This window comes from Malania oleifera, chromosome 3 (genome assembly GCF_029873635.1).
Source record: "Malania oleifera isolate guangnan ecotype guangnan chromosome 3, ASM2987363v1, whole genome shotgun sequence".
Classification (NCBI taxonomy): domain Eukaryota; kingdom Viridiplantae; phylum Streptophyta; class Magnoliopsida; order Santalales; family Ximeniaceae; genus Malania; species Malania oleifera.
In genome coordinates, this window is record NC_080419.1 from 95,649,018 (window position 1) to 95,721,106 (window position 72,089).

The 72,089-nt window shown below is 35.7% G+C and overlaps 2 protein-coding genes across 5 annotated transcripts; one reads left to right on the top strand and one right to left on the bottom strand.

Moving 5' to 3' along the window:
- Window positions 1-13,186: 13,186 nt before the first annotated feature.
- On the top strand, window positions 13,187-49,114 carry LOC131152296 (protein tesmin/TSO1-like CXC 2). Of its 3 annotated transcripts, XR_009135917.1 has the most exons (13): window positions 13,187-13,453; window positions 26,213-26,367; window positions 26,473-26,693; window positions 26,799-27,028; window positions 27,161-27,247; window positions 41,820-42,481; window positions 42,578-42,652; window positions 42,724-42,907; window positions 42,982-43,080; window positions 43,179-43,245; window positions 47,578-47,746; window positions 47,857-48,758; window positions 48,840-49,114. XR_009135917.1 is itself a non-coding variant. In XM_058104112.1 (12 exons), the coding sequence occupies exons 1-12, from the start codon at window positions 13,358-13,360 to the stop codon at window positions 48,578-48,580; spliced, it is 2,769 nt and encodes a 922-aa protein (XP_057960095.1). In that variant the 5' UTR covers window positions 13,212-13,357; the 3' UTR covers window positions 48,581-49,114. The 3 variants fall into 3 exon arrangements, 1 of the variants encoding a protein (XP_057960095.1); XM_058104112.1 differs by having other exon boundaries at window positions 13,212-13,453; window positions 47,857-49,114; XR_009135918.1 differs by lacking the exon at window positions 13,187-13,453 and having other exon boundaries at window positions 26,243-26,367; window positions 26,502-26,693.
- Window positions 49,115-49,890: 776 nt separating this feature from the next.
- On the bottom strand, window positions 49,891-56,883 carry LOC131150879 (uncharacterized). Of its 2 annotated transcripts, none has more exons than XM_058101928.1 (10): window positions 56,681-56,883; window positions 55,876-55,967; window positions 55,631-55,745; window positions 53,796-53,832; window positions 53,562-53,631; window positions 53,234-53,338; window positions 52,085-52,235; window positions 51,879-51,961; window positions 50,347-50,440; window positions 49,891-50,260 (listed from the first exon to the last, which is right to left on the bottom strand). In XM_058101928.1, exons 2-10 carry the CDS (start codon window positions 55,904-55,906, stop codon window positions 50,137-50,139), a joined length of 810 nt encoding a protein of 269 aa, XP_057957911.1. In that variant the 5' UTR covers window positions 55,907-55,967; window positions 56,681-56,883; the 3' UTR covers window positions 49,891-50,136. The 2 variants fall into 2 exon arrangements, with proteins under 2 accessions (XP_057957911.1, XP_057957910.1); XM_058101927.1 differs by having other exon boundaries at window positions 56,635-56,883.
- Window positions 56,884-72,089: the final 15,206 nt, after the last annotated feature.

The following is a 72,089-nucleotide window of genomic DNA, read 5'->3' on the forward strand; positions in this document are numbered from 1 at the left end:
GGAATAAGTCGACTCACCCTGAAACTCTCGGTGTCCTGTCATCTGCCTATAGCCTCCTCTGTACCGATCTCCTCTCCATGGGCTCTTCTTGAAACACACCTAAAAACTTGGAGGCGTGGGCCTCTTCCTCTGGCTCGGTACTCCCACATCTGTCTGTTCGCTTTCCTCTGCTACTATGGCTCTGTCAACTAATTTAGTGAAGTCATGTATCTTTAAAACGACCACCTGCTTATATATATATATATCTTACCTCAGACCTCTTTCAAACTTCTTGGCCTTTTTAGCTTCATCTGGCACTATGTATGGAGCAAATCATGACAACTCTATAATTTTTGCCGCATACTGCTAGATTGTCAACGGCCCCTAAGTCAAACCCAAAAACTCTTGCACTTTAACCTCTCTGATAGTGGAAAGGAAGTATCTATCAGAGAATATCTCTCTAAACCAGCTCCAGGTCATAGGCTCTCGTATGGGTCTCTGCTCCTCCAATAATTTCATGGTCGTCCACCATCTCTCGACCTCTCTTGTCAACATATAGAAATAGAAATCGATGATAGTTTACCGTGGTTTTCCTAAAATCGTCACCCTAGGAAAAACACAGAAACCACCCTAAAGTTCCTGCTTCTAGACTGCAGAACAGAACTCTAAATTATCATCCTAGTTTCCCCAACATTAACTCACTATATTCTATTCTATCCTTCTCAAAATTTCATTCCTATATTCTGGTATTGTTTTCTGCTATACTCTAGAGTCTATAGAACCTAGCAACCTAGGCTCTGATACCAAAATGTAATGACCTGAAATTTCATACCATTTTTTTTATATATATACTATAAATTACCTTACTCTGATACCCCTGTAATAACTACTAGAAAATACATATGCAATGGAAAACACAAAACTGTACAACCATATACACAATACCAAAATTCAATATCTCTCCAAAATGTACATACACAAAAACATAACTCTCTAGTATCATCTATCAAAACTTTTGAGATCTACCCAAAAATATTTTTCTCTTAGAAACACTTACCTTACAAATAGGGCAGCACAACCAACCACCCTATCTCCGAACCTGATATGCTTGTCTAGCTAAGTCACCTGAAAAATGTTAAATTACTAGGATGAGACAATGCTCAGTAAGATAAAATATGCTATTACCAGTGTGTGACAGGTGAGTTTACATAAATAATTCACTGATAAATAACTGAACTGAGGTATCATGTAAAATATAATATTGTGTAACTCACACCTATGTGGCTTAAAATACAACTGTATTATCTGAGTTTTCTATTTATTCATACTGTTAATATTATAATATATCTACTGTTATCCTGTAAATCTGTATATATATATATATATAAGTAACCATGAAAACTATCCTGGAAAACTGTATGTCATGATTTAACTCCTCATGACAAGGTTGTGCGGTCCATAAGTGGGACTTAACTCTGGTTGGCCCACTAGGATAAGTCAATTGATACTCTATCAATCCTCATACCAGCCTTACTGCAATCCCTCTAAAGGCTTGGTATTGGCCTCTCCCTCATCAAATCGGCCACCTCTACCCAGAATACTGGGGAGCCTGCAATCTCTCCAAGGTATAGTTGAAAGAAATCCACACACTATCAGAGATATGTGGTTGCACTCTAATATGAAATAGCTATGGTACCGTGATCTATTGACTGAATCTGACTGAAATAATTCATCAAGGTCTGATACTATATAATACTAATACCATAATTATTTTATTGTTTCATCATGATTCCAAAATAACCATAACACTGTAAATCTAATATGAATATACTGTAATATCTTACTGAAATAATTGTAATATTTGATCTATATTATATGACTTAATAAACTATAATATCTGAGTGTTACAGATTTGAAATTCTGGAAATCATGGTATTCTGTAAATACTGTAAAATATCTGTCTGTAAAATATCTTTTTGTATGTAATATGTGAAATATTTTTCTGAATATATATATATATATATATATGTATATATATATATACACACACACACTATAAATCATAATATTTTAAATAAAACTGTATAAATTCTGAAATGTTCTAATATTAACTCATGCCACACAACTAAAATAATTAACTATCCCATATCCTAAAATATGTATTTTCTAATAATAAAGGTAATTTGTGATCTGAATAATAACCCTGAAAATCATATAATGTAATACTTATAACCATTTGAATTTCATAACTAGAATACATATACTTTACAGATAAAAAAATTCCTAATTTTATTGGCATAGCATATTTCCCTTACCTAACTAATTGAACTCGTCTACTGATTCTAACTCACACCCACAGCGTCCATAATCCTGAAATTATACATATATATTTCCCTATCAATCAACTAAATTTCCCAAAATAGTTTCATACTCACATTTCCTAAACTATAAACTATTTATCATTAACCTAGGTCCCTAAAGAAATACGCCCACTGAAACCTAGCCTGTCTGCCGTGTATACACCAACCTTGAATCATACAAAATCTCAATTTCTCAATTTAACCTCAGAAATACATTCACATCTAAGGTTATACCTTAACTAATTAAATAATCAACCTAAAACACTCAAATAATACCCTTATCTCAATTTTGGGATGGTGCTCCAATACCCCAAATTGAAATTCTACTCCGCCTACATTGTAGAGAATCTTCTCAGGAACCTTGTGGTGGTTCCTGATCATTGAAATAAGGCTTAATGGAGCAGAATTTGTAAAGAGACAGAGAGGGGTTTCGTGGGTTTCCTTTAGAGAGAGAGTGTGATTTTATCTAATGAAAAATGAAACTCTCGGTATTTTATAACTTTCAACTCTAGCTAGAAAATCGTTGGCGATTTTCTATGCTTCTTAGAAAATCGTCGCCGATTTTCTATTAACCGGCTCCAAAATTACCGTTTTACCTTTACCCGACCGCGGTTAAAACCCAAAATCGTCGCCAGTTTTTTGGCTCCTTCAGAAAATCGTCGCCTGTTTCCTCCTGCCTTAGCCAAAAATCCACTTTTTCCATTTCCTCTTATTATTATAATTTTCAGGTCATTATAGATTGACTTTGGTTCTAATGTTCATGTTTCAAATTCAATACAGGGATACCTTACAATCTAGAGTGTAAAAGAAAATGAACATTTATAGTTTTGAGGAATGGAAATCAAGTGCCTGTTATGGGTGTTGGAACCTTTCGGTTGTATTTAGAATCGGGTCATTGTTTAGACTTGTTTGATACTTTTTATGTTCCAAATATTTTTAGGAACTTAATTTCCATGTCCAAACTAGATAATGATGGTTATGGTTTGTACTTTGAACATAAAAGTTTCTGTCTTATGAAAGGTGACTTATGTGTTGGTTTTGGTGTTTTGTGTGAGGGGCTGTATAAAGTTAATCTTAATGAAAAGTTTGTTGAAACACTCCTCACCCTGCATTGTAATGTTGGAACTAAATGTAGTAGAATCAATGAAAGTTCCTCCTTTTTGTGGCATAAAAGACTGGGTCATATATTCAGGGAGAGAATAGAGAGATTAGTAAAGGATGGGGTTCTTACAAACCTTGATTTTATTGATTTCAATGTATATGTTGATTGCATTAAAGGAAAGCAAACTAAACATACAAAGAAAGGAGCCACAAGAAGTGGAAATCTACTGGAAATTGTTCATACTAATATATATGGACCTTTTGACTCACCATCGTTAGGTGGACAAAAGTATTTTATCACCCTTATTGATGATTTTTCACTATATGGTTATATCTATTTGTTGCATGAAAAGTCTCAGGCAATAGATGCTTTAAAGGTATATGTTGTTGAAGTGGAGCGACAATTAGATAGAAAAGTGAAGATCATCAGATCTAACAAAGGTGGTGAGTATTATGGTAGGTATGATGGGAATAAACAATGTCCAGGGCCATTTGCTAAATTCCTAGAACAACATGATATTTGTGCTCAGTACACAATGCCAAGTATGCCTCAGCAGAATGGTATGGTTGAAAGGCGGAACCATACTCTTATGGAAATGGTTAGGAGTATGCTGAGTAATTCCTCAGTAACCATTTCATTATGGATGGAAGCCCTTAAAATAGCAGTGTATATGCTCAATTGGGTTTCTAGTAAGGCTATTCAGAAAACTCCTTTTTGAATTGTGGACGAGAAGGAAGCCGAGTTTAAGAAACTTTCATGTTTGGAGTTATCCAGTAGAGATTAGAGTCTATAATCCAAATGAAAAGAAATTGGATTCGAGGACTGTGAGTGGGTACTTTATTGGATACCCATAAAAGTTTAAAGGGTAATGCAAAGTTCCTTGAGAATGGTGAAATTAGTGGGAGTGATATATCGCGAAATGTGGTCATTAAAAAAATTCGGGTTCCTATCTCGATATCTACACCTTTAACAGATATTGTTGTTCCTTCAGTTAGTGAAAGGTATTATACCATTGAACAACAACCTAATGATGTATCACTTCGTAATGAAAATGTCACCACTGAGCTAATTGTAGAACAATCACAAGAAATAACATTAAGGAGATCTCAAAGAGTAAGGAAACCAGCTATTTATGATGATTATTTGGTATATCTGCAAGAGGTTGATTATAATTTAGGGACTAGTAAAGATTCGGTTACTTTTTCACAAGCAATTAAAAGTAATGATTCTAAAAAGTGGATCAATGCCATAAATGATGAGTTGAAATCTATAAAATAGAATAAAGTCTGGGACATCGTTGATTTTCTTGAAGGGTTTAAAATAGTTGGGCGTAAATGGGTCTTTAAGACCAAACACGAATGTAATGACAACATTGAACGATATAAAGTTAGACTAGTAGCAAAGGGTTTCACTCAAAGGGAATGTGTTGATTATAAAGAGACATTTTCTCTTGTGTCTAAAAAGGACTCTCTAAGAATCATAAAGGCTTTGGTGGCTCATTTTGATTTAGAGTTGCACCAAATGGATGTGAAAACTGCATTTTTAAATGGGAATTTAGATGAAGAGGTGTATATGGATCATCCTGAAGGTTTGATGGTTGAAGGAAAGGAGCATATGGTTTGCAAATTAAAGAAATCAATATATGGACTTAAACAAGCTTCCAGACAATGGTATTTTAAGTTCCATGATACCATCACGACCTTAAGATTTAAGGAAAATACCGTTGATCAGTGTATATATCTCAAGGTCAGTAGGAGCAAGTTTATCGTTCTGATTCTATATGTTGATGATATTTTACTTGCGAGTAGTGATCTTGGTTTATTAAATGATACCAAGAGATTTCTTTCTATGAACTTTGAAATGAAAGATATGGGTGAGGCAACTTATGTGATAGGAATTGAAATATTCCGGGATAGATCACGTGGACTATTAGGGTTGTCTCAGAAAGGATATATTAATAAAGTTCTAGAAAGATTTCATATGGCTGATTGTAAGCCAACTCCTGCTCTTATTTGTAAAGGGGACAAGTTCAGTGCAAATGATTATCCACCGAATGAATTAGAAAAGAAAAGTATGGAAAATATTCTTTTTGTATCTTTTATTGGAAGTTTGATGTATGTGCAGACTTGTACGAGACCAGATATTAGTTTCGCAGTTGGGATGCTCGAAAGATACCAAAGTAATCCTAGAATGGAGCATTGGAAAACTGCAAAGAAAGTCTTGAGGTACTTAAAAGGAACCAGACACTGTATGCTCATGTATAGAAGAACAGATCAATTGGAGGTGATTGGCTACTCCGACTCAAATTTTACTGGATGTGTTGATAGTCGAAAGTCAACGTATGGTTATTTATTCCTATTAGCTAGAGGAGCAATATCATGGAAGAGCACCAAATAGACTATCATAGCAACATCTACTATGGAAGCTGAATTTGTGGCGTGCTTGGAGGCCACAATTCATGCTTTGTGGTTGCACAACTTTATCTCGGGACTTGGGATTGTCGACAACATAGCCAAGCCACTGAGAATTTATTGTGAGAATTTCGCAGCAATCTTTTTCTCCAAAAATGACAAATATTCTAATGGCACTAAGCATATGGAACTCAAATATTTGGCCGTTAAGGAGGAAGTTCGGAAATAGATAATGCTTATAGAACATATAAGGACTGAACTCATGATAGTAGATCCTTTAACAAAGGGATTGATACCAAAGGCATTTAAGGAACATGCTAATCACAAGGATCTTTGTTGTAATCCCTAATGTATGATAGTGAATCTTTATGTTTTGTTCTATAAAATATATAATGATATCAATAAAAAATGTTTCTGAACATTATTTCTGTTTACCATCAATCATGTGATTGTAGAGATGGATTATTGTTAAACAGAAATGGTCTTTGACAAAGACATTACATTATGGTAACTTCCTATTATGAATCATAGTTAAGTGGTTTATTAGCAATTGTGGTACATGGAAGGGAAGATGTTGCTCTAATGATATTTACTGCCATGACTCGTGCTAATTGGTTACTTAATTATGATATTATGGTAATCTCATTAAAAATATAAATAAGCTAATATTTTATGCATATTATGGTTATTTGTTAACTCATATTAATATAATTCATATGGGCCAAGTGGAAGAATGTAGGATTTATATCCCAAAGGATATGTCCCACATGAATGATATGGGTCCCACATGAAGGGTACATGTCCCATATGATAAAGGATATTAAATGATTATTAATGGGTTAACTAAAAACTTAGCTTAGAATAAATGAGATATTTATGGTTGGAAGTTTGAAGGGTATTCATATATTATATTCATTAGCTACTATTATGAGGAGTAGGTATAAGGGCAAGCTAATGTCAAGCTAAGCTAAGAAAAAGAGAAAAAAAAGAAGAAAAAGTAAAAGCTAAGCTCATAAGTTCTAAAGGTTAGCTGAATAGTGATGTTAGTTGCAATGTAAAGGAAAGGAAAGAAGAAAGGCATATAGAAAATTGTCCTCTCTCTGATCATCAGGAAATTCCATAAATCTAGTGAAGGAAAGAAAGAGATCAAGGAAAAGTGGGAGAAACGATTTCTATAGCTTCTTCAGGTGTTCTTCTTGGTCAATTTGGCATGATTGACTCCGATATGTAAAGTTTATGTTATGATTTATTTATTTTCTGCATAAAGGTAAAACAAATGTGAAGTTCATGATAGTTGAAGATTCTGTTGGCTGCAGTATATTTATAAAAGTTTTCTTACATAGGATGCACAATTAGTTTCCAAAAACACAACAAAAGCATTTTTGGAATTTGGTGTATTTTGTATTTGGTATGATCTATTATTATCCTCTTTAATTTGTATGGTTGCATCAAATGAATGATTGGAAAACAAAGCTAAAATGTCAATAATCTTTACATATGTATCATCAGCAATCTATTCATGAATTTGTATTTTGGTTTCTCTGCAATCAAATCCTTAAAGGAGTAAAATTAAAGAAAACGAAGCGACTTGCGAAAAAAGTGTTGAAACAACCCTTTATCATTGAAATCAAACGTTCCAATTCAATCATCCTTGTAGAATCTTGAGCATTGGGTCGAGCAAGTGCAAAAAAAAGAGAGATCATAAATGTATGCGAGCAAGTGCAAAAAAGAGAGATAACAAATGATACACTGGAATTGTTTAGTATCCTTAGCACACATTGAGAATTGAACTTTATATGATTGTCTTTGTTGGGTCGTGGAGAGACTTTTTATTTTGAATAAATAAGTTATCAAAGGTGATTTTGGAATTTCAAATTTTGTACCTTGAGAAACTACTAGATTTTAGCCTTAATGCTTTAAGGAGTAGTTTAATATATATATATTATCCTCATTGAATCAAAGGCACCATCAAGTATCATTGATCAATATAAAATAGCATTCATCAAATATTAAACTTCATTAAACTTAAAAATGAAAGTAACATGCCAATACCCTACCAAGAATAATTACAAAAGAGAAGTATATGGCTATTGATTTGAAATCAACACCCTCTACACCACTCTTATCTGCCCAACCATAGGTCCCTTCAAAACCACCCTCAAAGTATGGGCTTTTAATTAGGACAAAAAAGAATCATAAATATTCTTAAGATTATCAATGATAGGAAATTTACATTTCTTTGGATGATAGTAATATGTTAGATTAGAGTTTAGGCATACCAAGGAAAGCAAGCATAAGAATGTTTTGTGTTAATCCCATAGCGAGAGCCAAAAATGCAGAACATGAACTGATATACCTCAAATATATCACATACCATAAATCCAAAAGAGACTATAGCCCAACATTGATGAAGGCAATTACCACCTAAGTCAACTGCTCAAGCAGAGCAATTGACGCCAGCTCCATGATGACTAGAGCAATCTACGCCAACGTTATAACAACTGGAGCGATTCACGTTTGCGCCATAATTCGCTAATAAATGGCACATCACCCTTGGGTCAAACTCCATCACTATAAATGGGGATTCAGAGAAGAGGCTAAGGTATCTCATTATAAACTCTACTTTACTGTTGCATAAAAAATCTCTCAAGTCAATCCTTGACTTAGGCATCGGAGCGATCCCCCGGAGTACACCCCGGGTCCTCCAAGCCTTGCTTATTTATCTCTTTTCAGGTGGTCGTGATCAGGCATCGTGAAGGTCGTTCAATTTTTGGCTGCAACAGTTGGCGCCGTCTGTGGGAACTTCTTGAGAGGTTTTCTCTTTCAATCCTTGATCATGACTACATCAGATAATTGAAGGTCGATGCATTGGCTCAATTAAGATCATCCGAAATACCACCGTCTGACACCTAGACGTACTCGATGCCGTCTGATCCATCGCCAATTGGGACCCTACCTAGTGCAAACTCTTCATTCACGGAATTGGATGGGACACTACCATCAAGAACCTCCACAATCTCTTCTCCACCTATGGTGACCTCGAAGAAGCCATCGCGATCCTTGGCAAGGTCACCAGGAAAAGTAAAGGGACCCAGCTTGCGATATTGGGAAATTCTGAATCTAATACGAATCCGACTACAATTGATGTTTCTATGCACAAGATTTATGTAGCCAACGTGTCTATTCTCAAGGTATGATTTTTTCTCCATCATACAATAATAATTCTTTAAAAAAAAAAAAAGCCAAATAGATGTCATAGTTTTAACCCTTGAAAAGCTCCATCTTAATGGCTAATAATAATTAATAGGATGTTCAAGTTATTTAATTATTTGAACAATGACCTATGCACCAAATGCATAGTGGGGTCATGATAGCTGCACTGCAAGTCAAATAAACAAAGTCAAACTTTGAAATTCCAATGGGTTGGCCGAATGCACCATGGGTTTGGCAATAATGACTTTTGCACATTCATGTGCATTGAACAGTGCTCTGAATAGTGAATTTGAAATTGCTATTGGGAATTTGAGTTGAAATTACAACGCACATTGAAATTGCACAATTGTAGCAACTACAATCGGCAAAACCTCAAACAGAAAAATCAAGCTCCTTAGTGACATTCTATCGAGCACCTAGAGCCCAATCAGCTAAACAATCCACACCATAATCAAAACAAACAGTAACAAAATCACTGTCGTCAATGGTAGACATCTTGTAGATCTCAATCTCAAACTTCAATCTACCATTGCACTCACAACCCCATCCAACATGGGACTCACGAACCAACTGGGATACAATTGAATAATCTGAGTTTATAGACCCCACATATGACACAGACAACACAAAAATAGTTTGCGAAATCTATAACATTGCATGCTTACTTGCAGTTCCCTTTGCCAAAATGATCGAACACTTGGTGCATACACATCCAAACCCTTTGAAACAAATCCATCTCGAACAGATTAAGAATCCTAACTGATATTGAAAATACCATAACTCACATCTTTAACCCCAATGAAATCAAAACTGCAAAAACCTGTCGAATTGAACAACCATCCCAACATCATAAATTATCAAAATGTTATTAAAGATATAACCCAAAAAATGAGCACAGCTCATTAGGTAAGGAAGAATCGGCCCAACTGATGAGCAACGCTCGTGAGGCTAGAAGACTGCCCAAAAAATGAGCACGACTCATTAGGCAAAGAAGAATCAGCCCAACTGACGAGCAACGCTCGTGAGGCTAGAAGACTGCCCAAAAACTGAGCACGACTCATTAGGCAAAGAAGAATCAGCCCAACTGACGAGCAACGCTCGTGAGGCTAGAAGACTGCCCAAAAAATGAGCACGACTCATTAGGCAAAGAAGAATCAGCCCAACTGACGAGCAACGCTCTTGAGGCTAGAAGACTGCCCAAAAAATGAGCACATCTCATTAGGCAAAGAAGAATCAGCCCAACTGACGAGCAACGCTCGTGAGGCTAGAAGACTGCCCAAAAAATGAGCACGACTCATTAGGCAAAGAAGAATCAGCCCAACTGACGAGCAACGCTCGTGAGGCTAGAAGACTGCCCAAAAAATGAGCACATCTCATTAGGCAAAGAAGAATCGGCCCAACTGATGAGCAATGCTCGTGAGGCTAGAAGACTGCCCAAAAAATGAGCACATCTCATTAGGCAAAGAAGAATCGGCCCAACTGACGAGCAATACTCGTGAGGCCAGAAGACTGCCCAAAAAATGAGCACGACTCATTAGGCAAAGAAGAATCAGTCCAACTGACGAGCAACGCTCGTGAGGCTAGAAGACTGCCCAAAAAATGAGCACGACTCATTAGGCAAAGAAGAATCAGCCCAACTGACGAGCAACGCTCGTGAGGCTAGAAGACTGCCCAAAAAATGAGCACGACTCATTAGGCAAAGAAGAATCAGCCCAACTGACGAGCAACGCTCGTGAGGCTAGAAGACTACCCAAAAAATGAGCACATCTCATTAGGCAAAGAAGAATCAGCCCAACTGACGAGCAACGCTCGTGAGGCTAGAAGACTGCCCAAAAAATGAGCACGACTCATTAGGCAAAGAAGAATCAGCCTAACTGACGAGCAACGCTCGTGAGGCTAGAAGACTGCCCAAAAAATGAGCACATCTCATTAGGCAAAGAAGAATTGGCCCAACTGACGAGAAATGCTCGTGAGGTTAGAAGACTGCCCAAAAAATGAGCACATCTCATTAGGCAAAGAAGAATCGGCCCAACTGACGAGCAATACTCGTGAGGCCAGAAGACTGCCCAAAAAATGAGCACAACTCATTAGGCAAAGAAGAATCGGCCCAACTGACGAACAACGCTCGTAAGGCCTAAAAACAGCCCAAAATATGAGCACAGCTCATTAGGCTAGAAATGACAAAAAAAAAGAGCGCAACTCATGAAACCACAAGCAGCCCAAAATGCCTCAAGAAGAGCTGCTCGACAAAAACAAAAAAAATACAACTTTCGAACTTTGGAAGCCAGCTTCAAAAATTCGAAACTGAAGGGGGAGACAACTGATATACCTCAAATATATCACATACCATAAATCCAAAAGAGACTATAGCCCAACATTGATGAGGGCAATTACCACCTAAGTCAACTGCTCAAGCAGAGCAATTGACGCCAGCTCCATGATGACTAGAGCAATTTACGCCAACGTTATAACAACTGGAGCGATGACTAGAGCAATCTACGCCATAATTCGCTAATAAATGGCACATCACCCTTGGGTCAAACTCCATCACTATAAATGGGGATTCAGAGAAGAGGCTAAGGTATCTCATTATAAACTCTACTTTACTGTTGCATAAAAAATCTCTCAAGTCAATCCTTGACTTAGGCATCGGAGCGATCCCCCGGAGTACACCCCGGGTCCTCCAAGCCTTACTTATTTATCTCTTTTCAGGTGGTCGTGATCAGGCATCGTGAAGGTCGTTCAATTTTTGGCTGCAACATGAACAATACTAACAAGTCTTAAGTTTCAAAGACCCGTGAGTTTGGTATCGCATCAGGGGGTTCGAAAAGTGGCTCATTTATGGTTGGAGTTCTCACGATAATCCAAAAAAAAAAGTCTTAAGTTTCAAAAAGTGGGGTTAGTCATATAAATTACTTTCTACCAATTCACTCAATCATTGGCAAAAGTGTAAAACATATGGATCCAAAAGTTAGGAACTCAATCTATTCATTAGGAACATATGAATCACTTTATAGATCGAGTTTTCTTGGGAACATCTTGGAAAGAATTCTTAAATATATAAAAATCTCATTTGAGGCATCACAACTTTGCTTTTCATGCCAATATTTGAGGACAAATTGCACCAAAAATTGAGTAGAGAGAAAGAGAGTAACCATGTTGGTGAGATATTGGGGAAGATGACCAATGTAAAGCTTGTGGGAAGTAGAGAAACTTTGTAATAAATGAGGAGCTTTGGGTATTGTGGATGGAGGGGAGCTTTATGTGCTAGGAAGAGAGAGAGAGAGAGAAGATAAATGATGTAACGCTAGTAGGAAGCAAAGAAACTTGACAACAAATGAGGAGCTCTAGGTGTCATGGATGGAGGGGAGCTCTGTGTTAGGATGTGCATAGGTGGGGAAGAGTTCATTTGCAAATATTTTTAGATCACCTATAGTCATCATTGGCTAGTGGAGGTGACTGGTTAGCCCTATCCTACATAAATGGGCCTGGCCCTTCTTCATTGTCTAGTCCTATTTTATTGTGTCTTGCATCAAACATGGACTAAGAATTTTAGATATCAATGACATATTTGGTTTGTGGAATATCTATCCCTAAGAATAGATTACTTTTAGTTAGTTACAATTAGCTATACAAAAAAATTTTGTTGAAAAAAATAATTATTCTCATATTTTATCACGTGAAAGTCTATTCCATTTATTTAATTACATGTTAAATAAAATAATAGTAAATATATAAGTAATAATTATTCTCCCTATATTTCTAAAATTTTTACTATATTTCATCTTATTTGATGGAATATCTATTCCCGAAACAAACACACCATTTGAATTTATATTTGTATGAACTGAAGAAGATACACTACAAAATCGTATTTAGTTTTATTTATAAAAGTTTAAATTTAAAATTCAAAATTCAAACTCCAGCATGGATTTAACTCTTGGATTTTAAATTATGTAAGATTTTAAGTTTGTTGAGTTTTTCAGTTTTAATGAGAAACTGCCTACCTTGAATTCCTATTTGCATTCCTTGGGCCCAACCCACATGCGACAAGTAAGCCCAGCGGGTTTTCCCGCCCAAAATTGTTAGATTCAAAAGAACACCATTCGCCTTTTGTTTTTCTTCCCGTCTGTATATTTTCTAATTTTCTAATGAAAATTTTCTGAGAAAAATAATTCACATTTCTTCTGATCATCATCATTCTCAGCCACCCATTGAGTCACTTCCAGGGGATCAATTCTCAAGAGAGAGAGGGATGCAGAGAGAGTGCTCTAGGGTTAGGGTTTCAAACCATGGAGCCTTTTGATTCCGAGAAGACCGCCACGAGAACCAGTGGTGCCACGGCCGCCGCCGCCACCATCTCTTCTTCAGAGTCTCCCGCAGTCCAAGTTAGTATATTGCTTCGTAATTGCTGCACTTCCGCTGTATGCTTTCTCTTTCCTTTTTCTTCGTTGGTTCCTTCTGTATCAATCCCATTTCGCGTGTCATAGACCTCGTTCTAGTGCTGTTTGTAATTTATTTATTTATTTTTTTTTGATTTTTTTTTTTAGGCTTAATGGGATTTGTTTGATTGAGATGGCTACTGGTTGTTTCTAGTTGTCGGAGTAGCTTTAGTGTAGGGTCTGGGTATGTTATTTTTGTTGGACTAGGTGGTTTGGGTTAACCGATTTGAGTGTTGAATTTTTAGAGATTTTTTTTTTCCCTATAATTTTTGGTGGATGTGAGTTGAAGTGGGGGATTGTCTTGCACTGATTTCATGGTAGCTTGAGGACATGTATTGGATTTCCCCCTCTTTTCTTTCTGAACCTTGAAGTGTATTAATTGCAGATTTGCAGTTCAGTATTTTGCATTATAAATTTTCTTCTATGAGGAATTTTTTGTTTCACTTTTTTCCATCAATTTGGCTATTAATTAAACGGTATCTTAGTTGTGATTGTGTTTATATTGTACTAAGTGATGACATAAGAATTTATGGGTTTATTAGATTTTACGTAATATGCTAAATTAGGAAAGGAATGACAGTTTGATAGGCAGGAACTCCAAATTCCCTCACTGCAGGTTAAGTCTGCTGCGCTAATTTGCACTCTCTTCACTGGTTTCACCCCAAAACTCGATCATATGCTATTGCTCATCAGTTCTGATTCTTCTAAATTTGACTTTAATTGTTTTTGTTGATTGCTTGTTATGGTTCTTTCAAATCTGAATTGAATTTTTGAGCTTGATTTCTGATTTCTATTGACATTTGAAATCTTAGAGTTTCGGGATTTTGATGCTTAATGGATTTGTTTGTTCATTCAACCGAGGTTATTGAGAAATTGGTTAGATGTAGGATGGATATGATTGTCTCAAATGCAGATAAGGAGATTAGTGATAATTTGAATTCCTAGGTTTTGAGAAAGATTGAGGGAAATTCACCTAAGAAGGTTAAGGATTTTTTTTTTATAAAAAAATTTAATAGTTTGGAGTGCGAAATGAAATATTCTGAATCTATTTGAATTGATGGATGGATTATGATTAATCCACATCTGAAGATATTTCAAATGGGAGCTGACATATGTAATCATAGGGAAGTTCCTTGGAAAACTGCCTCCATTCCCTTATGTCAAAAACATTGTGGATGAACTTGGGAAAATGGCTGGTACTATTGTGATTTTTTCTCTTGCTAATGGATATTTCATCTTTCAATTCTTGAAAAATGAAGATCTAGATTGGATTCTAGACAATGGACCGTGGTCCATAGGAAATATGCCCTTGGGCTTCTTCATTCGAGAAGTGAAAATTCCTTATGGGTCATGTTCCAATGTAGGTGAAATTTTATGGAATACCATTTGGAAAATGGAAGGGCTAAGCCATATAGGTAGCTTAGTAGGAAATCCACTCTATTGGGATTCTTATACCAAGGCAATGAGGAATATCTCATTGCCACAAGTTTTATGAAAGCAGACATGGAATTTGAATTATCAGATCAAATCGAAGTGATGACTCCAGAAGGGGAATATATAATTGTTGATTTGGATTATGCTCGGAGACTGGCTAGATTTAGTAAATGCTTATCTTTTGGTCATTTTCAGAAGCAATGTAAACCAAAGGAGTGGGTTGATGAAGAGATTAAAAAAATGACACAAACTATTTCAGGTTCAATTGCTATTCTGAGTAAAGATATATCGGAGAAATTTTTGAAGGAAAATTTTGAAGAAGAACTAAATACTTAATCTAAAGGAAAGAAGATTGTTGAGGAGAGTAAAGATTCAACTAATCTGGTTTTGAATAACAACAACAACAAAACCAAGCCTTAGTCCCACTAAGTGGGGTCGGCTATATGAATCATTTTCTGCCAATTTATGCGATCATGAACCATTTTTTTTGATAGATTCAAGGATATTAAATCCTTACTTACTATCTCCTCCCAAGTTATTTTAGGTCTACCCTTACCCTTGCTACTGCCCCCCCACAGTAACTAAGTCACTCTTCCTTATAGGTGCACTATAAGGCCTACGTTGCAAGTGTCCATACCATTTGAATCGCCCCTCCCTTATCTTATCTTCTATAGGAGCCACACCTAACTTACTTCGAATATGTTCATTCCTTAATTTATCTTTCAATGTTATATCACTCATCCATCTAAGCATCCTCATCTCGACAACTTTTACTTTTTGGATATTATGTTTCTTCGTCGCCCAACATTTCGATCCATATAACATAGCTGGTCTTATAGTAGTCCTATAAAACTTACCTTTCAATTTTAAGGGTATTCTACAATCATATAGCACACTTGAAGCACTTCTCCATTTTACCCAACTTGCTTTAACTCTATGCATTACATCATCTTCAATTTTTCCTTCAGCTTGCATAATAGATCCAAGGTATCGAAACCTACAAGTGCTATTTATTTCTTCATCATCAAGTTTAACTTTGTCTCCAATATTCCTCCTATCATTACTAAAATTATATTTCATATATTCTGTTTTATTTCTACTTATCCTAAAACCTCTAAATTCCAAAGCTTCTCTCCATAATTCTAACTTAGCCTCTACTCCATCCCTAGTTTTGTCAATTAATACAATATCATTTGCAAACAACATACACCATGGAACCTCCTTTTGAATACTCTTGGTCAATTGGTCCATCACGTAAGCAAAAAGATAAGGACTCAAAGTAGATCCTTGATGTACACCTATGGTAATTGGAAATTCTCTAGTTTCTCCATCTGTAGTCCTTACACTAGTCATTACTCCATCGTACATGTCCTTAATGACATCGGTATACCTACAACATATACCCTTTTTTTTTAAAACCCACCATAGAACTTCCCTAGGTATCCTATCATATGCTTTCTCAAGGTCAGTAAATATCATATGCAAGTCGCTCTTCTTTTCCCTAAACTTTTCCATTAATCTTCTTAAAAGATAAATAGCTTCTGTGGTAGATCTCTCAGGCATAAAACCAAATTGATTTTCTGAAATCTTCGTTTCTAACCTTAATCTTTGTTCAACTACTCTTTCCCATAGTTTCATCGTATGACTCATAAGTTTAATTCCACGATAGTTATTACAATTTTAAATAACAGGAATGAAGAAAATAAATTTGAAGATGAAAAACTGGTTTAATTAAGTGATATTTTTGGGTGGGGGGGTGAAGTTAACAATTGTTTTAAGTCAAATGAAAAAGGGTTAGCAAGTAATAGAAAGTTAGAGGATTTGGTTTTGATCTTGTAGAAGAACTGAGGATCTCAGTTCAGGGTTAAGGAGATTGTTTGGGGTGTTGGGGTTGAGAAATAAAGAAAGATGATAAAGAAGTTCAATCAATTGATAAAGAAGTAGGATCAGCAAGCAGAGTCAAGAATACTAAGATAGCCCAATCAACTGATGAAGTCGTTACTAGACTAAGTTCTATAAAAAAAAATGATGAAACTCAAAATGCTCAAGTAGTTGAAGGCAATTTAGTTGAGGGGACAAGTACATCACTTCAGGTTAGAAGGGAAGGAAAAAATGATGGCCTCCCAAAGTCCAAGAAAATCCTGGAGTTAATAACCCAAAAGCCCTTCAAAATGATGTTGTAATCAGTCACTAGAATATTAGGGGGCTCAATGAAGCTTCAAAGCAAAAAGAGGTCCGTGAGTTGATAAAATCTGTTGGTCTTAATATGATTGGAATCTATGAAACAAAAGTTAAAGAAAATTAATTATGCTAGAATTGCTTTAGCATTGAATAAGAACCAGATTTTTCTTCAAATCTATGGTTGTTACCAGTTCATTGGAAGAATATGGGTGGGGCTTGATCCTAATATCTTTTAACGTAATAGATGTGATTTGTAGTTGCTCCTATGCTTGAAACTTTGTGCTAGGGCTTGAAGTTCCATTTCTGTCCACACAATCACTCTTTCTGTGAAGTTTTAGAGAAAAATGATCAAGACAAGTGGTCACAGGCAAGCATAATGCCCCGAACAAGCTTGGCTCGAGACAGACACTAAACTAAGCATCATGATTTCATTGAAACAGTCAAAATGGCTTGGTATTCAGTTAATCCAATTGGGGTCCCAGTGTGTAAGCTTTGTCAGTAGCTGAAAGTCCTCAAGATGGCTCTTAAGGAGTTCCACAAGGAGAGTTTCTCAGATCTTGACTCTAGACTGAATAAAGCTAAAAAAAATTTTGAGCTTGCTCAAATTTCTCTGATGAATAGTTCTGGTCCTTTTGACCTTTTAAGGATTAAATTTTTTTGCAAGTGGAGTATTTCAATTTGCTAATGTGGAGATCATCCTAAAGCAGGGTGCAAAAATTTATTGGCTAAAGCTGGGGGATAGAAGCAAAACATTCTTTTCCTCAATGGGTAAAGCCAAGAGGATGACATCCCAGATTACTTTCCTAGTGAATGAGGATGGAAAGAGTTGATAATTTTGAGGAAATTAAAGAGGAAATGCTTGCTTTTTATACTAATCTCAGTGGTTCTAAGAATGAGGATTCAATTTCTTGTAATCCTGCATTTTGAAACATTTGCTGTACTTTTCTAGGAGCGAAGAGCAAAAAGCTTCCCCTGTAATTTCTTTTCACGATGAGAAGGCTCTTGGTTCAAATCAATTCAACACGAAGTTTTTCATAACTTTTTATAGTGCTGTTTGAGAGGACTTCAGTGAGGCTAAATCTTTTTTTTGTTTAATTTTAAAAAATATTTCTTAGGATGGCAAGCTTTTAAAGCAGGTGAAATTTACGTTGTTGATTTTAGTTCCTAAATCTGATAATCCTACTTGCACGCATAAGACTTGTGGCTTGTTGCAATATCATTATAAGACCATTAAAAAATCTCGCTCAAAGGCTGCCAGTCTGCCTGGGAGATTTTTTTAGCATAAATTAGACAGCTTTTGTGAAGGAAAGGTCAATTCATGATAATTTGTTTATGGTTCTGGAATTATTGCATTATTATCATATTAATATAAGGGTCCTTCAAGACCAGCTAGTAAAGTTGATTTGAAAAAAGGCCTTTGGTTCTTTGTTAATTGGGAGTTTTTGATGAAAATTCTAGATCCTGTTGACACTCCCTCTATTTTCTCTGCTATGATTACTACTCCTCTTTTCTTTTTTTCCCTTTAAATTCATGGTTATTTTGAGGGTTATTTTTAATGTTTTAAAAGGTGAAGGCATAAGGCAAAACATTTTAACCCTTAAGAGGCGAAGTGTAAGCCTTAAGGTATGGATGCTTAAGCCTTTTGAGAATTTTATATTAGATAAAAATTTTTAAATAAATTACATGTGCTTTTAAAGTAAAGAAAATTACAAATAAAAAGTTGGAAAAATCAATAAAATTTGTAAACTGCTTGTTAGCTGTTAAAAAAACTAATAACTTGAATTCATTAAGAAAATCATGCCAAGAGATAGCTATAACATCACAAAGTTCAAATTATTTTCAAGATTGTAGATGAAACTCTCAATTATTTTGGAAAGATTGAGGTTCAAGAGTTTTAGAAATCAACTCATTCTACAACATTCATTTCATATAAACATGCACTTAAAATTTTCTAGCAAAATTTAACTAGAGATTCACACGCCTGATGCCTAAAATGCACAAGTCTTAACTAAAAAGATGCAAAAGGCATGCCTTTTGTACAAATTTGTAAGCCTTAGTGTGTAATGTCTTGGCCTTTTTGGATTTGCTATTTTGGATTGAGCCTCAAGGTGTTTTAAACTTGCTTTGTGAGGGTTGGCTTGATTGAGCCCTCTAAACATTAATTATATCGGAGGTAGTAAGGGTATTAGACAAGGAGATCCTCTTTGTCCCTACTTAATTGTAAAGGTGATGGTAACCTTAACCAAAATTCTTGAAATTGCTGCTTTTACAGGAGAATTAGGTTTTCACAGTCAATGTAAAAAGCTGAAGATTACAAATGTTTGTTTTGCTGATTTGCAGTAGTGGGAATGTGAACTCTCTAAGGATATAAAACTGTTACTGGGGTTTTTTCTACTGGATCTCATGCCTTAAAGCCAACTCTCTAAAGTCTTCAATTTTTCCCGCTGGCGTCACAGATCCTATAAAGCAAGAAATTTTGAATATTTTGGGAATGAAGGGGGGCTGTTAAATACTTGAGGCTTCCTTTGTTTTTAAAGAGAATTAGTAAATCTTGAATGAAGCAAGATAGCCAAGCTCCAATAGTTTTAAATGCCCATCATTTCTTTCCTATGCTGGAAGGCTCCAATTGATAAAATCAGTGTTATTTAGCATTTAAAGCAATTATTGCTTGGCTATCTTACTTCCTGCATCTGTTCATTCTTGCTTAGAGAAAAAATTGAAGGCTTTTCTTTGGAAAGGGGATGATATTAACACCAGGGGGCGTAAAATCAAATGGGAGCTTTTTTCTAAGCATTGGCAGGAAAGTGGGCTAGTTTTGAAGAGTTTGGTTGATTTGAGCAAAATCTTTGTAGTTAAGTTGCTTTGGATGGTCTTGTTAGAAATACTGAACAAGTATTATTGTATTTCTTATCTATAAGAGTATACATGGGTGCCTATTTATATAGGAGGCCCGGAGTGCTGTACAAGTGCAGTACAAGTAAATAAGGAATACACGTTAACAACCCCCCTCAAACTCAAGGTGGGTGGGAGACTAGCTTGAGGTTGTCAACCAAAGCACGATGATGCCCCTTAGGATGTGACTTGGTGAAGATATCTACAAACTGATCTTTAGAAGAAACTGAGAAGAGCTTGAGAGCACCATGGACAAGATGATAACAAATAAAATGACAATCAATCTCGACGTGTACAGTCTATTCATGGAAGACATCATTGTGAGCAATGTGAATGGCACTTTGATTGTGCACAATATTCTGCTTCGGTGCTGGAGCGGGCCACAAGGGTTTGTTTCTTACTTCGCCAAGAAATCAGAGAAGTGCCAAGAAGAAAACAATAACCGGTGGTGGACCTGCGATTAGTGGGATCTCCAGCCCAATCAGCATAAGAGAATGCATGGAGAACAAGCGGAGACTAAGCAGAGTAGAAAAGGCCATGGAAGAGAGTGCTCTTCAGATATTGAAGAATGCACAGAACAACAGCATAGTGAGTCGATCGTGGAGCGGACAAATACTGGCTCACTTGGTGAACAACATAGGAGATGTCTGGATGAGTGACAGTGAGATAAACTAGATTGCCAACCAAGTGTTTGTAAAGAGAGGGATTGGACAATGGTTTCCCCCCCTGAGGGAGTCAAATGCACATTAAGTTCAACTAGAGTGTCAACAGTCTTGCTATCAGTGAGTCCAGTTTGAGACAAGAGTTCAGATGCATGCTTGGCCTGAGAAATGTAAAGATCATCTGTGGAATGAGTGATTTCAAGACCCAAGAAGTATTTGAGATGACCAAGATCTTTCATCTTAAACTGTTGACTGAGAAAATCATTGAGTTCTTGAATGCCACTAAGGTCATCACCAGTTATGATCATATCATCCACATATAGGAGAAGCAAAATGATGCCTTTGTCATTGCGACGAAGAAATAAGACAGAATCATAAGAACTGACAGTGTAACCCAAGCGAAAGATGGTGGAGCTGAACTTGGCAAACCAAGCTTGTGGAGCTTATTTAAGACCATAAAGTGCACGTCGAAGGTGACAAACCTTGTTTGGTTCAACAAAGAGACCAGGTGGAGGTTGCATATAAACTTCTTCACTTAACTCCCCATTAAGGAAGGTATTTTTGACATCCATTTGAAAAAGGTTCCACTTATTAGCAGTAGCAACAACTAAGAGGGCACGAGCAGATGAGATACGAGCAACTGGAGCAAAGGTCTCCTCATAATCAATCCCGTACTCATGTGTAAAACCTTTCGCAACAAGACGAGCCTTATAGCGCTCAATGGACCCATCAGAGCGAGTCTTGATCTTGTAGATCCACTTACAACCAACAACGGACTGTTCAGGAGGGAGAGTAACCAAGTCCCAAGTATGGTTTTTAGATAATGCATCAAGTTCCTCTTTCATTGCAACCTGCCATAAACGGTCAGTGGAAGCCTCACGATAGGTGTAAGGCTCGTGCAGTGTAGCAAGGGTAGTGTGACAATGATAGTCAAGTAAGTGAGCAGGAATGGATCTTACCCGAGTTGAGTGACGAGGTGGAATATCTTCTACAAGATCTTCAGGGGGAGCAGGAGTAAGGGACCCAAGCTCAAGGTTGGGTAGCCCGTCGTCGACCTGTTCATCTTCCCCCTGTTCATTAAAGGGTGAACTAGGAAAGGGATCAAAAGTATCTAGTGGTTAAACAGAGAAGTCTATAGGAGGATCATGATCATCTATAAAGGAAATTGGTGACTCATTTGGAAAGATTTCTGACATAGAGGAGGTAGACAAGGGAGAACAAAAGTGAGAGATCTTAACAAAGGATCGGTGTTCCCAAAAGACAACATTACGGGAGGCACGAAAATGATGAGAGACAGGATCATAACACCGATACCCTTTTTGAGTTTTGCCATAGCCAAGGAAACTACAAAGTCTGGATCGAGGCTCAAGTTTGTTGTGCTCATGTGGCTGAAGAAGAACAAAACAAGCAGAGCCAAAGGAGCAAAGGTGATGATAGTCTGGAGGTGACCCAAACAAAGGCTCATATGGAGTTTGATTTTGGATGACTGGATTGGGAATGCTTATGAACAGCATGAAGAGCAACTTCACCCCAAAAAGGAGCAGGAACTGTGGCAGAGAGAAGGAGAGCACGAACAGTGTCCAGAATATGATGAAGTTTTCGTTTGGCTCTACCATTTTGTTGAGAGGTACCTGAACAAGTTAGGTGATGTACAATGCCATAGGAATGCAAAATAGCTTGAAAAGCATATTGGAGTATATTCAAGAGCATTATTAGATCAAAAAATCTTGATACATTTGGAAAATTGTGTTTCAACCATTTTTGCAAAGTTATTATAGATTGGTAATAATTCAAAACAAGATTTCATGGGAAAAATCCAACTATAATGAGAATAATTATCAATAAAGATAACAAAATATCGAGATCCACCAATACTAGTAACAGGAGAAGGTTCCCAAACATTAGAATGAATTAGCTCAAAAATGTTATTAGTGACAGATTCACTATTATTGAAAGGTAAAACTGGTTGTTTTCCTAATTGGCATGAAGTATAATCAAAATTGTCTTTGGACACAGAACCTAACAAACCCCTAGAAGCTAATTGTTGTACCTGAGAAGAGGGTGCATAAGCAAGATGAGTATGCCAAAGTGCGAGAGAAGGTAAAGAAGAAACCGCAGCAGCTGCAGCTGCAACAGAAATAGGAGCAACAAGTGGAAGATGAAGGTTGTCCACAGCAAACATACGCCCAACTCTAGGACTAGTCCCAAGCTCCTGCCCCGTCCTTGGATCTTGCACAGTACATCCTGAATAGTCAAAGGTAAGGCGATAACCTAGTTCAGCTAATTGTCCCACAGAGAATAAATTATAGGATAGGTCAGGTACATGGAAGACCCCAAGAACTGAAAGGTTGGAGGTTGAAACAAACCCTAGACTATCGTCATGTAAAGTGGAACCATGAGCTATATGAATATTTAGAGGGTGTGGTGCAGGTTCAAGTTTAGAAAATAAGGATGAGTGAGGTGTCATGTGATTGCAACAGGCAGAATCAAAGATCCAAAATTGAGACTTACCAGGCGAGATTGAGAGCGTAGTGGAAAGAGATGCATTACCAGCCATATGAATAGTCTGAGCTATTATGTCCTGTAGTTTAGTTTAGGAGAGGTGGATAGTGGATCAAGAAGATTGAGACTTAGCTGCGACAGAAGGCATTGGCAGAGTAGGACTCATAATTGGCAACAACTGCAGTATATTTGTTGCGATGGTAACAAGTCTCAATAGTGTGGCCAGGACGCTTGCAATAGTTGTAGAACATTTTGTTGGATTGCTTGCGACGATTGCCAGTGCTAGAGTCATCAAAACCTGATTGCAAAGGTTGCTCTGTGGGAGTAGAAGGGAGCAATAGCCAGAGCATTCAGCCTATTCTGGGCTTGAAGGGTTGCAAGACGAGCTTCTTCTCCAACCAACTCATTTACAGCAGTATCAAGAGAGGGAGGAGGACTGCGATTAAGAAGCTGACCTCGAATGGGCTCATAGGCTTTGTCAAGTGACATAAAAAACTAATAGAGACGGAATTCATCTCGAATAGCAGCATATTGTTGAGCATCTTTTAAACATTCCCAAGTTGGATCAAAAAGGTTAATTTGGTCCCAAAGGAAGCAAAGTTGATCATAGTAGTCATTGATAGATTGTCCTGGTTCTTGCTAGAGTTGATGCAACTCAACCACTAATTGATATTTCATGGATCCGTGAGAAGTGGAATATTGTTTGGCCAACATATCCTATGCAGATTTTGCATCATCAAAGCTGCCCAATAGATTGGAGATGGAAGGAATGGAAGTGTTCCGGAGCCAAGTAAGGATCATATGGTTATGACTATCCCACTCAACTAGGCGAGCAGTGAATGCAGTAGCCTCTTCAGCTGCCCTCTTGACAGGAATAGTGACTGCACGAGTACAATATTGCCTAAGCATACGACCCTTAAGAAAATTGTGCATGGCTTGAAACCAAGATAAATAATTCCTAGTCCCTTCCAATGTAGTATTGATGGGGAAAGGAATAAAAATATCCTTTTTATCCATTTAGAGACACAATATGCAAAAATAGACTGCAAAAATGAAATCTATGCAAAAAACTGGGTAAGGAGAACCTGGCTTGAAAGAGTCAATCCTAGAAAAGTCAATGGTAAAAGTCAACGGTCAGGTCAACAATAAACACTCGGGTCAACGGTCACCAGTGCTGACGTGGCGTGTTGACGTGTGGGCACGTGTAGGCAACAGGCGATTGAGGATGCAGTGGTTTGTGGTGTGGTTCCTTGACAGCGGTGGAAGCGTGATAGGGAAGGAGCAACACCAAGAAAACAAGACTGCTAAGAAAAGGTTAGAGCAGTGGCTCTGATACCATGTTAGAAATACTGAACAAGTTTAATTGTATATCTTATCTATAAGAGTAAACATGGGTGCCTATTTATATAGGAGGCATGGAGTGCTGTACAAGTGTAGTACAAGTGCAGTATAAGTGTAGTACAAGTAATACACGTTAAATAAGGAATACTCGTTAACAGGTCTGTTCTTTTCTTTCTCTAATTTTCTTTGGGTGAAACAAGTTCATGCTTGTAGATTAAGAAACAGATGCATAGGGGCTGTAAGGCCACCCCCTAATTGTACCATTTCATGGATGAGCTTTCTGAAGATTAGAGGGAATGTCTACTCTTATCTTCAAATCTGTTACAGGGAATGAAAAAAAAAAAACCCCTTCCTTTTCCTGGACAATTGACATCCAAAAGGCCCACTAGTGGAGAGTTATGGAGCTAATATTAATGAGATTTCTATCTTTTTTTAAGGCTTTGTTTGGATCTTAGAAAATATTAGGGAAAGTAATGGAAATTATTAAGGAATCCACATTTTCATGTTTCGTTATCAAGGAAAGTGCGAAAGACAATAAAAAATACCAAATCTATGAACAAAATTTTAATTTTACAGATCATTAAAATTCAGTTTTTCCTAGTTTTTGGTCATATTAAAACAAACTTCCATTTTTTATAATATTTAATAAAGAAGGAAAATACAAGGAAGATAAATTTCCTTCTTATTTTCTTTTCCATTCCTTTCCTTTTTCCAAGCAAAATCCTTGATACCAATGGACTCCAAATGAAAAGGTTTCAGCCATAATAAATGACTCGTGTTGATGAAGAAGAATTACTGCTACTCTGGTTGATATAAATTCAATCACTTCATTTTCTACTTCAGGTGAGGAAGATGAAATGATATGGTCTAATACTTAATCAGGCAAGTTTACTTTTGATTCTGCTTGGGAGGCTTGAAGGTCTTAAGAAAGAGTTGTTTCGTGGCGTAACATTGTTTGGTTCAAAGAGTGCAGACTGAGACATGGGTTTATTTGCTGGTTGCAGTTTGGAATAGGCTTAACACATAGCAAAGAATTTCAAAATGGTTGGGATCTCAATCTACTCTGCTGTTTCTGTAAGCAGAGCATAAAAAGCAGAGATCATTTATTTTTTGGTTGCTGCATTACAAGAGAAAGTTGTAAGAAAGCCGCTGATTTTCTTTTGGTTCCTTGCAACTTCATCAACTTGGGGGAAGAGGTTAAAAGAATAGCTGAAATGGATAATTGGGCTGCAGCAATGATCAGAAAACTGACTTTGAAGGCCAGTATATGCAGGATTTGGAATGAACTCACTCCATGGCTTTGAAATTTCTTTATCATATCTTAAGTGAGATAGTTGGAGATGTTAAAGGAAGGATTATGGGTTCTAGACGTTTTTCTAGTTTCCGGTGATTGGATTTGTTTGTTCTAGATTCTTTCTGGTTTAATGTTTTGCTTTTTGTACTCATACTCCTGTTTCCTGTTTGTGCTTAATGTATATATATATATATATATTTAAAAATGTAATATGCTAAATTAGCAAATGTTATCTTCTCAATTTTTTATGGATGCTATTAATTTCTTTTTCAAGTTCTTAAATAATACATTTGGATGGGCCTACAGTGAAACTTGTGGATCTAAAAGGCTATTATTATGATATAGGGATTTGTTTTATGACATATTGAATCACCTGCTTTAACCATTGTTGTCTTTCAGGATTCCCCCATCTTTTGTTACATTAGCACCCTGTCGCCTATAAAGCCTGTCAAGGCTGCACATGTAGCTCATGGATTTCTAGATCTTAGTTCTCCGCCTCTTTTGTTCACGTCACCTCGTATAAATTCTCCCCATGAAAAAAGTTCTCTGAGAAGGTTTGAGTCTTTGAGATGTCATAATTACTGTAGATTTAATCCTTCATTTTTTAGAATGGTTGGGAGTTGAAAAATGATTATGCAAAAATTTACACATATTCTCAGACCTCGACACCCCCAACCATACACTGCAGAATTTTCTCAGAGTGATGATAAAAGCAAGAAAACAGATGCTGTTTCAGATGTAGCTGAAAAATCTATTACTCAGTTGAACAGCAGGATAGTCACTGATGCTCAGAAGGACTTAAATATTCAGGATTCTATACAACCCTGTAAATCCCCAGTCTCTGTTGAACATATGGTAGATCCAGTGGAAGTGGAATTTGGTAATTCTGTGCATTCAAGCAATTTAATATTGAAACAATCCAATGATTTGCCTCATCTATCACAAAGTGAGGCTACTGACTTGAAGAAATCTATTCCAAAATTAGGTGACAAGATTTATATACAAAAAGATGAGACGAAAATAAAGGCATCTCTTGCATTTTCTGAACAACCTGAGCAGGAGCTTCAGGGGAGGTCAATGAACACTAAGCTGGCTAAAACTGAAGGAGAGCAAAATGACGTTGAAAAGCTGTCCGCTGAATCACCTGATGTTAAGTCTAGTTTGTCTCTCGATCATGCTCCTAAACAACCACAATGTGAGCAGTCAATGTGTCAGGTGTGTACTGATCTAGATTTTATAAACTAAATTGGAGAAAAATAAGAAGTCATTTCTTTTTTTTCTAGAATCAAAGGTAGACCCCTGCATGAGTGCATTTATACTCTTCAATAGCTATCTGGCTCTTTGCAGATTGTTTGGGCACATAATGATTGCGATGGGAATTCCCAAGCAACATCAAATGGGGCAGTTGAGAACAAAATGCTGCATAATTCTGAGGTATAAATTTATGCAAATAAAATTTAACTATTGAACTATTGTCATCTGTAAGGCTGCATACTGTAGACCCATTGCAGTCCGTCCCTTCCCCGGACCCCGCATACGCGGGAGTTTTGTGCACCGGGCTGCCCTTTTGAACTATTGTCATTTCAAGACTCGATGAAATATAATCTTGTTTAATGGTTTGTATGACCTTACATATTTTGATTCTGATGTATATTTTGCATTTGGTCCAAGTTGAGGGCTCTTTTTTTTTAAGGGAGATTAATATTTGTTGAGTTACTTGAGTATTGGGTCATTCCTACACCATGGATGCTTATCCTTGTTTGTCTTGGAAATGCCTTGCTTATTTTTGTTGCTCATGGGACAACTTGTGAGCGTGCACAAAATTTTCATCTTTAATATTATGATTTTCATTCTTTTATATATTAAGAATGCCCTAACTGATTTACAGATTTTTAAGGTTGTTTTGGGTCTTAGGTTTGACTTGTCTAAATATTGTTTGGTTGGGTTGAATTTGAGTGCACAGTATCTCTCGCTATGTTTTTCTAGCCGGGTGTAAAATTCAATATTGGCCTTTGACTTATTTAGGTTTTCCATTAGGAGGTAATTTGCAGAATATTTCTTTTTCGATCTTGTGGTAGGATGAGTTTCTAATTACTTGGATAGGTGGAAATGTGGTTACTTTTCTTTTTTTGGGTGTACTACTTTAGCTTCTGCTTATCTTTCCCGTATTTCTATTTATTTTTCATCTCGTTTCAGGATTCCTTTTAGGGTGGTTGAGAGTTTGGAGAAGTTAATGAAATATTTTCTTTGAAAAGGGGTGGGGGAGGAAAGAAGTTATCATTTAGTGAGTTGGGAGTTAGGCCATTGTCACGAAGCCCAAATCTAAAGGAGTTTCGAGGATAGGGAATTGTGTGTTTAAGAACATCTCTTTCAGGGTAAAGTGGAGTGACACTTTATTTTAGAGGCTGAATCCCTCTGGCATAAGGGTATTAACTATTAAGAGTAAATATGGATTTCAGAGGAATGGTTGGTGCTAAAACAGCGAGAAGAATTTCTCATGCTAGTCCTTAGAAATTTCTTTCTCAAATTTATCCTACTTTCCTAAATGGTGGGGGATGGTTCTAGAGTTTTTTTAGGAGGAATTGTGTGCAGTGGATAGGCCCTTTTGTGATGCTTTCTCCCGTTTGTACAATCTTCTTAACATTCATCATGCTCCTGTTTTACATTTTTTATAGCCAGGATGACATCCATCTTTATTGGAACCTTTTTTTTGGTCCCTTTTCTGTGATCGGAATGATAGGGAAGTGGATTGGTTTAGTTTCTTGTGTTCAATTCTTGATTCTTATTAGTTCATCTTTTGTAGGATGAGAGAATTTGGTGTTTTGATAGTTCTGGTATTCTCTTGTACCTTCTACTCTTACCTTGTTATGTCCCCAACTGATTGTACTTTCCTCTTGAATAATTTTATTTAAAGGCCAAGGCTTTTAGCTTTTAAGGTTAAGACTTTTGTCTGGTGCATCATTTTGAACAAGGTACATGCTAGTGGCAGTTTACGAAGGAGGGCTAAGAAGGTTTGTCACCTAATGCTTGTGTGTTGTGTATGCAGAGTAGCAAGAACCTGACCCACCTTTTTCTTTATTGTTCATTTACTTGGAGAGCAATGGAATTATCTTTTTAACATTGTTGAGGAAGGATTATTCAGTTAGTCCCTCTCTGAGCTTTGTGGAAGAGCTGTTTCTTACTATGTTTTCTTTTAATATAAAATGGCCACATTATGCAATTCCATTTATTTCTACTTTGATCTGGCAAAATTTTTTCAAAAATGGAAAATTTTGGAAAAAGGAACATATTTGTACCATGATTCATTTTGAATAAGTTGTTTAGATTAATTTAGTTTTACACTCTGAATGAATTTGCGAATCATTTAATTCTTGTGCTTGGCATGCATAAAAACAGAATTTTTTGCCAACAAATTGGTCAGACTTGTATAGTTTGAAAATTGAAAATTTCCCTCTATCAAATGGCATTTTTGTCACGTAGCTAGTAAACCTAGATCCTTTCAATGTTTGCGCACACACAATTTTAAAATTTTGACTTTTTCCTTTCGTAAAAAAAGGAATTTATTTTGAAATTTACAAGCTCGCAATTATTTCTTGAAAAATAATCTAACTATTTAAGTTTACTAAATTAAAAATGTAATAGATTAATTGAAAACAGATAGAGGACAATTTTTTTTAGTTAAATAAAATACTTTAATTTAATAAAAATGTGAATGACAATAAGGAGTACCATAAACTGAATAAATTATGTGGATGATAATTTTATTTTTTAATTTTTTAAAATTACAAATGGCATAAACAAAAATTTTCACATGGCGTAATCCCACCACCAATACATGTCTATAGATTTGTGCATAACTTATTAGCTCACATGGCCGCAAAGGCATCTTGCATTTGACTAAAAGGTCAATGGCATTTTGCACATCGATATTTATCTGCATACGTATTTTTTCTGCTAACAGTATTTCACGTCTTTTAAACACTTGAAAATGTTTATATTGGAATATGTTAAGTCTTTAACAATACTTTTTTTAAATCTCTATTTTAAAAAAAAAAAATATGTAATTATATGTTGATACCCACACATATTCTATGTAATGCTTGGGTTATTCACTGTTGTGTGTGTGTGTGTGTTTAATTGTCGGAAACCAAAATTAAAATTGTGAATGAAATCCCAATTTCTAGAATTGGGAATAGAATTGAATCATAAGATTTGGTACTAATTTCTAAAACTAATTCCAAATGATATGCATGTATGTACAATAAACAAACTTGTAAAATACATCGACATATTAATAGGAAAAAAATCATATTTCTTGTGTATGCTTTCTCCAAACAATAAAAAATATAGAAAAGAGTAAAAAATAATTAATAAAAAATCAAAATCCACAGTGTTTAAGGGTAGGAATCAATAACATATAGTAAAAAAATGGACCTTTGGGGTTTAACAAAAAATAATTTAATTTTATGTACATGCTTTCTCTAGCTAAAAAAAAAAGAAAAATAAATAAAAAATAAACAACATTGATAAATGATCCAAAAACTAATAAAAAACCAACTTTTGAATCTCGTGAACACACTGAAATGTCAAAACCATTTTAATGGACTGAATCTTCTGCCCCTTCTTCTTAATGTCGAAACTACACTCCTTCAAGAGTAAAGAATGGTTCTATGAAAGCAACCTAAGGCCCAATTTTTTTTTTTTTACCTCCACATTTTAAGGACACAACTAATGTAAAGGAGGAAAATGAGGCAATCATGAAAAAATAGTAAAAGGCTTTAAAAAAAATTATTTTAGGATTTAGACTATTTGGACTTACTGGATTTGATGGGTTTAAGATCTTGTGAATCAATTTATTTGTTCAATTCAAGAGATGGATTAATGGATTTAGTTAAGTTTTTTTAATTCTTGAGTAAGATTCAAATCAATTTGGTATGCCATTGATTCCAATCATATGGTCTAGACTTTCAACTATGGTGTGTGTGTGTGTGTGTGTATATAAAGGCTTGTATATATGTTTGTGTTTGATTGCAAATAAATAATCTTGAGTAATATAATCACATAATTGCTCATGTAGTTTATCTATTTCTTAAAAAACAAATTGATAGTACATTTTCCACAATAATTTATAAATACAAATACTTAAGGTTAGTGCATGTGATATTGCTAGGACAATACAAATACATGGACACAACAAATCCTGAAAATATAGGGCATAATAAGATATAGACACAATAATTAAACTTATACTATGTTGTATTTAAATATATTACATATGGAATATATTAAATTTTAATATTTTATAGAACACTATTTAGTATTTACGAAAGAAAAAATACATATTCATTTTTTCTTCCTCTTTATTTTAATTTTTTTTACAAACATTCATTATACTATTTATGCCATTAAAAATGTCAAGAAGTTTATATTAGGAGTCATTTGATATTTTGATATCATTTCTATTTTCTATTTTTCTTGTAGTACAAAAAGGAAACAGGAAATGACAATGCTCTTGTTTATGTTGCTTGGTTTCTATTCGTATTGTAAGTTTTCATTTGTTGTGGCAAAAATTGAAAACTATATTTATCGTTTTTAGTTGTTGTGGCAACTTGGTGCTGTTGCGCTTTAATATTCTGTGTTGAATAATTGGGTAAAATGGGAGACCTAACACAATGGTAGGTCTCTCCCTATATTTATATTATGTCAAGTACATACCAATGACCATGATACCCTCACCAACTCTCACTCATTAACATTACACTAAGACACTAATAATGCTAGATAACTAAAAGAGCCATTAACACTCCCCCTCAAACTGGATAGATATCATGCGCTCCTAGCTTGTTACAAATGAATTTAATACAAGCACCCCCAAAGCTTTAGGTAAACAAGTCAGCAAGCTGCATATCAAATGTGTTATGCAATGAGCTTCTGCACAAGCTTCTCCTGAACAAAGTGGCAATCAAGTTCAATGTGTTTTGTCCGCTCATTGAAGACTAGATTGGTGGCATTTGAATAGCAACTTGATTATCACACACCAACTCCATAGATCGAGAATGTGGAAAACCTAGCTCTTGTAACATGTTTTTCATCCAAACAAGCTTGCGTGCAGTGTGAGCCATGGCCTTATACTTTGACTCAACACTTGACTTGATCACAACGATTTGTTTCTTACTCCTAGGAAACCAAATTACCACTAACAAAGGTATAATACTCGGTTGTGGATCTTCTATTGAAAGATGATCTGGCCCAATCTGCATCTGTATATCCTTGAATATGAGTGTGACTTTGATCCTAATATAGGAGACTTCTCTGGGATGCACACTGAGATACCTCAAGATGCGAATGATTGCATCCAAGAGACTTGTTCCTGGAGAATCGAGAAATTGACTCACAACACTTGTTGTGAAAGATATGTCTGGTTGAGTGCTATGAGATAATTCAACTTTACAACAAGTCTCTAGTACCGTCTTGGGTTAGGCAACAAATCATCCATATTTGGTACTAACTTATTGTTGGGATCCATAGGTGTATCAATAGGTTTGGAATCCAATAGTCCAATTTCATCTAAAAGATCAAGAACATACTTCCTTTGTGACAAGACAATTCCCATATGGGATCTCGATTCTTCTGTACCTAAGAAGTACTTCAATGGTCCCAAGTACCTTGTCTGAAACTTACTTTGTAGGAAAAGCTTTAGGTCGTGGATGCCTTGATCATCATCACTAGTGATCATAATATCATCCACATATACAATAAGAAAAATCTTGTCGGATGGAGTATGATGATAAAATATAGAGTGATCTACTACACATTGTTAGAGGCCAAACCCTAGTACTACAACACTAAATAAGCCAAACCATGCTATGGGAGATTGTTTTAATCCATATAATACTTTTTGAAGTCGACACATTGAGCTTGACTACTCTTGAGCAACAAACCCAGCTGGTTGCTCTATATAGGGCTCCTTCTAAAGATCACCATGTAGGAAAGCATTCTTCACATCTAATTGATGTAGAGGCTAATGACAATTAGTGGCTAAGGATATGAACAAATGCACTGTGGCAAGTTTAGCGATAAAAGAGTGTGCCTAAATAATCCAAACTGTACACCTAAGTATATCCCTTAGCAACAACGTGGCCTTCAACCATAGAACCATTAGGATTGACTCACGTTGTACACCCAACGATAACCAACCAATGACTTATCAAGAGGAAGAATCCCAAGTATCATTATCATGTAGTGCACACATCACTTCAACCATTGTAGTGCTCTCCACCTAGAATGGGATAAGGCTTTAGAAATATATTTTAGAAAAGCAATAGAAGATAAAGTACATTTGATAGCATAAGGATCCAACTTATACATTCCTGGAGTTAATTGATGGACAAAGGATACCTAGCCAAATTTATGAGAAAGGGAGAACGAAGGAGTCTTAAGGAAGATAATTGAATATAGGATTTTACCACCAAGGATAGAGGATGGCATTTTTTATTGATGAGGGAGCAAGTTGTGACACAACATCACTTCATAAAACTTTGGGGACATTCATTTGATACAAAAGAGTACAAGTGAATTTGAGAATATGTTTGTTTTTCCATTGTGCAACTCCATTTTGTTGCGGAGTGGGCACAAGATGATCGATGGATCATACTAGAATTAGTCATATGGGTGGTGAATTGATATTGAAATACTCCTTAGTATTATTTCTATGAAGTATCCTTATTGGCATATCAGACCTAGTCTTTATTTGAGAACAGAAAGCACAAAAGATACTAAACATATAAGAACAACCTTTCATTTAATACAACCAAGTCATCCTGGAGTAGTAATTGACAAATGTAACAAAGTATTGAAACCCCAACTTTGACGTGAGATAATGGGGACCCTAAACATCGGAATGGACTGGCGTGAAAGGACTAATTGCCCTTTTGTTAACTCGAGAAACAAAGGCAACAAGATGATGTTTTCCTAATTGACAAGACTCACACAAGATTAGACATAGAACTCAACGTAGGAACTAGTTGTTTCAACATGTACAAGGATGGGTGACCAATGCGACGGTGGATTTGAAGTGGTGAAGCAACAATTGTGCAGGAAGAGAGCGATTCAAGGTAATAAAGCCCACGAGCCTCATATCTTGTGTCAATTATCTTCCTCGTCTTCAGATCTTGAATAACCACAAAATGATGAAAGAAGGTTACAAAAGAATTTAGTGACTTCGTAAGCTTACTAATTGACATGATATTAAAGGGGAATTTAAGAATGTACAAAACAAATGAAAGAGAGATGGAGGGAGTAGGATTTACTGTTCATATCCCCTTAATTGTAGGAGTGGACCCATCAGCAAGGGTAACCTGAGGTAGATTTTTAGGATACTGGAGGGCAGAGGGTGGAAAAGAAGTTGGTTGCACTTGTCATATGGTCAATGGCAGCAGAGGATAACCCAAGGACTAGTGGGAGAGATACTAGATGACATACAAACTATAGGATTACCTTTTTGGGGCAAAGGATGCAATGTGATAAGAACCATATGATGCTTGTTGAGACAATTGATATTGTAGAAAATACTCCTTTGACTCAAACAAGTGACTAACAAGGGAACCATACTTTTGGGATTTGTAAAGTCCATTCCAACACTCACAAACTTAGACCAATGATAGCAAGATTAATCACTGGAACAATTGGAACAACCATGAACAAGGTGGCTCACCATGAATGAGTCACAAATAAATCAGCACAAGGCTGCCGCAGCACCAAGAAACTTAGACACAGCCCCAAGAAACCAATAATCATCACCGGAACAAATTGGAGCAGCCACGGACAAGGTGACCCACCATGTATGAGACACAACTAAGCCAATATAAGGCTTCCACCACATCAAAAAACTTACAGCCCCTAGAAACCATCACACAGCTCTAACAGTACCAAACAACCATTAATCATCACTGAAACAATTGGAGCAGCCACGGAGAAGGTGACCCACCATGTATGAGACACAACTAAGCCAACATGAGGCTTCCACAGCATCAAAAAACTTACAGCCCCTAGAAACCATCACACAGCTCTAACAGTACCAAACAACCATTAACAGAGTGCTTCGAGTGAACAATTGAAAAAGTTGAATATTTTGAACAACATACATGACAAACAGCTTGATATTATGATGCATGGAGGTATTTAGAACATTTTGGAGGAAATAGGAGCAGACATCATGCTCAAAACACTCTCATGCATTGGTGCCTGGAGTCGGAGTTGCTAGCTTCCAGCCGGCGTGTGGGACACTCCCCGGCTGTGAAATTTCATATGGCAATAGATCGGTTGGTTCTGAGGGTGGCTATATGGTTATTTTTGCATAATATAGGATGTTTCTTTTTTAAAAGGACAGCAGTGTCCAGGATTTTCTGGAGAATGCAGTATTTTCCAGCAGCTCCTGGACTTTGCTTTTGATCTTTGGTGGTGCGAATTATCCCTCTACGGCAGCAGGTTTGAGGTTTAGGATTTGGTTTAATCCAATTTTGTGGATTAAATCATTCATTCTACACACAATTATAATTAAAATTAAAATTAAATGATCATGTGAATTTAAAATATAATTAAAATAAAAGTATCAATGAGATTTTTAAAAAATTGAAAAAAAACCATTAAAAAATTGGTATTCAGTTTTCATTAAAGTTGGATTGTTCTTGGAACACCAAAAAGTGAGTTTTAAGCAAGGTTTGAAAACTTGGATGAAAAATCCGCCGTAAAGCCATTAGGTCGATCGGCCAGTGATGTTAGCTTGACATAATAATATATACTATTTATATGGTTATATGTAAATATCTATGTTATAAAAATAAAATTACCTCGATCCCATATACAATATATATTCTTTTGGATGAGAAAAATTTTATTGAAGAATAAAACAACGTACAAATATAGGAGGACAAATTGCCCTCTAAATAACAAAGAGCAACAACCAAAGAGATTACAAAGAGCTGCACTTCAATCTCATTGAAGGTCAGTCAGAGACAAACTCTCCAAAATTACAAATGAATGGACTCAGAAAGATTACAAGAACATAACCCTACCCCATAACTAACTAGGAGGGCTTATGAACCTTGAAGGTTCTTGCATTCCTCTCTATCCAAATTCCAAAGGGTCCACAAGACCACAAGATAGCGAAGGCTGCACTCTGCCATAAAACGCTGTCCTTCCTACTTGAGTAAAAATCACATTGTCTCACAAGGAAGAGATCTCGCACATTTCAAGGTACCACCTATGCTTCATCAAATTAAGAAAAGAGAGTTCAAAAAGTGGGTTGCCAGTTGCCACATGACAATTGAGGAAAAGGTGAGCGTTCATTTGACTATACTTGTGGTACATCAAGCTCACTTTAGGACTAAGAGACTTAGAGGATCTTCTTGTTTGTAACAAATTATGCATATTGATTCTATAGAAGTTGCAGTCTAGAAGAAGGTCAAAATCTTAAAAGGAACCTTTGCCTTCCAAATGATGTTGCTTCAAGGGAAGAAATTGGGAGAAGGGGTTTGTAGGAGGTGGAGGCAAAAAAAAATTAGTAAAAGATGACTTGAAGAATCACCCTCCCAAAACCTCTTATCATCTCGAAGGGAGCAAAACTATCTACTATAGTAAGCAAGGTGGTAACCTCATCGATCTTTCTTCACTGAGATTCCTAGACACTTCCCTCCCCCTAGCATTAAACAAATGAGGCTCTGCTCCAAAGTATTCTCACCCAAGCAAACATCCTCAAGAAATTGAACGTATTACAAAGATGTTGATTGAAATAAAAAATTAGCCAATTAAAACGAAAAATTATCACTAATGGACATCTTTATTATTTTTATAAAATATTTTTGAAAATTAATATTTAATATTATATTATTATTTTAGTCGAACAAAAATTTATTTTTGAAGCTCTTACGTCTGTTGTCATAAAATTTCTGTTGTTTCTTGTTATTACTTATATTATTGACCCCATAATATAATGAAAAACCTCAAGTGGCACAGTGGAAAGCCACTCTTTGTTCTTCCCAAAGGTTCCATCTTTGAGTGATGGCAGAGCCATCTGACACAATTTTTTGCATTTAAGCAAGGGGCCAAGTTGACTAGCCTTTGACCTCGGCTAAAACTGTTCATGCTGATTTTTTGGATCCATGCTGGTTCACCTCATTTCTAGTTCTATGACATTGGACATGACTGGGTCAGATTAGCCCATTCTGTTTGGGTTTAAAACCATGTTTTAAGATATAATACTTAACTAAAATAAGAATAATTAATTTTTGTTTTAATTATAATATTTTCTAAGTATATTCTTTTGCATTTTCATTATCGTAATCATGAAGGGGAGCTTAGGTGCAACGGTAAGGTTGTAACCGTGTGACCTGGAAGTCATGGGTTCGAGGTGTGGAAACAGTCTCTTGCAAAAATATAAGGTAAGGCTGTATACTAGACTCATTGTGGTCCGTCCCTTCCTTGGACCTCGCATACGCGGGAGCTTTGCATAATGGTTGCGGGTGTCGCGAGTCGCGGGAAATGTCGGTGTTGCGTAACGGTCGTGAATTTTTTTCATGCATGCATAACCATGCAAAATTGAAAAATAAGCATAAAAGTCCCTAATACATGTTTTTTAATGAATTTTGATGGCTTTTATTCAACCTACAAATGTTTTTAAAAAGACAATATGATTTTTATATTAATTTTAGTGTGCTATTTACAAAAAAAAGGCATATTTTTTTTTTTTTATAGTTTGCATTACTCTAATGGGTAAAAAATGTAGAAATGTGATTAAAATGAAGAATCAATTAATTAAAGACACAAAGTTACTAAAAATGAGTCAACACTCGATATACACATACATCATACATGAATTTTAAAAATGATTGATGTCAAATATCAATAGTTGAATACATGAATACAATTTTACAAATTTATAATATAACACATGTCACCACCAAAAAGAATGATATGGAGGGTCTTCATATTCTGCATCTCTATCTTGAGATTGGGATTGGGAATTATATCCCCACCCTTGTGGAAATACATAGCTAAATAAACCCAAGTTTACTTCATTTCGTTGTAGCTCCTAAAAATCTACTAGTGGTGAAAATCCAACTGATATAGGAGGTGCATGATCTCATCCTTAATCATATCCTGAATAATATTCATAAGTTAGGGCTAGGGCTGGCTCTGGGTAGTGTAGAAGAAGACTCACTAGATCCTGAGATTCCTGACCCATTAGGATAAAGATGAGACGCATAATATGGATCATAGTGTTGAGAATCTTAAGATGGTGGATATGTTGGATGAGATCCATATGATTGTCATGATGTATCATTTAAACCAAAGTCTCCAAGACTACGAACCACACCATATGAATCTTCAGCATAATCACAATCTCGGTGTTGGTGGCTTCTTTTAGTTTGTGCACTATGACTCTCACTAGGGTCACCACTAGTAGCACTCCTTATCCTGGGTTGTGAAGATTGGTACCCTGGAGGAATATACCCAAGTCATAATTTTCGGGTATATCATGTTGTCCATAACGACTTGAAGGATATGTATCCCCTACATATGATGTCCCTATATCATACCAATAATTTTGGGCCTGTTTATTGACTGCCCTTGTTCAGTTCTTTAACTGAAGCCCAATTAGCCATGAATGGCCTTTAAAATTTGAAGTATTAAATTGGGCTACCTTGGTTTTGTTTGCTCAGAGGTCAAGACCGAGCCAAGCTTGAGTCGAGCCCGAACTTTGATTAAATTTTTTAGCTAAGCTCGAGCATGATTTTTGCATCTCAAATTGAACTTGGCTCGAGCTCGAGCTGAGCTATTCTTATTTTGAGCCAAGCCTGAACATGTTAAAGCTCGGCTTGGCTTGGCTCGTTTGCAGCCCTAGTTGGGTTGAAAGGGTGATATGAAACGAAGGAAGTTACAGACGTGGAATCTGTGGAATTGAATTGATCCAGCTATGATACCAAATGATGCAGAACAGCAGTAAGGAGTTACTGCCAAGAGAGATACTAGAAGAGAAATAGTGGAGCGGAGAAGGGAAGAAGAAGAAGAAGAAGAAGAATGAGATAAAACATGGGGGAAGCAACTCGCATACATCCAATATTCATCCTAAGAACTAGCTCATACATGACTTTCACACCATATTTATCAGAAAGCCTGAATTAAAAGGTTATGTTAAATCATTAAAGATACATAAAATTACAAATAAACCCCTAAAATGCACATATATTACAAACAACCCCCAGATTAACATAGTCATACTTAATTACTCCTAAATCTATTGTGCTGAAATCCAATAATTCCCCTTTAACCCGTGTAATCAATTCCCTTTTGCCCCACCAAATATTGTTATGAGAGCTTGGTCAAGCCTATGCTATAGCTTGTGAAACAAATAGACTTTTGTCTAAAAGGATATTTTTTGACAAAATATTTAGCCTATTTATCTTTGCATAGAGATTTTGCAATAATTTAATACTAGACGTGTGATTTGTTTATATAGGAATTAATTTTAAATCTTTTTTTGTATGCTAAGATCAAATTTAATTTCTATAAAAGTAATTTTTTTTTGTAGGAATATTCTTAACTCTTTGAATCTCATGTTGGTGAGTCATACTTTTGATACGTAAAGTATTAAAATAATATGTATATTTATATATATATATATATATATATATATATATATATATATATATATATATATATATATATATGCAATTAGTTCATGGGGACGGTAAGCTAATTCAATAATTTTCATACATAATTTTTATACATATCATTAGTTAAACATTAATTTAAATTGTGATTTGTAAACCAAAATCTTTATAGCTTTTTTTTTTTTAAATACTTAATGGTCTATTAGTGAGCATTTTATAATTTCAAATAAATTTGACCTTTGTTATTTGGGATACTATAGTCTTTGATTTTATTCCTAATATTTATCTTTTTGAAGTTAGATAATTGTTTGTGTAAATGATGTTAAACACTTTACAGTAGTTTTAGGAAATGCCGCAGAGGGTTTCTTATTCTATTTCGGGATATATCTTCTTCATTCAGCATTTATGACACTATTGCTTTCATATCATTTTTTTAAGCAAATGGATTTTTTTTTTCTTTTTTTTTTTCTTTTTGGTAGAAGAATTATCCTGTCCAAAAAGAGTATGCTAAATGTATTTTTTTTCTTCTTTTAGTTGAATTTAATTATTTTTAGCAATGCTTTATCTTACTGTGATAGGGATATTTTTTTTTAAAACCAGACACATTCGTTTGTAACTGATTAAAACTACTCAATTACAGAAATTTTTAATAAAAATTTTAAAATTCTGAAATTAAATAATGTGTAATACTGGTACGTGCATAGCATTTGCTCAACTGTTTTGTGTGTGTGAGAGAGAAAGAGTGCGAGAGTGAGAGATAGAGGATGGTGGTTTTATTTGCACCTTCACACATCTTGCTTAATTCCATTTAATATGACATATAAAATCAGCATAAATAGTTTTTGATTTGCATTCCCACTTTACTGTCATTCAAAATTTCATTTTAGTCCTCCATGCATACTATGTGCATGTTTGCCAAAAATTTGCATCTGCACACGTGTGTTCTTTTGATCTTAGGGAAAAAATAAAAATAGAAACAAATAATCCGTGTGAAAGTAAATGACATAAAAACTAAATTACATAAAAAATTCAATCCTATGCTAAAGAAGCTTTAGTTTCACTTTATTGTTTTGGGTACACGACCTGCATGATTCACGAACCAAAAACTAGTGTGCGCGTGTAAAAATGTCATGTTTTTTTAAAAAATAAAAAAATTATTAAATGATAAAACCAAGAACCAGAGTACATGAATTAGAGGACAAGCAGTCCTCCCCAGAAAACTAGAAAAGCAGGAAGAAGCTATATTACGGCAAAGAAAACCAAAAAGCAGAAAACCCAATACAAGTAGCCATTGCAAAAGCTCAACCCTCTAGTCTCTTATGAGGTCGGCCAGCATTAAATCCCAAAAGAAACTTAAGGAGTGCACCCAAAAAGAGGTGAGGAAGTTCACTCTATCCCATAAAAGTCGTGAAGAGTTTAAATGGCTTTTAAAGATTCTAGCATTCCCCTCCAACCACAAGGTCCAAAAAATGGCAAAAACAGCTGTACTTCAAAGAGCTCCACCATTTCTATTCTTTCCAAAACCCCTGAACTAAACTGAAAGCAGCTTTCCCACCTTTCCTGGGGCAACCACTCTTCCCCCGCCAATGAAAAAAGGGCATTCCAAAGCTGTGATTCCACTCTGCAGTGCATGAAAAGATTGATATTGTTTTGTTGCTTTCACAATGCATTATACATTATAAAAATGTCAGGACTGACAGCCTTATAGGGCCTTCTGCTCTGAAGCAATCATGTGTGTTAATCCTTTCCAGTATCATGGTTCAGGCAAAAGTCCGAATCTTCCCAGCCACCTTAGCATATTATATCATATTATAACTTCTCAAGAATTATGTATCCACATACACTCGCATCTGTATGATGTATAATAATTTTTGCATAATTTATCTTCACAATTCACATCCTTACACCCATACCTTGTATACATGTATCTATGTGTGTTTCGTAGTAGATTGATATCAAGAGAAGTATTAAAATGAGTAGACCAAACTCGTTCTGTGCCTTTTATAGGACTAATCAGACACTGTTTTTAAGATGACAAAATAAAATAAAGAAGATTTCGTATTTTGATTCTCAATGAAGGCATAGGAAACTGCAAAGATAGTTTTTAGCATGTCAATTTTATAAGGATAGTAGTAGCTAGAGCCCATGATACTGATGCTGTTGTAGCAGCTGTATTCCTTTTTGAGTCTCAAGAATCATCCTTGTTTTATTGATACTAGTCCATCAAAGTAAGCTAAACAATAAGGCCTTCGATTTCTTTCCCGTTCATTTTTTGAAATTATCAAATGCTTTAGGATTTCCATTTTGCAGTAGAATAATTGCAAGAGTCAATGTAGGCCAGTCAACACCGAGACATGCTTAGGCGCTGTCTTCAATTTGAAGATGCTGAACCAAACCCTACTACAAACAGCCCAAGCTCTTGGAATTTGACCACTCCTGTAACTAATTCAAGCTTGCCTGTTAGTGATTCACCACATGAAGAATTGACTGCAGCTTCCTCTGGAAACAAGTCCATGCATTTGCCCCAACCGATGGTCACATTGCTCTCTTCGCGAAATACTGGGAAGTCTTTCTTTTCAGTTCCCAAGCCATCAGGTATCGGATTGCACTTGAATAGCATTGTTAATGCTTTGCCTATGGATTGCAGTGCAACAGCAAGCATGAAATTAGCCGAGAAGAATTATTTGAGTGTACAAAGAATGAACTCAGAAGTTCTTATGAGCCATTCCTTATTTGACGATATGAAAGGTAGCACAATATCATCAAATGGATTTGAGAAATCTTCAACTAGCACAGAAGATGAGAGGCATGATACTGAGGGCTCAATTGGACAAAGTTTAGCTGCATCCCAGCATCCCCACAGTATGAAACCTTTGAGCAGTTCTCTGCTGTTGAAGCGAACTGAGCTTTCTGAAAGTTCCCATGATAAGAGGAAGTCTAATTCTGAACATGCTGACAATTTTGAGGAGTTCAACCAAATAGGCCCCCCAAAAAAGAGGCAAGACTGCATGTTACTGAAGAATTTTGATAATGTTAATTGTCAGTGCATTTATCAGGATTACTGGTTATATTTATATTTTTAATTTTATTTTAGGATGAAGGCATCTAGCACTGGTGATGGTGATGGCTGCAAACGTTGCAATTGCAAGAAATCCAAATGTTTGAAACTGTAAGTCGATTATCTTTGATGCCTCACTTGTGTATCAATATTTCAACTTGAGCCAATTTTTTTCTTTGCAGCTACTGTGAATGTTTTGCTGCTGGAATGTATTGTAGTGAGCCTTGTGCTTGCAATGGGTGCTTCAATAAACCTGAATATGAAGATAAAGTTCTTGAGACACGGCAACAAATTGAGTCACGAAATCCACTTGCATTTGCTCCAAAGATTGTACGGAGGAACAACCTAACTCCAACAATCAGTGTGGTATTTACCCTCATAGTTCAATTTCATAAGTATTTTCTGCTCAGCAACTTCATAGTTGTATTAACACAATGCAGGAAGAAGGAAATTATCTGACACCATCCTTGCCAAGACACAAGAAAGGGTGCAATTGCAAAAGGTCAATGTGTCTTAAAAAATATTGCGAGTGTTACCAGGTTTTGTGCTCTACCAAAGCTTGACATATGGCATGTTCATCTTAGTATAGTGTTCTAGATTATTCTGGTTAGACTGATCTCTCTTCTTGTTTCGAAAGGCTAATGTTGGATGCTCTGATGCATGCCGGTGCGAGGGATGTAAAAATGCTTATGGTAGGAAGGAAGGTAAGAATTAATATTAAGAACTTGCTCCTTACAACTTGCTAGCAAATAAGGTATCCCAAATGATCAGGATGAGCCCCCTCAAGGAACCAATAGATGCTAAACAAACCCAATCCTTTTGAATCTAGATTCCTAGATGCTCCTAACAAGGCAACCATCCCCCACCTCTCAAGTCTCATCTAGATAATTGAAACATAACAAAAGGCTACCTTAATTATGATATCCTTAATCAGAAAACGTTTACTAGGGCAACCCAAACTCCAGTGCAAGATCCTCGCTCCAGCTCAAGCCTAGTAGGACTTAAGGCTTGGTTCATTGTTGTTGTTGTTCTCATTGTTGTTGTGTGTGTGTGTTTGTGTAGGTATGTATGTATGTATACATGTGTGCACACGTGCTGTGTTAATGTTTTTTTCTAGGGTTGTAAAATGTGAAGATTGAACTCAAAATGTGGTGTGTGGTCATGTTTTAACTAGAATCTCAAATAGGTATGGTTTTGTAAATAGATATGGAAGCATGGATCTTTTATTATAATGGAAATTTGAATGTGACATGAGCTTTACAGGGTTGTTCACAAGTTTTGTAGTTTCGGAGTTCAGAATTTTTGGACTAGCTTCTGGTGAAAAGCTTTGAGTTCAAGAATCACTATTTTCCCTTCGAGCAATGGTCTAAATTTTCTGAACTTCTATCCTCGTACTTTGTTTCATGACAGGACTCCTTTGGATTTAGATGCTAAGCTTGAGAAATACTGCTGCAGAGAAATGTGAGGCCGGTCTTAAACAGAGTATTTTGGATCTGAATTGGTGCTGCACCTGCTGAAAATATAGGAACTGTTGACTAGTCCATTAAAATTGGTTGATTGATTTGTGGCTATAGGGAAAACACAAAAGGTTGACCAGCCAACCATGGGAAGTTGATTGGTCTGCAGTGTGTTTAGCTCATAGGAGTTTTATGTCATTTCTGTTTCCGTATTTTTTTTTTTAGTATAGTTAATAAATACGCTGCAACAATGTGTTTGCCTTGTTACTTTTCAATTTCCGATGTTGGGTTTCAAATTTATTTATTTATTTTTCTGGTTTCATTTGCGCTGCCTAGTACTTTAATATCCAAAATTAGATTTTATTCATGAAATCATTGTTTGCACAATTTTTTAGTGAAGAACAATTAAATAAAATGTTCCTTAAATTTATTTAAAATTTAAAAAATTAAGAAAAATTATTCAATAAATATTTTCACCATTTCTCATCCCCTATGTAAAATATTACCGTTCTTGGAATTGTAAATGATGAGCTTAAATATATATATTTATTAAATAATTGTTATTATTGGTTTACATTTTTTCTGTTCTAGTCATAATCTAATTGATTCATACTTTAAATTTATTTCTAGTATTGGATTTATGAAGCTTTAATAAATAAAAAGTGGTGCCCTTCAATTGCAAAGTGCTCTTAAAGGGATAACAATTGTTATTTGATCTGAGAAAAACGAACAAGCGTTTGATTGGGTTTTTAATTTGGTTCAGTTTTTTGGAATACAGTGCCAGTTTTTAGCTTTTAGTTTCTCTTTCTGATTTATAGTTATTTTTTGCTTTCATTTTCTTAATTTATGAATTTCATAACGAATGCTTTTACAAGGGCTTTGGTTGGGCTAACCCGGCTAGGGTATGGCTAGTTATGGTCTATATTTTGAGGTGATGGGAACCAAATAAGTTAAGACCAGAATTTTTTTATTTAGGTCTTGGGGGAGCCTTTTTGAATAAATATTTGAAAAGATAAATCTGTGAAAAGTTTGCAATCTATGTTTAAATTTTTCAAAGGTGGACAGTGTTTATTATGTGTACCAAATTTCACTTTTCTACAATGTGATCGCCTGGCAGTTAGACAACATGACTCAGATTGCAGTGATCTTTGATATGTCATCACTTTTGTTAAAAAAGAGATTAATACATGGTGAATGAAGGAGAAAAGAGAAGTGACTTCTGATTTAAGAAACAAACCTGCCATCTCTCAGTTTGATTCAGTGTCCATTATTTAGTAATGCGACTCTTTGGTTTGAACTTGTCTTTAATGGAATTTGTTTCTAGTGTTTGTAGAATGGCTGCTAAAGTGCTTTCCTCATTAAGGCTTGATAATTATCGTTGATTTTTTTTTTTTTTTGTGCTGATACTCATGCTAGACTTTTACTTCACACTTATTTGATAATATGTATGTTTTGGTTAACTTGCTTTTTTGAATCTGTTCTTAAATTTTGTGTGTGGTGAAGCATTTCTATGGTGACTATTACAGATTAGAATTATCCATTGCCTGCCATGCATAGCAGTTGTATGATTGAGGCCATTTGAGGATTATGATGGAAAGGAATTGCCTCTATACCAAATTTAAATTTTAAATTTAGAGAGAATCCACATACAAGAGCAACAAAGACATAGGCATAGCTGTCATATCAAGATTCAAATCATGAATTGAAATCCCAATTTCATGGATAAAGAATTGAGACTTGAACAAGTCAAATTATTGGATACAAAACTTGAAAATTGATTCCAAATGACATGCATATATGTTCAACATAGTAAAATGCATTGAACTTTCAACAACTATGGATTGATCATGTTGCTAACTGGAATGTCAGTTGCCTCTAAAGCAAGTTTTGTAGGTCCAAGTCCCACTGTAGAATGTAAGGTATAGAATCTATGGGCATTAGAAGTTAATATTCTTATTAGATTGATACAATACAATATTAAAATTTAAAAGCTGAAAAGTCAAAACTAAAAAACACTCGAGTGTTTAAGATACAGTAAAAAAAATAAGAGGATTTGAGAAAAAATTTTAAAAAATGAGCTTTATGTTAATGCTGCAAGTGTAACATGATTGTTAGAAAAAAAAAAAAAAACTATGCTTTCTTTCAACACAGAAAGGGTAGGAATCAATAAAAATTAATAAAAAATTGGACTTTATGGTGTTTAAGGGAAGGTATCAATAATAAAAATAATAAACAATTTGAACTTTATGTTATGGTGTTTAATTGAAAAATAATATTAAATTTATATGCTTTCTCTAACTACTATAACGACAAGAAAAAGTAAATAATAACCATAAACAACTTATATGAATTTAAAGAATTAATAAAAAAACTAACCTCTGAATCTTGAGAAGGCAGTCACAAGTTCACCCATGACCCACCCCAGCCAACCAGTTTTATTCTCAACGGCTGAAGGGTAGTGAACCCTAGACTTTTTTCTCCCTCATGGCAGAACCCAGAAGTGCAGAATGAGAAGGCCAGCAAACTTTTTTCTTTCCTCATACATGGTGGAACTTACATAAACAAGGTATGGAATGCTACAGTGCAAAAAAATTAAAAAAAAAAAATTACAGGGCTTTTGGTTGGGTGTTAAAAGTAGTTCAATCTGACTGGAACCAATATGTGACCGAAGAAAATCATACAAATAGTGCAAGTTAGTTTGATTCTGCAATTCAGTGAGTGAATTGTTTCATTCACCTAATGTTCAGAGTATCCCGAAATTCACCCATGAGGTCTGAATCAATTTAAGCCTTACTTGATATGAATCATACAATTCTTATTGAGAATTATGTTATTCTAACCACTAAGAATGTAAATGATGACTAACTCAACAAAAGTAAACATTTCATGTGGAAAAGGGATTTTAAAGGCAAATCTGCAAACTGCCCAAAGCCAATTGATGCAGGAGAGATTAATGATCTGCTGCCGGGAGGGAGAGGAGAAAAGGGGCAGAGGGAAAAGAAGGGAGAGGAGATATAAGGGGAAAACACATGTTCTCATTCTCAAATCAAATTCAACAGCTACCTACGACACACATGAAATTGCACAAATACCCATCAAACTACAATAAATTACGTACCCTTAAAATACACAAATATTACAAATAATCCCCCAAATGCACATAGTCCTGTACTAACTAACACATTTAACTAATAAACCCAACAACCCCTGCAAAGATCCAACAAGGATCTTCCCAAGCTCTTCTTGTCCTGCATCACCAATTGTCCTCTTTTAGTAATTACTTATCTATATTTGTACTTTTGATTACATTATCCATGGTGCATCCTGTAGTAGTCACAAGTTACTTTTTCCAACCTTTTTAGGCTGAGTTTCTGTTTTTCAGCTTCTATGTATATTCCACTTGAGCATATATTTTTGCCTTTACACCACACACCCCCTCCCCTCCCGCCAATCCCTTGCAAGTGCAATTATAAGCTTGCAATAATCTTATAGAACTCATTTTTGAATATTTAGTTGTCTTATTTTTTCCCTTAATTGGATTCCCTGCTCTGTTTGTGACTAAGAAATATGTTTATTCAGATTATGATTTGATTAGCAATGTGGGGAAAAGTGCATCAGATGAAAGATTGGCAGACACATGTGATGAGGAGAAGCTAGAAATTGCAGCCTTCCAGAATAATTTCTTAAACACTGAGCTGTGTAATCCCCAAAACCTTACCCCCGTGACACCATTGTTCCAGTGCCTAGAGTAAGATCCAAATTTTTATGTATTGCTTTATTCTGGATAGCCTCAATGTTGAACTCAACTCCTTTTATTTGCTCCATGCTGATTGCTTTGTTTCTCTCATTTGGCCACAGAATGGATGGATCAAAATTCCAGTTACCCTCGAGAAGACATGCCCCATCACCTGAATCTGATGTTACCATCTTCTCATCTTATGAGAAATCTCCAAGATCTCCAAGAAATTCAGATACCAATCATTCGCACCTGAAAACAGGAGAAATGCTGGACATGGATTCATGTCATCAAGAATCATACCATGGTAGAGCAGCGGTGGATCCAGTCACTCCAAGATGTGCGCTTGCAAATATATGCCATCTTGCTCCACTGCCAAATGTTCCTAGAACTGCTTTGGCTTCTTCAGCTTTATCCAAAACAAGACAATGGATTACTTCTTCACAATCCCAATTGTGTCCTGAAAGTAGCCGTCCCTCATCAAGTGGCTCCCTTCGTTGGCGTAGTTCCCCAAGTACTCCAATGAGTCAATTAGGCACAGCCAAATTTCTCCAGGGGCTTGACTTCAATAAGAGGCTTTGTGACATATTGGAAGATGACATGCCTGAGATATTAAAGGATGCCCCAGCCCCTACTGAGGCTGTGAAAGTGAGCTCCCCAAATAGGAAGCGTGTTTCTCCTCCTCATGGTTGCTTGCAGCAGCTTGAGTCAAGCTCTTCAGCTGGCTTGAGGAGTCGCAAATTTATATTGCGGTCCATACCTTTCCCACCACTCACACCTTGCATCAAGCCTAAAAGCAGCAGCAATGAGAATAAAATTGATCAACATGAAAGTGCCAGAAAATAGCTAGTGGCATAGGATGAGGCAAGCTCATATCATGCTTTTTCTCGGAAATATTGTTTCGAACTCCTAACAACTTTGCATGATGACGGCTGATCACTGCCTGCCATTGCGGCCTCTGCATTTATTGGTAACTGGCACTGGGGCAGAATTTGGTGTCATACATGGATTGGAAGATTGCCAGGTTTGATATAAGCAACCTTTTTTTTTTATATGTATATTCATAGGGATGATTTAACTCACAATTACTTATTATATTTAATAGGAACTGAAGTGGCCACATGTTCGAATGAGTAATGCGCAGAAATGGAATAGACAATCTCGTTATGTTTGCATTTAGTCTCACCTTTTTAGTTGTTTTTTCATCCCAATTGGATGTTATTAGCTTTAAGCTTTAGCTGCAAATGTGGAACCAATGGATACTCCACCCAATTTGGTAGTAAGGATCAATATTTTTTTTTTTTTTCAAAATGGAAAAGTTGAATGAATTGTATGGAGATTTTTTTGGCAAATGGATTATTGATCATTCTTTGTGAGCAATGCAAGGCCGGAATTTGGCTGCATCATTGTGTGCAGAGTTACCCAAAACATGGTGTCTATTACCAGACAGATTATTATTGTTAAGGTTGTGTTTGGGAGTATAAATTTTAAGTCTTAAATTTAGATATTTATACATCATTTTGTTCAAGTTCGCACATTCCAATCCAGAGTTCAAAGTCCAAGCTCTCAAACAAGGGTTAATTAAGTGTAGTTGTTTTGGGAAAAGGTATTGTTAGCGAGAGATGCTGGGTCTGAAGAGAAACCACCTGCATGTGGTGTGTCGTTAAAGTGCCCTGAATTTGATGTCACATTATTCTCCTAAAGGAGGCATCAATTGCAGACAAAATGAGCGACGGCCTCGAGTGGGGGCAGACAGAAAAGTCCTAGCAATTACTTACAGGTACAATGTATAATGATATGGGGTGGCAAAGCTTTACGTCATCTCATCCCATATCAAAGCCTCATTCTCACTACTACCCAGCCCGCACTAATTCGTAAATTGTTTCCAGTTCGCTTTACAATGAGTTACCTGGAATGCATTAACAGAATTTCTCATGCATTTGTCACTTCCAGCCAAATCAGTCACCAGACCATATATGGCAGCGTGTTTGTTTGCCAGTTACCTGGCTGTATAGTAGGAAAGGAGAAATTTTCAATATCTTGCATTGAAAAATGGGCTTCAAAATGCATCTGATGCTCAGCAACCCTGCAAATTATTGCCTTTCAACTACATAAGAAACCAAAAGACTCAAATCCGAGAGAGAGAGAGAGGGTCGTTTAACACCAAAAAGTTCATATGTAATTATATATAATAGCAATTTACTCATACATAAGATGCCAACAGGTTTCAAAATAGAGGGGGAAAATCACCATAAGGGCATATGATCACAGGGGAATACTACGTTAAATAATGCCACTACATCCTATATCCAACACTAACATCTACTTTATTTCCCCTTTCTACTCGTCAACGAGAAGTTTGTTATTGTTTTATTTTTTTTTCTTGTCCCCCCGCTCTACTTTTACGGTTTTAGCTCACATCTTGCTATTTCTGCAAATTCCGAAGGAGATCCCTCCAGCCCCAATCTTGCAACCAGCCAATTACATGTGTCATTAATCTCATCAGGGGTTGTATGGTGACCAAGCCTGCATGGCCAAATCAAATAATGATCAGATTGCATTTGGTGAACTAAACATGAAGTCCTTGCTGAAGGCAAAAATAAATCAACTACCCATTATAAATTCTAAAATTAAGATTTTGAAATCCAGCCGAGCTTAAGGTTTTTGCAGATTCCTCTCCGTGTTTATATGCAACCACATCATCGCCTACAACACAAAAAACACAAGAAGTTATCCTCATATACACCATGATCTTGAAACTCACAGTTAAGGAGGCCTACGTAACTAGAAAGACCATCGCATAAACTTCTTGCTTCATGATTCTTATATGATAGTTTTACCCTTTGATGAAAGAATCCTGCATAATCCTACTATATTTTTTAAACGGAATTGCTGCAGCCTTTTTCACTCACTTGATAATGAAGATTCTAAAAGACTAAAATTTTCTGCAGCATTCAATAACATGAAAATAAATTGGATAATTAATTCTAGGAGAGCTTTGCTTGGACTAAATATATATTCACTCCCACAGCTTTCCAAAGACCTGACTCTGGATGCTTTTTTGAGAACTCTAAAGCTCAAAGTTTCTGCTGCTCCACATTTGAGTTATCTTCATTGATACTTGTAACACCAAAGGTTAGAAATCTTTTAGAAATAGACTCAACGACGACTACTGACAATCAATATTTAGGTTTAATTTGAAAATGATCTAAACTCAAGTTTTTCTATGCACTGAACCATTATGTCATTCAAGAAATCTCTGAATTAAATCTCAACTACTTCACAATTCCTTAATGCACCTAATACAGCTCTATGGCCTCCATAGAGCTTTAAAATCACATATAATATGAAGTGCTGCCTATATCTTTTTCCCTTCGGATGAACAACATTACCTGGACTTGGTGTTCTAAAATTTTAAGTGCAAGTAAATCATGCATCAGCAAAAAACTGGACAGGTGCTATATTGAGAGTGCTTTCTTGGTATGTTGATTGAAGAGAGAGAGTTCCAAGTGACTGACGGATGATTGCATCCCAACTGACCAAAAGGCTATATTCTATAGGATGGAGGGCAAATTGACTCAAACAGATGAAAAAGAATTTTGAGCAATTGAGATATATGAACATATAGATGAGAATGGTAGGATCGATGAGCAACAAAACTAGTAATGACAACATTGGAGTTGAGCACATACCAGGTTCCAAAGGAATAGCTCAACAAGGACATGTGTGCTTGTAAGTGAGCATACATACATGTGCATGCATGGGTATTAATTTGGCATAAGCCAGCTGCTAAGGGAAATTGGGTGACATGTAAACAGTAAAATCATCTTTAGGATACTTTGCCCTGATGTATGTAGGACCAACTGATTTTGTGTAAGGTGCATAGAATATAATGTTTATCAATAACACGCAAAATGAAGATGCTACAGCCAGTTCTTTAGTGATGAGAGAAGAAAACTACTGTTTTTTGGCTGAATAAGAAGAGAAAAACTTAGCGTGGATGTAAGTGAAGAATGATGAATAAACCCAGAGCGATAGAAGATTGATGGCTCCTTCATGACTTCCTTGCTAGATGTAGATGTGCACCGATAGGATAAGAAAACTATAAAACAAACTATTAAATATCAGAGATGAATATAATTACCCAAACCATGGCAGAGCAAAATGGGCAAGGATGCTGCACGTCCTACAGCCTCTTGTGATTCTTCTAGCCGATTCCTTAGGGTCCTAGAAAAGAACATCTGCTGAGCAAAATGAAATGCTTATCATAAATTGCATTTGGATGTTGTGTGAGCATGTGTGTAATTGTGCTTGGGCATGCCTCTGTACGCATATATGCTCAAGGCAAACCTTGAATATGGAAGCCAGCCACTTAGACCAACAACTGCACTTAGATTGAGCTGGTATGGGTTTTCATTCCCATATCGCCCCAAAACATAGCACGTGGCAGAGAACAGGGCAGCTGCAGCTCCCATACTAAAGCCCCCAACACCAAGTTTGACTGCACAAAAGTCATATCCAAGTTATTAAGCAGTTAAAAAGGCCTTGCACAACACATTAGTTCGTTCTACATCTTATGGCAATTACATGCTTGCAGGGCACAAGAAAATTAGATAATACTTCCATATGCCTTGTGCATACATAGAGATCCACTGAAAATGTCATAGACCCCCAGTTCCTGAAAATATCACTGACTCAATGATGAAATGATGTCAGCATCACCGTATCAACCCTCGAAAACTACTGCACAATGATGTGCCTGCATCACTTAAGAAAATCCAACCCATGCATGGGTTTTCTATGCAATGTTGGAACACTCATGTGAGTAGACTTCAGATTGTCAGGAGGACTCTTGGCCTCAAATATAAATTGAGTCAATCTATTGTTGTTTCATTGTGCATTGCATCATGCATGTTGACAAATAGAAAACTAATACTGATGTATTCTTACTAATATGACTGTCAGAAGAAAAAAATACTCATTCAATAGAATTAAAAACATACTTAAACCCATTCCAAATGTAATGTATAATGCAGTGAATTCAATCAGTCTCCATTGGACAACCAGTCTACTGTAGTGTTTTTTATTAGGGAAGGAGTGGGAAGGTCAGGGCTGGGACACGGTTCATCATGGATAAGATTGACAAAAGAATGACTGCAGACACTATGGAACTGATGTGAATACATGTCACAAAAGCCTAACGATAGTGAAAAAGATAATCAGTTTACTGATTGAGTGATAAGATAAAAAAGAGGATAAAAAACATGATGGAAAGAGGTAATCAACATTTTACATCCCTTTTTTCAACATAAAGAGATTGCAGCATAGAAATCCTTGTCAAAGCACTCCAAAACCTTCAAAACTGCTTGTTTCTTTTTCAGTTTCTAGTAAATAAATATACACAAACTTCCAATCATGACTTTTTTTTCTTTACCTCAGAGATTCATCAAACACAAAAATAAATGAGAGTTTTGGGACCAATAATGGAAAAAAACCTACTATTTGGAGGCTCTGTCGACAACAGATTTGCAACATGTGCTGCAGAGGCATCTAATCCCTCCAAATCATCAGGACCATCTTCTGAAATATCTCCTACATCAAACCCTGTTACAAATCATTGAAACAGATTATACTGCATTCATAATTGTAAGAATAGCACAAGAATTTTGAATTAAAGACTGGAACTTATAGATAGGGGACACAATAAGTCACTAGGTAATTTTCAATTTTTAGGCAAGTATTTCATAACTGTTAAAAGATGACAGACAACGAATTAGATGGCGGTTCAAACCAGAATGAAATAGTTACAGAATGGAAAAATCCTTACAAGCAGTGCAAGGAAAGCCACCAAATAGGGCTACTGGTCGAGTAGGAGCGGTTGGGCAAATCCACTTGATCTTCATCAAATAAGTTTCATAGAAACAGATGATAAATCTACCAATCATGAGATAATATTTTCTCCAACTAAAACAAAGAGGGGAACCAATAGTCCAGTAATAAATGTAGCATGCGCATCCATACAAGAGCTCCAGAGTAACTCAAAAAAAATCCATATACTTACATTTGGGAGAGGAAGAGTTTCTAACAGCTGGGACCAGCTGCAAAACAAAGCAAAGAATGGTAAGATAGATGCTAGCATCTAATGGCTACCTCAAGATGCATAATCAGGAGGCAAAGAGAGAATGAAGTAACAACATCTGAGAACCTAATCACAAATAGACATGCTAGAAGTTTGAAGGCTGGAGTTATATAATTCGGAACCACCCACTAAAATTCTTTTAGCTTGGGACCACACCCAAAGCTAAGATCAGGTCTCAGCAATACTATTAACCATAAAATATACCAAAACAGTACAGCTAACTATGGATGATGAAAATAGTATCATCTCGATAAGATTTGGTCACAAAGGAATTCAGAAAATTTTGATTAAATTAATTATCAGTAATAAGAGTATTACAAAAATCTATAACTCTCTTCACCATGGTTTTAAATCATGGCAACAGGTAGCTAACATAACACTAACGGGTGTAGTGGGAAGCGGGAGTAGCGGATGTTGCATAATGGGAAGTGTAATGATGGCTGTGAATTTTTTTCAAGCACACACAACCTTATTCATATTAATGTATTTGCATGTTTTAAATTTTTAACCTTTCTTAGAAAGAGTTTTAGCATATTTTGGATCCTTTAGTTCAACTAAGTTGTTTGATAAAGGCAATAAATTTACATATGTTATAAACCACCATTGACAGAAAAATTACATGTGTATTTATACTTTCTCATTGTTCTTATGCGTGATAAATTTTTATGTGTGATAAATTAATTAATAAAACAAAATAGGTTGTGCACCCCGTCAATCTATTAGACACATAAGATATACAAATAATACAAATATACAATAATTAGAAAAGAAAAGACGGTTGGAGTTGAAAAATATAGAATGTAAATATCAAATTTCTAATATTATCAAAAAATATATATTTTCCTAACAAGTTAGTATTTTCTAATTGTTAATTAATGCATTTCTTATGAGTATTTAAAAAAACAATATTTTCCTCATTATAATCTTTCCCCCCTCTCACCACATAGTATATAGAGAATGATTTATAAAATGGGGAAAAAACAAAAGTGAGAAGGAAAAAAATAATTTTTTTTGCTGTAACAGTCATAGCTGCCATTACATAATGATTGTGGTCTGTAACGGCTGCTACAGCCATGATTTTTCTTCCCTTCCAGAACCCAATAAACAGTTACACAACAGCGTTACACAACGTTCACATCCACTTTTTTAAACCATGCAGTCTTCACTGCAGGACAGCCAGAGTAGTGAAAAAGTAGTCCCATCTTCTAGGATTTGGCAGAAGAATTTTTAAATTTGAGGTTCCCAACATAGCTTAGGAAGTTAAGATCAAAAGAAATAACGGAAGAAAATGACATCCATCCATATTTATTTAATTCATGGCGCCAATTGCTCTCTTTCGTCAAATCAATGAGGATGAGAATCTCCTAGAAAAGGACATGGATTTCAAGAAGCTATTTTAACATCAAAATTCTGCACAGGAGTTGGACAAAATATTGACATTTCTCTACCCCCGCCCCCTGCCCCCACCCTTCTTTTGGGAAAATTAGTTACTATGGTCAGACAAGGCATCTGTGATAGTGGCAAAGGAATCAAATTTCACAAAATCCACAAAATACCAAGTTTTTACAAATGGAAATTTCAAGCATGCTAACTATACATTTGGTAAGCAAAAATGGAATGAAATTGAATTTGTCAATGATTTGTGCATGTTTTTCATTCAAATTTTTATTACATTCCTTTCCCGCCCATTCCATTTTGCAAGCCAAATGCACAACCGTGACAGCGTTGACAAAAGGATGAAATATTATCATTAGTACCTTGAGCCCTTATCACCAAGGCCATGGAGCCAAACAATAGTGACCTGGTGGTTCCCTTTGGGCCTAACCACATAGGTCCTTCCAAACTCAACTGCCCTTCTAGTTGTTCCACTACCTGAAATATTGCATCAAGGAAGCACAAAGCACAGGACCCGGAAGGCTTAAATGTGAATTAAGTAGCCAGGATCCAGAGAGATGCTACTTGCTGATAAAGCTCTTAATAGGGGAGAGAAGAAAATACTAACCAGAACCCAGTGTAGAGCTGCTGAAACTCATGTTTCACGGCCAGAATATTTACACTATGCACACCCTCAGTTCCGTTGATTAGGAAGAGTTCCTGCAATGATGCAAATTAAAATTGAATCTCTATTTATACCCATTTCCAAGGTCGACAATGGAACAAAAATCAAGAGTCTGCATCGGCTACTCTTGCTTAAACCAGTTACACGCTCCCTAAACTGCCTAAAAGAAATTAGAAAAAGAAAAGCACCCAAGAAAAGAAGAGGTGAGAAAGGGACGAGAAAGTAGAAAAGCAAGAATTCTTTTATGAATAAAGAATCACAGCAGGTCAAAACTCTTAGTGCAACTAATGAATGAACCATCCAAACCCAACCTAGGGACCCTCTAGTGTGTCATAGGCACGCAGAGAATCTAAGCTTGTGGACAGCAGACAAAGCAAAGCACTTTAATTGTTCAATTAAGATAACCCCAGATGGCATTTAGAAAAACTAAAAGAAATAATCTCATTCCATTCCAAAATTCTTTTTTTCATTTCTTTTATATATTCGTGATGATTGATAGGTACCCATTAAGCTCAAATGAACCAGAAGCTCAAATGTCCAGTTTGTCATGAAAGCTAATACAATTATAAATATAACAGGCACATCATACAGGAAAGAAATGGTAAAATTTATAAACTGAAATTGAAAAAATTAAAAATAACAGAAGCAATATAGAATTGGGAGGTGAGAAAAGGGAGTGGGGGTTTAGCTTTTTGCACTCGCCTGGAGTTTGGTTGTAGAACATATCTAAAAGCATAAGGCCTTTTACCCTTTTGTTCTCTGTATTATGAATATTCTTTGCTTCCTATCTTTCCCCGATCACCTACTTTTCTTTGTTTTCATACTTCCTAGTAGAACCCCCAAGCTCAAATGGGGAAAAAGGCCGGGTGCTTTTCTCACCACCATCGTACTGAAATTACTAGAATGCCCTTCACACGTGCACACATTTCTGAACCTACAGTCAATTGCATCATTTGCTACAAGGCTGATCTATTGAGCTATATAACGGGACATGAAACTTTTTTCCTTTTTTCTTGTTATAATTTCATGTCACATTTTATTCATTCTCAATATTTGAGTTTGGGATCTCCAAGATAAAGAGAAATTTAAATTTTAATGATTAAGATATTTTTTAGGAACGTAAGATTTCTATGTAAAAAATCATAAGATAGGGGAGGAAAAGAAAAAATTACTTTGCTCAATGTAAATTAAAAAAATTTTAAATAAGTGGAATTAAGCAATAATATAAAAATAAATTTTAATTGTATATAAAAAAAATGTATTGTCATTGTAAGGCAATGAGAATGTAAAAACTTTTTTAAATCCATAACATCAAATAGATAAATAATGAAGTCATTATTGTTAATTAATCTTTGAATTTATTCACTAACAAGAAATATATAACTTCCCATTATTAGATAGTTAAATTTAAATAACTTTTGACTAAAAATAAATTTATACAATAAAATAGCATTTCATAATATTAAGTTATCTGTAGAGTATTATAAATAATTAAGCGAATATATCTTTGTGTGTGCTTTCAATGCAAGCGAATGGTCATTTTATATGAACAAATACTTACGAATTTACATACAATATTTAAAATCATATTATAATTTTATTTTATATTTTCTATTTACTAATCAAATTAGAGGTCCCGTTTCCTATTATTTGAGTTGTTAATTTGTTAATTGTTAGTTTAGTTGTCAATTTGTTAGTTGTTAGTTTAGTTATTAATTTAGTTGTATTTTTCATTTTATATACTAGTATAAATACTACTGTAAAGATAACATTTTGTAATCAATTTCAATTTATTTTAACGTTGTATCAGAGCAATTTTTCGTTGCTGCTCTCTGTAATTCTCTCTCTCTCTCTCTCTCTCTCTCTCTCTCTCTCTCTCTCTCTTTGCGCGTTTCGATGACGATGTTTGGTTTTCCAATGGTTGGTTTGGTCAACTTCCGACGACGCTTCTATGTAGAAAGAACACACAACCGCGCGCTTCGTTACAAGACATCTCAACTTTTCAGTATTCTGGAGTTTGGATTTGAAGGCAAGGGCCATGGCGCCATTGCCGGCCAAACAAACCGGTTAATCCGTCCATGGGGACTCGCAGCGATCTCTCCCGGCATCATTCCTTACCAAAACTTATCAACTTGTTGATGATCCTTCCTTTGACGACCTGATCTCCTGGAATGAAGACGGATCTAACTTCATAGTTTGGCGGCCTACTAAGTTTGCTCGAGATTTGCTTCCCAAATACTTCAAGCACAACAACTTCCTGAGCTTGATCCGTCCGAGAGCACTTCTCCCCGCTGTTTGCCGATCGTTCTTTGCAGATCTATTTTTCGTTTCTTCTTTTTATGCTTTTTCGTCTCTGAATCTTGCTGGATCGATGAATCTTGGAGCGCAACTCGCTTCTCTCAGAAACTGTCTCAAATCGTCGCAATTCGTATGTGCAATTTGATGTTCGCCTCTCAGAGCACTGCTCATCGGGCTCCATTGATTGTTCCGATCTTGTGATTCGCTTGCAAAAGCCGATCGTTTTTTTGGCGAAACGAGAAAAAAAAAAAATCTGCATTATGTTGATTGCAGATCGTTGTTGCGGAGTTCGTTCTCTACGGACTGTTTAACTCTTTTTAGTTTGAATTTCAAAATCACCTATTTTCATTGCCTTCTGAAAGATCCTCTCGCGAGCATTTTCCGCTCTCTCCCGGTTTCCAGAAGTGCTTTCTTTAACTTTTTTAGGAAGCCAACTCTGTAGCACCCCGACCCGACACGTGGGCTTGGGGTGCTACTTTAGTAACGTCTGTGTACCTGATACTATCTCAACATACAAGATATGCAGCGGAATAATGAAACAATCTCAACATACTATTACCAGAGTCTAAATCAACATACATACCAAGGTTCTTTCCATACTCATATTACATCTCAATCTAGTAAGTCCACAAACTCGGTCCACACGACCATAAATACAAGCCCAAAGGCATACTACAATAACTACTCACATCTGAGTTCTTGAAGGCACTCATAAAAAGTAACTAAACTAGTCTCCACCCCTTGGATCCTGCTAAACTCGATCTTTGGGATTCCCTGAAAAGATATGTTGTATAACAGGGTGAGACACCTCTCCATAAGGAAGATTAAGTTAATGACAGTGTGTGGCTACATGCTTTTCAGTACTAGAATCATACCCCTCTCTTTTACTGAACATAGTATGTATAATCATTTCTCATTTCTTATAACATATATCAATATTAGGAAAACATTTATATCATTACATAAATATACAGATATGCATAAAAGATGCACCCTAGAACTACTCGCCATGTACAAACCCCCATGGTCAGGGTTGTAAGGCCCGAAAGCTAGACAAAAATTCAGGGGATCAACCCAAGTCAAGTTAACTCACTCCCTACATTACGCCAATGGGAGGCTTCCGCAAATCACTTGCGGGTCCGATTGTCCCACCACTTCCTAGAAGGTACTTCCTCTACTAAGGGCAATTAGCCAGGACCACCCAACACCACATACTTGTAGATGTGGGCGCACGTGGTCAAATGGTGAAACTTTCTCTCTAGCAACAGTACCGCACTCGCAACACGGGGTTCATAAGTTTCCTAAAGCATATCGTGCAATTTAAGTAAATAAAACTATATTTTAAAACTCATTTCATAAAATAAACTCCGGCCTCAGCCGTTTAATACAATCTCGCGCTTCGGCCCTCTCATAAAGCACAATCTCGGGCCTCGGCCCCTCTGCTACAATTAGGTCATTTAATACAAACTCCAGCCTCAAAATAAACTCTGTTACTTATAAAACCCAACCTCAATCATTTAATACAAACTTAGCCTCGGTCCTCTAATAAGTTCTTGCATTTCTCAAAACAATTGCAGTATTTTTGCAAATAGTTCAATATTACACAAACATCTCATCTCTAGTGTTTCCATAACTCACAAAATAACATTCACCTGCCACACAGTTTTCTATATTAAAAACATAGCCCATAGGCAACCATGAAAACACTGTATAAATGGTTTGTAGAAACAAACCGATCTTTCCACCGTTCATTTCTACTCAAAATATCATATAGTATATCCTAGGCTTGAAAATGAGCTTTTTGAACGGTTGGTTTTTAGAAATTTCAACTGAAAACATAACATACTCGCCCCACAAACATTTTTATCGATTCAAAAATGATAAAACACTACATTAGACATAATCCCCTTACCTGATTTCGAAACAGAAACAGAAACGCTCAGAAACCAAATCCCGACCTTTATCACCAAATTGAAAATCTAATATGCTAGAATTGTAGATCCTACCTCCTTGATCCTCATAGTATCTTTTGATCGTCGAAACGGGCGACGAGCAGCGAAGAACTGTAGAGAGAGAGAGAGAGAGAGAGAGAGAGAGAGTGAACTCGCTAGTTCTAGAGAGAGAGAGAGAGAATTTTGGGTGTCTTAACCCTTAAGCAATGAAAAATTCTATCTATAGGCCTTTTGACCCGATCAAACTCGTCGACAAGACATGGAAGGCTGTTCGTCGCCAAACCTCTTCCCTTGTCGATGAAACCAAGCCTAATAATTTTTTTTTTGTCAGTCGAGATCTCTTCGTCGATGAGACTCTGAGTTTCGGCAATGTAGCACTGAAGGGCATTCATTGACGAGAACATTGGCTTCGTTGACGAGGCCTGCAAAAATCCCCTTTATACTTTTCTTATTTTTACAAGCTCGGGTCTCTACACGCTGAGCCTTCAAGTATCTTTGCCTTCGCCACTCATCTTGGGTCCTCTCATGACCTTGGGTTTTCCGGCCCTTCTCCGGCTTCGGTGTCTTTGTTTGGCACCCGTGTTAGAATGCGGCTCAGTATATCTATTTTCTTTGATTTTTTTTTTCAATTACAATGATTGCTGGTTAGGAGCTTTACACTTTAGAGTGACTTTGTAGCTCTCCATTCTCATCTCTGGTTTGATCTACTAGTACATGTCGTCATCTCTGTCTCGTCTTTGGCTCACTTGTATTGGGTTTGATTAGCTGGTTAGCCATTCCCGCTCCGGCTATGCTGTGTTTTATCACTCCTTCTTAGAGACAGTTGATCTCTTAGAGTTTCTTGATTTTGAAGGAAATTTTTGCAGGTTTTTCCTTCATTTTTGGCTATATTTTTGGTCTTCACTTCGAAGCAATTTTCGTCTTCGCCGATACGTCTCGCCTGCTCTATGCATCGGCATCCTCTCCTACGGATCATCTCTATCGTTGCCTTCTTTGCTGCTGTCATGCTTCTCATCAATGGAAGTTTTTTTTTACTCCAAGATGGGGATGTTAAATCATTATTCACGATCTCCATCTCAAGGGGGCGTAGTAGAGTTGCTAGTTTAGTTATTAATTTAGTTGTATTTTTCATTTTATATACTAGTATAAATACCACTATAAAGATAACATTTTGTAATCAATTCCAGAATAATACAATTTTATTCATTTTAACACCTATCAACACATTCAAAGTTAAAGTAGTTATAAATTAGAAGAGTGTTTGGGTATTTCAAATAAAGGTTGGGCACATTGGTTGTGTATAATAGCTTGGGAACTTGCTTTTCAAATAAACAAAATAATTAAATATAAAATTTTGTTTAACTACTCTATGATGCACATCGTAAGTAAATTCAAATATTTGCATGTGATATAACATAAAAATAAGTTCCATGCTAATCTCAACAATGTTGTGCAAAAGACCAAAAAAGAAGAGAAACTGACATTAACATTTCCCTAGTAATTTTTTCTAGCCAAAATGTAACTTTCACCATTCTAGTAACCTAGTAATTGTTTTTAATCAAAATTTAACTTTCACCATCCTAGTAACTATCCATTAAAAATGGAAATCAATGAGGGCACGTCCCTACGGCCTATAAAAGAGATCCTATAAGAGGGGTAAGGAGATCACCTTCTCATTCATACTTTTATTGTTAAAAACATACAATCCTTCGAGATCCCCTAACTTATGCATCAGAGTGATCCCTCCAAGTATACCTCAGGTCCTCCAAGCCTCTTTTTTCTTGATTCTCTCAAGTGGTCAAGGTCGAGGTCGTGGTCGATCTACTTGATCTGGCCAATTTTTGGCTACAACAATTTGATGTCATCTATGGGAAATTGGGAAGGATTGCTTTTTAAAACTCAATCATGACTGCATTATATAGTTTTGACTTGGGACCAGTCACCCCAGTTGGTTCACTCCCCACCACTAGAGAATTCGCAGCAAATTGTCCCTTAGACTAATTTCTAGCCTTCCAAAGGAAGGTAGAAGATATGTTTAGCGTAATCTTACAACATAAAAGAGATCTTGTGGGACATGGATCAGGAGTTGTTCAAGCAGAAACAACACCTAAGGATAAGGTGATGGTACCACATGAAGCAACCTTAAAATTTTCAAATCTGACAAAGAAAGTTGAAAAAGCCAATAGTGTCAACATTAAGGGGGAATAGTTCCAGAAACTTGAATAAAAAATTAAGAAAATTGATCAAATAGAAAAGATGGTAAAAGAAGTTTGTAGCTAATCCTTAATAAGGGAAACTGTTGGCTTTTCTAGGTTTCATCCCATTTTGATAATGACAAACCAAGACATCTAATTGTGCTACTAAGTGTGTACACATGTATTAAGGTATTAGACACAATAATAGATGCAAGTTGGAAAGCCATGAATCGTACAAGACAATGATATCTAGTTATGAACATGGAGCATATTAAGACCAAACTTGAAAAATATGCAGATATTTATGGGGCTCATAAAGTCCAAGTTTGAAGAATTTAAAGAACTTATTTCATGTATTTTGCAAATAGGACTTATGTAAATACATTATCATTGATTATGTAAAGAAGCTCATAGGTGACCTTAGTTGGACCCTAGACACTTTATATTTCAAAGAAAAATAATTTTAAAATGTAAAAAAATTATTTCACAGTGTTAAAATAATTTTATAAATGTGCAAAAATTATTTTAAAGTGTTCAAATTATTCTTGGAATGAAATTCCCCAAAACAAGATTTTCCAAATCCCCTACATTTTTCTGTTGCCACATTGATAAGCAATTGTCTCTATCAAAAAGATCTCATCTTCAAAAATGTTCAACACAAAAGTTGTGGGATTTTTTGTTAGCTTTCTTTTTATACTAAGATCACTCCATTTGAAGTTCTCTAAAGAACGTTATGCTGAAAATACTAAAGGGTGTTCGTGGACTGGTTGCCCAAAATGCGGGCTACCGGATCGTCACTCCGGGAGACCGAATCATCATGTCAGGCGACCAAAAATCACAAAAATGGCATTCCGAGTGATCGAACCTCTTGGGAAAAGCATAGAAATGGCCATAAAATGGATAGTTTTCAAAATAATTTTTTATTTTCAAACCCCAATGGTCATAATACAAGGCTTTTAACTTGTTTTAGTAAAAGAAGGAAAGATACATACATCTATTATAAACATCTAAAGTTTTTTAGCCTAATTTGAAAAATCTTTTCAAGCACTTTGCAAATTTCTTGTTTATCTTTCAAGTACTCACCTTCTAGATACTCCTTGAGTTTCATTCATAATTTTTTGAGAGTGTATTAGTGTGCCATTCTTATTGTACTTATTTGCTTATTTAAGGAGCACTCATTATACAACGTTTGATTCTTCATTTTACTTTCGCGGTTCGAGTGTGAATCGTGCCAAGCAAGGGTATATTGCTTGGAAAGGCATCTCCACCTGTGTGAAGGAGGGATTGTAAATGCATCTCCACCGAGTGAAGGAAAAAGGTGGCTTCGCCTGTTAAAGGAGTGGATAATGAAATCCTCAAGTGGTTTTCTTAAGGCAAGGACGTAGGCCAGTATAGCCGAACCTTGTAAAATCCTATTGTTGTTCTCTCTTTCCCTATACTCTTTAATTTCCGCACTTTTATGATTATATATTGAGATTGCTTTTACATATTTAGAACACTAGCTTTAAACTGAGTTGATTTTTGTTTAAATATTTAATTAAAGTTTTAAACACCCAATTCAACCCCCACCCTCTTAGGACTACACCATTTATAGTAGGATCCTCAGTTAGATCTTTTGATCCCCACTTCACTAAGGAAATAATAGTGATCCCTCTACCCGGTAAATGTGAGATGTCCAACATAGAAGGATGTAATAGGTCGTCAGATCTCCTAGACCACCTTGACACCTTAAGAATGTTAATGCAATTGTAAGGTGCATCTAATGCTATTATTTGTTGAGCATTTGCAGCAACCCTGAAGGGGAATGCTAGAGCATGATACCATACATTGAAGCTCGACTCAGTTGGGTCTTTCCCTGAGATGGAGCAGTAGTTGTTGGAGCATTTTGTCAGCAATTGAAAAATGGTGAAGACTTCAGCCTACTTGATGAGTATTGTTCAAGGAAAGGAAGAGACATTGAAAGAGTTCATGTGTCGTTTGTTAGCCGTCGTAGCCCGTGGAGTATATACATGTGCCCCACAGCGGATATACAATGTAGAGTCAAAGGGGGGGGGGGTGAATGGCTCTTTTCGTGTATATTGAATTTCTCTACAAAATAAAATATCTTGGAAAAATACAAGAAATTATATTACAATATAAATATAAATCATGCACAAGATATAAAGTAAAGAGTGCAAGGGTGAGAAAGAACAACATCGGTATTTTTACGTGGTTTGGCACCAAGCCAACGTCCACGCCTTAGCACCAAGCCAAGGATTCCACAATCCACTATCAACGCTTCTTCCCCAGCGGAGCAATCCCTACAACTCGGGTACACAACCATACTTTCGGGAATAAATCCATATATGCTCACAAAGAGCTTTCAGCTCACAAAGAACCCTCACCAAAATGGTTCACAAAGAACCTTCCAACAAACGGTTCACAAGGAACCTTACAAGACGATGGAAATACAAATGATGCTCCACAAATGAGCTAATATAATTACAAACTAAACCTTACAGATGTAACGTCCCCAAAAATTATAGGCATGAAAATGTAAAAAAATTTAATTATTAATTAATTAATTAATTAATTAAACTTTATTAAATTGAATTAATTATAATATTATATATATATATATATATATATAGGTATATGAAATTTGGATGTTTAAAGAAGGATCCAGATTGAAATTGAATTTCAATTTTTGTAGAGAAGCTGCGCTTGCCCCTCCTCACATTTAAGCCACACCTCCGTCTCGTCTCCTTCTTTCCTTAATTTCTCGGTGGATATTCGACCGATCAAAAAACCGAAGGTACCGTTGAGTTCCTAACTCCGCCACCGACATTTATACTCGAGCGGATTTGTCGTAGGAGTGGCTTAGGCATCATTCCTAGAATAAGGTAATTTTTTCCTATTTTCTCAATTTCTCCTTAGATCTTTAGCCAAATCGACAATCGGCACCCTCACGGGGTTCTAGTCGCGATCGTCGTTATTTTGGCGTGAGTAAATTTTCAATTTGGGCTTCCTAGACCCCACTCCAAAGCGAGAGTAGGATTTTGAGAATTAGGTAAATTGGTTATGTTTGAGGGTATAATTATTTATTTAGAATTTATGGGTCTAGGAAATGTTAAAATAGTATTTTATTTAGGATTGATTTAATGAAATGAGGATTTTTAATTTCAGGGTTTGGGTGAGCGCCGCAGGCATTTTTCGGGATCTCTGTTGACGTAATTCAAGAAATCAGGTAAGAGGAAAAATATATATTAAATCAAAATTTTTATGAATTTAATAAAAAATGAATCGTGTTATATATATGTGTATATGTTTCGATATGCGTTTAAAATGTCAACCCTTTAAATTATGCTTTTGGAACCTAGGGTTGTTTTATTAATGTACCGTCCCCAAAAATTATAGGTATGGAAATGTTAAAAAAAATTATTTATTAATTATTAATTAATTAATTAATTAAAATTTATTAAATTGAATTAATTAAATTAAGTATATGATATATATATATGTTTATATAATAAAGTATAATATTATAATATAATATATTTTTTATATAGAGGTATATGAAATCTGATTGAAATTGAATTTCAATTTCTGCAGAGAAGCTGCACCTAGCCCCGTCACGTTTGAGCCACACCTCCGTCTCGCCTCCTTCTTTCCTTAATTTCTCAACGGATATTCAACTAATTGAAAAACCAAAAGTACCGTTGGGTTTCTAACTCCGCCACCGACATTTCTACTAAAGCAGATTTGTCGTAGGAGCGGCGCAGGCATCATTCTTGGGGTAAGGCAAATTTTCTCTATTTTCTCAATTTCTCCTTAGATCTTTAACCAAATCGACGATCGGGCATCACCATGGGGTCCTAGTCACGATTGTCGTCATTTTGGCGTGAGTAAATTTCCAATTTGGATTTCCTAGGCTCATAAATTCCAAATAAATAATTATACCCTCAAATATAACCAATTTACTTAATTCCTCAAATTCCACTCTCGCTTTGAAGTGGAGCTTAGGAAATCCAAATTAGAAATTTACTCACGCCAAAATGACGACGATTGCAACTAGGACCTTGTGGTGGTGCCCGATCGTCGATTTGACAAAAGATTTAAGAAGAAATTGAGAAAATAGGGAAAAGTTGTCTTACCCCACGAATGATGCCTACGCCGCTCCTGCGATAAATCTGCTCCAACAGAAATATCGGTGGCAGAGTTAGGAACCCAGCAATACCTTTAGTTTTTCGATCAGCCGAATATCCACCGAGAAATTAAGGAAAGAAGGAGACGAGACGGAGGTGTGGCTGAAACGTGAGGGGGTAGACGCAGCTTCTCTGCAAAAATTGAAATTCAATTTCAATCTAGATGCTTCTTTAAGCATTCAGATTTCATATACCTATATATATATATATATATATATATATATATATATATATATATATATCATATACTTAATTTAATTAATTCAATTTAATAAAGTTTTATTAATTAATTAATTAATAATTAATTTTTTTTTTTTACATTTCCATGTCTAAAATTTTTGGGGATGTTACATTAAATTAATACTTAAATTTTTTTTTTTTACATTTCCATTCCTATAATTTTTGGGGACGTTACATTCTCCCCCTCTTTAAAAGAATTTTGTCCTCAAAATTCGCTATCCGATCATTTTTCACATTTCTAAAATTTATCAATTAACTATCTAACACAATCTAGTACATATCATTATTTAAATTTCTACATTATATATAATTGAATAAAACTATTATTTATCTTAAACATAACTCATACTCCCCCCCCCCCCCCCCCCGGTGGCAATATTTACCTCAGTTGGGATCAACGAGTACACTCATGCTGGTCCACCTCAACCTAGAGGTACTTGCTTGAAACGACCTGCTAATAAAATAAAATATTTTTTCCTAATTTTAAATTCAATAAATAACCTAAACAGTGGAAGGTCAATCATATAAAATAAAATCACACATAATACAATACCAAAGTGTCAAATCATCCCACAATTTACAAACATTGATGTTCTCTCGAAAACTACCCTTACAGATACCAAGGGTTTACAAAACATGTCACTCAAAAATAATACTCACTCTCAAAGGGAAGTACAACAGCCCCTCTACCTGCGAGCCTGCTCCGCTCGCCTAGCTGGTTGACTTGAAAAACAATTCAACACTAGGATGAGCCAACGCTCAGTAAGACGAAACATGCTATTACTAGTGTGTGGCTACTGAGTTATATTTCTGTATTTATAATCTGTTTTAAAAATAATATCATGAATAACTAGAACTGTAAATGCTGGTATAAGGAACATATATTAAAACTATATAAGTTTACTTTTCATAATACTACTACTATTTCTAGAAATCTACTTATACTTATAATATTTGAGAAACTTTCCCTAGATGGTTGTATGTCATGATTTAATACCTCATGACAGGGTTGTGCGGCCCGAAGGCAGGACCTATCCTGGCTGGCCTACCAGGGTTAGTCAAATGAATTCTGACAATTTGATCGGCCCCTCAACCCATATCTGATGGAGAGCCTATCTCGACGTGGGCACGATCGACCTCATACCACTTACTATCCGAGTAAAGTGGTTACACTCTGAACTGAATATCTGTAGGCATGGTACCGTGCTCTATTGTCTGATCCATCAGGGTCTGATACTATATAGGTAACCGATATCTGTAATATACTGTTTTTCATGTGGTTTCTAAAATAACCATAATCCCATAGAATTTATCTGAAATTCTAAATTAACTGATTGAAAATCTGATTTCTGTATAACTGAACTGCTATCTGAATATGTGTTTATTGGGGCATTATGGTACTGATAAATGCGTTATTCTGAAATTACTGAAAATGCATATTTCTGAGTATATTGTACACTGAAAAATTTGTCATTTTATAAACATGCAAATATCATGGTATTTTTATTAATAACTATAAACATGGTATTCACAAATTCTATAAATATAGTACCGTTCTGTTATCAACTCAAGCCACACAAATAAATATTAACATTATCATGTTCTGGAAATTGTAAATATATATAATCGGAATAATAACTTGGTAAAACATATAGTTCGTACTGAAATCGTAAAAGGGTTTCCTAGCATAGCATGCTTCCCTTACCTGACTACTGAAAAGCCCCTATGGTATATTGGTCCAACACCCGCAGGGCTTCCTACTCAACACCCTGAAAATAACATTCTCCATAATAAAATATCATTATTTCTTTGTCTCCATCATTTTCTACAACTACCAGAAGGCTAAAAACTGAATAAAAGGCCTTATCCTGATTTTGGGGAGAAATTCAACTTGATTCCACCGACGATCCGCCCTGGTAAACTTAGAGTGAACTTGGCAGGAGCGTTGTGGTGGCCTCAGATCGTTGATCTGATGACTAACGGGGCCGAAATCGAGGAGAGAAAGGGGAAAGAACGTAGGAGAGAGAGAGAGAGGAATATTTTCGTTGATTTTTTCTACGATTAAACAAAGTCTAGGGCTATTTATACTGTGGCCTTCTTCGACGAGCCACGTCATCTCGTCGACGAGTCTAAAGGAAATTCGTCGATGAACTCTCTCCTTCGTCGACGAAATTCAGAATCGCCCAAAACATTCTCTTGGTATTTTCTCGTCGACAAAACATGCCCTTGTTGATGAGACCCTCTTGTATCATCGTCAACGAAGTCTACTGCCTCCTTCTGTTCCTATTTCCACTTCCCTCCCTCTTTATTATTTAAATAACATTATTCTTCGGGTCGTTACATTGCTGGTTTTCCCCGATACCATAACCTCTGAAATCAACTAACCAATCTCATACCACACATTTCCATATACTCTAATCTAAATATCAAACACCCAACTTGATCACAAATTGTTAAACCACAACACCTAAATTATTCTCCTTCAATGATTTTTCTCGCTAAATCAACCAACCTAACATTCGAGTTCAAATTCCAAGTTCTAATTTCTCTGCTTGAAAACATCACCATCGATGGATTTACCATGATTTTCTGAAACTAATTACTTCTTTAGAAAAACACAGAAGACCATCAAGAGATTTCTTGACCACAAACCGTTAAACTACAACACCTAAATTATTATCCTTCAAAGATTTTTCTCCCTAAATCAACCAACCTAACCTTCGAGTTCAAATTCCAAGTTCTAATTTCTCTGCTCGAAAACATCACCATCAATGGATTTACCATGATTTTCTGAAGCTAGCTACTTCTTCAAAAAAAAAAAAAACAGAAGACCATCAAGGGATTTCTGCTCCCAAGCTTACGAAACACAACTTAGAATTCCTAATGGTATCTTAATCTACCCATCCCTATCCTTATCGTAACTCAATCCTATACTCTGGTATAAATCATCCCTAACCTAATACTCTAATATTTTCATAACCAGACGATGTGAATCTAATCACACTTCCGGCTGAACATTGCTCTGATACCATCTGTAACGCCCCAATTCTCTTCGTGGGCCCGGAGTGCTACTAATCCATTCATTTACCTGACAATTTACATTCTAATATCATTTACGCAACGAAAAACATAAATATAACCTCTACAAATATAATACCAGAGTTTACAATTTCTATCTATAATCCAAAATAACTATTTATCACCTGTAAAATCTTATATACACATCCAGTATTCATAATCATCCATATCTCAAAAAACTTAAAACATAAAACATAAAGCATAACTTAATATATATCCTAGAAATATCATCAAAATTATACCCTTTTCCCTTCTATAACCCAAAAAAATGTTTTAATAACCTTGAGCTCTCTAAGTTTGATCTCGTGGAGGTCTTGAAAAAGATAAATTCATATTCCGGTGAGATACATCTCAGTAAGGGAATAAACAATATATTAAAACAATGTGTGGCTAACATGAGATTTGTAAATAACATATTATACATCATTTGCAAATCATTAACATAATTTCTGAAATCATTTTCTAATCCTATTCAAAAACATGCAAGACATTTTACCCACGAGATTACCTAAGGATAGGGGTGATTGCCCGCTCATACAAGTAGCACCCCTCTGCTCTGATACATTAGGCAACCCAAAGGTCATAGTTGAAGCATACCAGGGCACTCACCTTACTCAGTAAGCCATCAAGTGATAGATTAATCTCGTACTCACATAGTTCATACAAAAGTTTATCAGCGAAGGCTCCTAAGAATAGAGAAATCTACCCGCCCTACAAGTAGTTTCCCTTTGTCTTAGTACGTTATGTAACTTACTACTACACCTGATACAACCAGGGCATTTGTCTTTCTCAGCAAGCCCTCGAGCGAAGAGTTTGCCTCGCCCAAACGTAACATGTTCTACTAGCATAAATACTGATAATACCATAATACATTATTTTGTTTGTCATTATTCTATGTTTCTCAACTGTTCATATTTTCATCTTTTACTTTTTATTTCATTTCACTTTACGTGGATCTTTCTCATTTTACATTGTTCACATTTCACATTTCACATTTCACATTTCACATTTCATTTATGTTTCATTTATTTCCATTTTCATTTCTTTTCATTTCATACCCAGCATCTTTCAGTTGTTTTACCCAACATCTTTCAACTATTTTACCCAACATTTTTCAACTATTTTACCCAGCATCTTTCAACCGTTTTACATGGTTGCATTAACACTCACATGCAGCATATTTCATATAACATTTTCATACTCAGTTCATTTCCTGCATACCCTACATTTCATACATATAACATATTTCCACGCATAATTCCTATTTACTCATGTCACACTATTTATTAGTAAAATTCATATATGTTTCCTATAAAATAAGTCAACCCACATTTAACATTCACATACTAGAAAAATACCTTTAATTTCTTACATAATTATTTTTAAAAATATTTCACTTTCATCATTTCAATTTCACACATACGTATCTAATAAAACAGCTCTAGGCTCGGAAAGCATAATTTAAAAGGTTGGCATTTCAAACTCATACCGAAACATATACACGTATATAACACAATTCATTTTCCATTAAATTCATAAAAAGTTTGGTTTAATATATGTAGACACCCCATTTTTACCCAGGCCCGATATGATTATTATTATTATTATTATTATTATTATTATTATTATTTACATTGTTATTATTACTTCATTTTTATTTTTATTTTTATTTTTTGCTATAATTATTATTATTATTATTTTATTATTGTCATTTTTACTATTACTATTAGTATTATTATTATTACTAGTCTTATTATTATTATTATTTTATTGATAGTATCTTTATTATTTTTACTTTTACTACAATTATTTATTATTATTATTATTATTACCTTATTGATTTTATTATTATTATTATTATAATAATTATTATTACTATTACTATTTTCATTATTACCATAATAGTAAAAGCAAAAAAAAAGAAAAGAAAAAGAAAAATAAAATCAAAAAGGAAGTTTTTTTTAGGGTTTACAGAATTTTTTTTTATAAAAGGGGGGCATAGCCAAGCCAAAGAGGAGGAGACACAGACCAAAGAAAGAAAAATCTTACCTTGCAGTCTTGTGCGGCGGCAATGGACTCGTTGGCGTTTGCGCAGTCAACTAGATGAAACCAATCGAGCATCGATTTCTTATCCGATTAATGCGAAACTTTATGAGGTGTTTCCTAACCCTTTCATCTTAATTTTCACCATTCAGATTCTTCTTTTGAGT

Coding starts and splice junctions, on each gene's coding strand:
- LOC131152296 (XM_058104112.1), top strand. CDS start 13,358: ATGGAGCCTTTTGATTCCGAGAAGACCGCCACGAGAACCAGTGGTGCC. Junction 42,908..42,981: donor TAACTCCAACAATCAGTGTG/GTATTTACCCTC, acceptor AACACAATGCAG/GAAGAAGGAAATTATCTGAC. Junction 47,747..47,856: donor CCATTGTTCCAGTGCCTAGA/GTAAGATCCAAA, acceptor ATTTGGCCACAG/AATGGATGGATCAAAATTCC.
- LOC131150879 (XM_058101928.1), bottom strand. CDS start 55,906: ATGAGTTTCAGCAGCTCTACACTGGGTTCTG. Junction 53,339..53,561: donor TGGCTTTCCTTGCACTGCTT/GTAAGGATTTTT, acceptor GATTTGTAACAG/GGTTTGATGTAGGAGATATT. Junction 50,441..51,878: donor TTTGCTCTGCCATGGTTTGG/GTAATTATATTC, acceptor TTTGTGTTGTAG/GCGATGATGTGGTTGCATAT.